Genomic DNA, 71,665 nt, shown 5'->3' with positions numbered 1-71,665 from the left:
TTGTTTTGTTTTTGGTTTACGAGACAATACATTGTTGTGTTGTTTGTCCGTAAAAAACAGGACAACCCAGCGGTGAAGTCCCTGAAGGACAAACTATCTGCTGCCCAACTCAAAGCCACAGAGTATCGCTACCAAGTTCAATTTCTCAGACAGGAGTTGAAAGTGGCTCAGAAGGTGCAAAAGCATCTCGTCAGTCATGATTTACCAAATACGTTTTGACATTCGATCTTAAATTTGTTAGTTCATGTCATCTGTTGCAAGGTTCTGATAAGTGAGGTTGGGGAAGAAGTCAACGTTCAGCAGTTACTGAGCTGTGCGGGAAGCTTTAGAGGACGTGCACAGCAGATACTGGCTCTTCAATCAAGGGTAAGATTGCAATTATGTCTCACATAATAATAGTTTAAGTGGAGAAATAACGACATGAATTGACTATAGTGTTATAGTTCTCACAGCACTTTTGGTCACAAAATACTTTCCAACATCATTTCTCATTGTGGGATAATATTTATGTGAATGACGTTGTCAAAGTTGGAAACTTTCCATGGGAATGCGTGGACATTTCACTGGAATTCCGACTTGGACAAACTAAATTCCAAACGAAATGGGTGTATGGATGGATATACCACTACACCGTCAGTGAGTATTACTTGGTTTTAAAAAAAAAAAAAAAAAAGACAAAGTATAAATGAATACATTTATATAAATATATAATATAGTCTGCATTCATGTTTTGTGTTGTCCAGTGAATTCACAAATACACCACGGTTGCCATGAGCGCAATACAAGGAGGGCATCCATCAAAACATAATTTGTATTTGACTGGCAATATTTCCCCATTTTTTTCAGCTATATTGTTTCCAAAGAGACAAATAAACTACTGCAAAATAAAGTGATATAAAGTGAGCAGCGTGTGTGTGTGTGTGCGTGACAGGTGCGTGACCTGGAGCAGCAGCTGAGGCCACCTCCATCAAGCGTGTTGACCGTGGACGAAGAAGAATATTCGGGCGTTCCTCCTAAAAGTCAGGGCCGAAACGTCGGCTACAGTCGCAGCGCCGAGAAGGAGAAGAAGGAGGCATTTCAGGTGGGTTATTACCGTTATTTTTTAAGATTTCACGGATTATGATCTGACACGCCGATGGATCTCCAGAGGCTGTCGGACAGCTATGAAACCTTGCAGCGAGACCGCGATCAAGTGAGGAAAGATCTGGAAGCCGCCAAAGCCAGGAACAAATGTCTGTCGGCTGACATTAAAACGCTGAAGGCTCAGACTTCCTCCTTGCTGCTGAAGAGCAAACACGACGACGAGCTCGTGGACGCTATACTGGTACGAGTAAAACACGTCGACTGTGAACCAAAAACAAAACAAAACAAAACAAAAAAACGTTCGCGCTCCTCGCCTCGATCTTTTCCGCTGCAGAAGGAGAAGAGCCGCATGCTGGAGATGCTGAGTCAGCTCACCAAGCGGAATGCGCCGAGCCAGCCGAGCTCGGGACCGTCGCTGAGCAGCGAGCTCTCCGCGCAGAAGATGCTCATCCAGAACTTGTACCAAGTGGTCGCTGGCAAAGAGAGCACCATTAAAGAATTAGAGGAGAATATCAAGCAGCTCTCCAATGACAGCCGCTGACAAATCATTTTGAATTATGTCGAAAAAGTGATTAAAAAAAAAGAGGATATGGTTTCAAAATAATCCAATTACTGTACAAGATGAATGTTTTAATAACTATTCAAAATTTACAAAAACATAAAGATGCTAGTATATTATTACAAAATCTATGTAAATAGCTTGTAAATTAAATGTAATGTCAGGGTTTTATTTATATAATGTTTGATTTTTTTAAATTACTAGAACAACAGATACTGACACGATATTAAGTGTTTAAATTACTGTATATGTTTTGGTAGTTTAGAAGGCTAATTATGACATAGAGCAGCAATTCCCAACTACGGTGTCACAGCACATTAGTGTGCCATTATGGATCATTAGGACACTATACACACGTACGGTGAGATTCTAATTGGTCAATTGGTTAGAAAATGTATTTACAACAATGTATCTTTGTCTATCTATCTATGCCAGCCACATATTGTGACAGGCAGAACAATTAAATGCCCCTCTGCCATTCATTCAATGATGCATTTACCTTTTGTCACATTTTTGTTCAGTCGTGTACCATGACATTTTCCAATTATGTGCCTTACCATGAATTTCGGTACAGTTCGTTGTAAACATATTCAAATAAATGGGAACATGGCAGCTGTATCCCCTTCCTTACTTTCATAGCAGCCAAATTCTGTTGATGTCCGTTCACGTTTACGGCTGTTGTACCGTTCCAATATGGCGGACCCACACACGCACAGTGACGGCTGGAAGGTAAAACAGCTGTTAAAATACACGCAGGAGGAAGCGAATCTCTCGTTTTTTTCGTAACGATGTGGCGTTCTTGTTCCATTAAAAAAAATAATAATAATAAAAAAAAAAAACTTCACTTGAGGGACTTGTTTTGAACAAATATATATGACGTTACCACGAGGTGTTGCTAATGCTAATTACGTAATCAAAGGCATTCAGGCGTAACAAAGGGCAGCACTCCTGACAGCGGTACTGGAACGCTTTTTTGCGCAACTAAAGTGAACATACCTGGGAGTGATCATGATCTACACGTATTTTGTGTATTTATTTATTTTTGTGCTTTTTGTTTCCGTGCCAAAATAATAATTTAAAAAAAGCAAGCTAACTACGGAAAGCGGTTGGGTTAAATTTTGCAAACGAAACAATGCAAAACCAAACTATCGAATTGGAGAACAACATGTGAGTTTAACAGGAAACTACTTGAACAACGGAGTTAATGACTAAGCTGTGTAATTGCCTTCTCTAAAGTTAACTACAATCTGCATTTTTCTGTAGGCGTGTGTGTCGAGGAAAACTGCATGTTAAAGTCTGCTAGAACGATTGAGAGAACAAATTATGAGTTATACAGTAAACTGCTATTCAACACTAAATAACATAAATATCAAGTGATCTCTAGTTTCATTTTTCTCTACATGTCACGAATAACAAGATATATCTCTCGGTTTTTAGAACTGTCTAAAAACTTTTGGCCACGAGAAGCACTTGTTTACTATTATTATTATTTTTCGTTCAACAAAACAAAACCCAAACAATTAATTTTGCATTTAAATAATCATAACGGCTTGACATACATTTGACATTAAAATATATTTTTCTACACAAATATTAACTTTATTTATTTATGTATTTATTTCCCTCTCTAAATGTCACAAATATGAACAATTATTTATGGGCCATGTCGCCCGAACATTTATGGACGTATTGATATTTAACTTGGGATAACAATGTCCACAAAACGACAGTGTTGACACTCCTATGCTCCGATTTCATTGTCAGATTGTGTCCCCATCAGATCGCAGCAGAAGGAACGCTGGTTGACCCAACTGAGGGAGATGAGGGACGAAAATGACTGTTTGTTAAAACTGCTCACGGGAAAGGACTTGGAAATCAAACAGATGACGAAGAAACTGGACAGCGAGCGCGTGCTAGCCTTGGCGGGTATGTTTGTCATTGATATCGTTATTTTGCATCTGCATGTAAAACAAAAATGCTACGTTTCAGGCGCATCGGGCATAGCGGGCGACGCGGCCGCCGTCAAGATCGTGGAGTTGTCCAAGAAGAACCGGGAGTTGACGTCTGAAGCGGAGCGAGAGAAGTCGAAATCCAAACAAAACAGCAACAGAATCAAGGAGCTTGAGAAACAGGTTGGTCTTGATGTCATCTAATGGAGGACATCATTTGTCCTCCATTAGATGTTTTACCTTAATTTGTTTGTTTTTTGTTTTTTTTCCTCCCCCACCCTCGCTTCTTCCTCCAGCTGCAGGCCGCTCTGCTCTCACTATCTGGACAAAAGGCTGACGTCAACACGCAGAAGCAAAACTCGCCGAAAGACTGTGGGGCAAGTGCACTTTCTAGGATTGCCGTGTTGTAGGTGGTAAGATTTGTTTCGGGGGCAAAAAAAAAAAAAAAAAGTTCACGAGAGATCGAACGATGACGCCACTTATTGTAAAAGGAGGGGCGACCTCCACGAGCAGTGTAGTAGAAGGTGAGAAAGAGAAAAACATTGCGCGACGTTAAATGGCGTTCCCACACTTGGCCCCATGCACATTGCCACGCACTGTCCTTGTTAAGTGTTTTTATTGACCTAACTTATTTTTACACTTGTTTGACGATTGCGAATTAAAAAAAAAAAAAAAAAAAAAAAAAAACGATAACCCAAGAAGGGTCGTTTTTCCATTTTCTTTTAGGTTTTAAAGTTAGTAGTAATACGAACAAGTTGTGTTTTTTTACAATTGTATCACAGTTAAGAACGTTAAAAAGATTGCTGATTGCTTTCTGTAATTCCCTCTCTCATCAAAGAGTTAGTAGTTCTAACTTTTATGCCAGTTTTATTTATTAAATGTATTCATATGTACATGTAATTCAGGTATTTTTTTCACATTTGATTACATATATTTTATATTTATATGTATTTTTAAATATATTTACATTATAATGTATCAGTTACATATTTATAATGTACAAGTTTCCCCCCACATTTTATTTGATATATCTTTTGTTTTTGTTTTATATATTCATGTATTACTTAGTTTCATTTTATTATAAAGGAGTTACCGGTAACTTGTTTTACACTGGTAAGACATCTTTTTTCATATTACATATATATATATATATATTTCATAATTTGTATTTATATGTTATTAGTTATTTTGCTTTACATTTTGTGTATTTTCTATTTACTAATATAATATTTATTTTGCAATCTTCATTATGCAGCATATAGTTGTACTTTTTTTTGTATACAGCAGATTATTTTTATGCTTGATTATTTCTTATGGGAAAAGGTTTTGTTGTGTTTGATCTAAGTGTTTCCACTGTGTTGTCATGTGTCTAAATCATATCATCCTAATCATAATGATTATTACTTTTTTTTGGGGGGGGGGGGTCTTTGAAAACAGGACAACCCGGCGGTGAAGTCCTTGAAGGACAAATTATCCACCGCCCAGCTCAAAGTCATCGAGCATCGCAACCAGGTTCATTTTCTGAAGCAAGAGTTGAAACTGGCCCAGAAGGTGCGAATCATCTCACTCATTGTCATCGCCCCCCAAAAACACGTTTTTGCGCACATCCTCCTAATGTGCGTCCTCTGATTGCAGGTTCTGATGAGTGAAGTCGGGGAAGACGCCAACGTTCAGCAGTTACTGAACTGCGCGGGCAGCTTTAGAGGACGTGCGCAGCAGATACTGGCGCTTCAGTCCAGGGTGCAGCGGCATCATTTGTAAAATCTTCATGACTTTGAGTGAAAATGCTCAAATTATGCCTCGGTTGACTGGTTAAAAGACCGCAGACTGACCACGTGTGCGTTTGGCAGGTGCGTGACCTCGAGCGGCAGCTGAAGAAGGCCACGACTCAAGCGTCGAGCGTGCGCAGCGGGGAAGAAGAACCGTCCAAAATCCCAACTCAGGGCAGAAACATCAGCTTCATACGGACAATGGAGAAGGAGAAGAAGGAAGCATTTGAGGTGTGTGTATACTGTACATTACAGCTGTGTTCTTGCCTGAAGAAAACCTCGCCTCGTTTCTTTCGCAGAGGATCTCGGCCAAGTATGAAGCCCTCCAGAAGGAACACGAAGATATCAAGAAGAAGCTGGAAGCCTCCAAGGCCAGAATCAAGTGTCTGTCCGAGGAAAAAGCTGCTCAGATATCCGCCGCGCTAATTAAAAGTAAACATGACGACGAGCTGGTGCAAGCGCTGCTGGTAAGGCATGAACGGGGGGCTGGGGCTGGGGGTCAACACAAGTGTCAACACTATCGTGTTTGTGGACATTTTTATCCCAAGTTAAATGTAAATATGTCCATAAATGTTTGGGCGACATGGCACTTCTAAAGTCTGCTGTCGTCTCATCTTTCCGCTGCAGAAGGAGAAGGCCCAGATGCAGGATATGCTGAGTCAGCTCGCCAAACAAGTGGAGGCGCAAAACACGCCGGCGGGGCAGAATCCCGTGGCGCCGTTGAGCGGCGAGCTCAGCATGCAGAACACTCTCATCCAGAACTTGTACCAAGTGGTCGCTGACAAAGAGGACGCCATCAAGGAGTTGGAGCAAAAAATACAGCAGCTCTCAGTCAAGGTGATAACCCCCCCCCCCCCCCCCCCCCAAAAATGTTTTTTGTGTAACATGAGAAAATTGTCTCCCCTCCCCCCCTCACCTACTTGGTGCAAATGTTTTTCTTTTTCCAGGATGTGGAAAGTCAGGCCAGCATCGGCATTTCTGCACTTTGTCCTGAAGAGGGCGCCATTGACAAGAAAATGTCTCCACGGTAGGTGGCGCACTCAGCGGAAACCACCACGCTTAAATTGAGCCTTTACAAAGGGGATAACAATACTCTTAACTTTGTTTTTAGTTGTGGTTGTCTAATATATTTAATCTTTCCAGAGAACCCAAAATATAATGTACATTAAATTAATAATCATTATCTTTGTAAAAGCTATGTTTTGTGAGATCCTGCTTGTGTACCTAATAGTGTCCGGTGTACAGTTAACCCGTTATAGCCGTATTCCAAAATGTTTTCAAACCCATACCTATAAAACTTTGCCGTACGTTTGTTAATAAGGCCCCATAATGACAATGTGACCGTTTTTATCTTTTATTTTTTTCCCTATTTTCTTTTTTTGAAAATGGGAATTTGGGGATTGTTTTTTCAAATGTATTTTAAAATAAAATACAAACCACAAATATCACCTGTGCGTCCAAATTTAGCTCAGTTTCCATGTTCATGCCTTCATTATTATTTATTATAAATTCACTGAAAGTTCCCACTTTGTCATTTTGTAATATACACCTTTTTTCCTCTAAAATACAAGTTTTCTCCCATAAAACTTGCAACATTTTTTCTCTGAAATATAGGAATTGAATTAAAAAAAAGTCTTTCTTCTGATTTTAATCCTGAAAATGTTACAAATTCAATCTTGAAAATGAATAACTTAAATCTGAAATATGCATTTTATCTTTCTTTAATCTGAAAACATTACTTTTTCAAGAAAATTATATGTATTGAATCTAGAAAATACGGAACTTTTTTTTCCTAAAAATGTATGACTTTTTTTCAGAATATTTAATCTTGAAAATATTGGCCTTTTTTCTTTGGAAAATATCTTTTTTTTTAAATATACAACTTTATTCTAGTAATGTTTAATCTAAAACATACAATTTTATTTTTGTAATTGTAATACTTAAAAGATGTCTGCCTTTAAAAAAAAAAAAATACACGACATGATATTCTTACTTTAATCTAAAAAATAATTAATCATATCTTCTGTATAAATTAAAAAAAATTATGTTGAAAAAAAAAAGAAAAACTTAATTTGCCTAATCATATGAATTTAATCGAAATTATTCCCAATTTTTTTCCCCCTATAATTCTTTTCCCTATAATTTTTTCCCTATAATTCTATATTATTCCCTATAATCCCGTCGTATATATTTCCCCCCCCTTTTGTTCCGAGTACTCCTTTGCTCAGCTGTACCTAATTTTGTGGCCCAAACCCCTCTCGTCTTCAACCACAGTTCCACCTTTTCTGTCAACGGGCCGTGGTATTTGTAGACGTTTTTCATCAACGGAACAATCCCTGTGAGCGACGACTGTGACCAAGAGTGCACCACGTGAACTGAAATGAAGTATCCCCCGTCCTGTTATAATGACGTGTTCACGGAACCCGAAGAGGTGTCGGCGGGAAGAACACGAGCAGGAGCGCGACAGCGGCGCTCGAGCCGCAGCAATTGGACTGCCTTCAAGTACGAGTACAGCGGGTGAGTCGCGCTCGTTCCGCTCTTCGTATTACAGACGCAGACGTCGCCCCAGAGCCGGCGGCCGGCCGTCGAGCCGCGGAGGGCGTCGCCGAAGAGCTCTCGGCGCGGCGACCCCGCTGACGAGATGCGACAAGTCGAGCGTGGCTGGCCCCCGGCTCACGTCCTTACCTACCGGCTCCTCTGCCACCTCCTTTTACGGAGGTTCGCCAACTCAACGTTGCCCCCACTTGACCTTGACCTTCTTAAGGCGCTTTGTAGCCCTCCGAAGGTTGATTGTGATTGTCCCTTCCTTGGCTGGTTTCTGTGCAAACACTTCAACAGCAAAGTGGACTCATCAGTCCCCACTGAAACTAATTTTAACAATCAAAACGGGTCAAAGAGTGTGGTTTTGTTTCCATGACAACAGTGTTTCCAGAACCAATAAGGCAACAAGAAGCATTAAGACCCCTTACACAAATTATCTACCAAAACATTCCAATAGTTTTACACTTGAAAGCCAACATTTTGTGTCTCAAAGTTGACAATCTTAGAAAGTGATAGTGCTACCGATTCTGTCTAAATGCTAAAAAAAATCAAAACGTGTAAAAGTACAAGATTTGTGTATAAAACAAAAACAGTTATGTATGAGGTGTGTCAGGAAAGATAGATTTCCAATCCGAGCTACAATCTGCCTGTAGTAAAACAATTTCCCAGCATTCTCTGCCACACCACGAAGATTCCTCCGGAATCCTCCCCAGCTTAGTTGCCACAGCTTTGCCTTGATTTCGCCCGCATCTTCCGAACAAATAATCGTATGATGAAGCATCCCTTTGATGCCACCCTCGAGCTTGAAGAAGGAAAAGAAAACACACACAACTGAGCAAAATATGTAGCATCACTTTTGTTTGGGTGTAAACAGGAAAATGACAAAACTGCTAGCAGTTAGCTAGTGCAGTGCCGATGCCGAAAGGTTCACCAGTCAATAGCACAGCACACAAAAACGAGCATTCACAATCACATTCGCCCCGATGGACATTTTAGTCTTGAAAGAACCTAACGAGAATTTTTTCACACGCGGGAGGAATCCGGAGTCCACGGAGAAAACCCCACGCAAGCACGAGGACTGAATGGCAACTTTCACAGGAGGCGGGATTCAAACCCAGAACCTTTTGACTTGGAGGCAGACGTAATAACCTTCCCATAACAGCCCCATAAAATAAAATAAAAATATATTCCACAATGTAACAGCTTTGATCTTTTATTTTGAGTGAAGTGGGACATAACATTTGTCTATGAATGATGCATATAAGTGCAACGAATTAAAAGTTTAAACCTTGTGATTATATTACCCAAGTCTTCGTTTACATATCATACAGTGGGTATGGAAAGTTTTCAGACCCCCTTAAATGTTTCACTCTTTGTTATATTGCAGCCATTTGTGAAAATCCTTTAAGTTCATTTTTTTCTTTACATTGTATTTAGTTTTAGTCATCAGTCGTATTTAAAAAAAAAACAATATTTCACAAATTCTGCCAGGATATGTAAACTTATGAGCACAACGCTACATAAATACAATCATCCGTACCCCTGTCATGTTGGAATGAAAGTGTAGGCTGCACCTTTTTCATAACCACTAGGTGGCGGTGGCATATTGGAATGAAAGTGCACAGCTTTTTCATAACCACTAGGTGGCGGTGGCATATTGGAATGAAAGTGCACAGCTTTTTCATAACCACTAGATGGCGCCATTCATTTATAAAGTGTTTTTTTTCCTTTTCATTTCCCCCTATACCTATGTATAATGCGCACGAGAGACTTTTGACAATTTCTGGGTGAAAAAAATGCCCATGATACACGAGAAATTACGGTACACTGTTTTCTTCTCTTTATTAATTGAAGCGTTATTACGAGCCATTTTCGTACCAGTTTGTAAATATTATTGGGTTTATTTGCCTATCAAGAAGTTGGATATAAAACCAATTTTTAATTTGTGTCCCGAGTTGTAGATGTGGGTGTCGCAACATTTTTTCGACACCCACACTTTTTGACACTGCCCCCCCCCCATTTAAAAAAAACAACAACAACAAGCACACAGTCTGTGTCAAGTCATGTTTTTTTTTTTTTTTTTTTTTATAAAAGAGATGAACAGATATCGCTTTTTTCAGACTGAGTAGGAGTATGTTTACTTACATTTGAGTACTTGCCGATAGGAGTACTGATTCTTTATAATGGAGTTGCGTTTTGTGATGAAAACGTGTTTAATTTTCATGAAATATTGTTCAAAAATTCAAAAAAAAACGTTTTCTTGAACATGGCATTCTGTATGTTTCACACCCAAAAAAACTTCAAAAAGCGACTTGTCATTATTGACGTTTCATTTCAGTTATGTGGACCCGCAGTCTGAACTCAATGGAGCGTCACAGCAGCATCACTGCAGTAGTGCAGCTCTGCCCGACACGATTAAAATAATTTAAATGCATATTACAAAACAAAATAAACAAAAATCAGTCATTGCCACCGCATGTGTGTTAACTAAAGCATTCATATCCAAATATGAATTCCCCTTGTAATAATCTTTCTAATACCGTGCAGGAAGAAAATCACATTCACTAAGCTAACGTGATTATGAATGGCGCCTGCAAGCCCACATTAATTACACGACCAAACGTGAAAAATAACAAAATGCTACGAATCGGATTCAGAGTTGCGTGGAGTTAAGATGCAGCACAGTTTCCACTGCACAAAACACCAACAACTGGAGATGAGTTGAACTAGAAAAAAAATGTATGTTTCCATCAGAAACATTCGACTCTAAAGGTGACGCAGATGGCGGCACGGTGGGCGACTAGTTAGAGCGTCAGCCTCACAGTTCTGAAGACCGGGGTTCAATCCCCGGCCCCACCTGTGTGGAGTTTGCATGTTCTGCCCCTACCTGCGTGGGTTTTCTCCGGACACTCCGGTTTCCTCCCACATCCCAAAAACATGCATGGTAGGTTAATTGACGACTCTAAATTGCCCGTAGGTGTGAATGTGAGTGCGAATGGTTGTTTGTTTGTATGTGCCCTGCGATTGGCTGGCAACCAGTTCAGGGTGTACCCCGCCTCCTGCCCGATGACAGCTGGGACAGGCTCCAGCACGCCCGCGACCCTAGTGAGGAGAAGCGCCTTAGAAAATGGATGGATGGAGATGATGCAGATTACAATCTGTACTGTTATGTGCAAATTACACGCACACACACACACAAACATCAACAAATATGATGACTAGCGTGTTTCTTTGACGGTCTAGAGGTGTTCATACGCTGTTCGTGTTTTGTATTTTTACATGTATGAAAAATACTATTTGGATATATGTTGGGCGTGATTACGACCAAGAGTAATTGTTGAGTTTAGCAAAGAAGAGGTTGTTGGTAGCCCGCTGCTTGTCCTTGTTACTACTTTATCATATCATCACTTTAATTCTCTTTATTTGAATCGACATTGGCTTGGCGCATTCGCCTCCCCCCGATATCGGTTTGTGACGGGTGCGCTGCGGGCATCTTATCAAGTACCAAGTACCAGTATCGGTACTACCAATATCGGTTCTGATACCGATACTGGTAGTACCGATACTACTCACCATATCTGTGCATCCTTACTATTTTTAGTCTTTGCCGTGGGCCTCTCAAAAACAGACAGAGGGCCACCAATGGCCCACGGGCCGTAGTTTGGACACCCTTCACATTTCGCTTCTTCCTCTTTGCCTTAGTGACCCTTACATTCAAACTTTTTTTTGCTCCCAACCTTGCCAAAAGGATTCCAACAGAACCCGCCGCCCGTTTCCTCCTCCTCCCCTTGGTCCTCCAGCTTAATTTAAAAGCGCAGCCGATTTTGTGTGCGGCTTCAAAATACCGCACTGGTTCTTCCAGAGCTTTCTTGGAGATTGGCAGGTCCTCGTCGGAACGAGGCGAGAAAGGGTGGAGGGGGGGGAAAAAAAAAACATCCATCCTTTTTCTCTACCAGTAATACTCACTAGGCCACAAGACAAAAATATCAGGACGCCCAATGAAGACGGCCTTTGTGCGCAACAAAGGCAGCCTGTGTTAGCGCATCCATATCCGCTGGGCTGCAGGTTATCGCTCACTGTTGCCGGTGGAGATAGCGCCCGCTTCGTTAGCGGCGAGCGTCTCGCTGGCGAGCCTTGCCAAATATGTATCAAAAGTAGCAATGTGCGTCAGGAAGGATGTTGATGGAGCAAATAGTTGACATGGTCCAGGGAAAATGTTGAGCTAAATACTTGTTTTTGTTGGAAGGATGGCGTGTGCCGTCAAATAAATGAACATGGCACAAATCACTCACTTTAATTACGGAGTATTGTCAAGGTACTACACTGGAACCTTGAAGGTGTTTCGACGCTGTGCGCTCAGGCTCAGGAGAAAAAAAAGGTCAAATGCTATTATTATGCAAGTACTGCTTATAATGTTAAGTCAACTGTTAAGTCAAATAGTCTTTTTTAAAAAAAATAAATAAATAAATTCAAATTTGGCATGCTCCACACATGATAAAATGATGATGGAACAAAGAAACCGACTGGTTAGAGCGTCAGCCTCACAGTTCTGAGGACCGGGTTCAATCCCCGGCCCCGACTGTGTGGAGTTTGCATGTTCTCCCCGTGCCTGCGTGGGTTTTCTCCGGGCACTCCGGTTTTCTCCCACATCCCAAAAACATGCATTAATTGGAGACTCTAAATTGGCCGTAGGTGTGAATGTGTGTGCGAATGGTTGTTTGTTTGTATGTGCTCTGCGATTGGCTGGCAACCAGTTCAGGGGGTACCCCGCCTCCCGCCCGAAGATAGCTGGGATTGGCTCCAGCACGCCCGCGACCTCAGTGAGGAGAAGCGGCTCAGAAAATGGATGGATGGATGGATGGATGGATGGTTCGCTGCAGGTGGATAATTGAAATTCGGCTTCAATACGAGGAGGACTCAAATAGACATTAATTCATTCATTTTTTAAATGTTTTATTTTTTTTTTAAAGTTAGCTTTAACCAAGCGTCTTTTTTCAGAGATTTTTTTTTTTTTTTTTTAAACATGTTGAAATAAAAGTTAGAGTTTTGCCCCGCCGGTCCAGTGTGACGTCATGTACAACAGCAGTTGGCCATTAGAAGCTTCACGCGGATACAGAGACGTATTTTTCCAGGAATCTTTGGTAGAATTCCGAGTTTCGAGACGCACATGGCGGCGATAAGGCCAACTTTCCCAACCAACTTTCCCCTCATCGAAAAACAAGTTTGTTTGAGCATCACGACTCTCGCCCGTGACCTCAGCCGCTAACGAGTCTCATCACGTTCCGATAAATTACACCCCCTCCCCCCACAACCGCTAAAAAACAGTTTTGATATTGTTTTATGGAGCCCGATTACGCAGGAGTGCTGCAGATTTATTCCAAGATGCCCAACGAGCCACCAAGCCAAACAGCCCAGTTAAGTCAACACGCCGTGCGTAAACAGCCTCACCTATTTGTCATTCCAGCTTTGAATGACTCCTTTCTGCGCCCGTCTCCTCTCGGAGGTATTCCCTCGTTCTGCGCCCACGCTTCCTGCAGACCATTGACTGACTGACTGCGTCCAGAAGAGCTAAAGCAAACAGCGCGGCCGTGCAAGGTTTAAAGTTAGCCGTTCGGTGTATGTATGAAGGCGTCTGTGAACTTTACTCGCCGTTCATCTATCATTTACATTTAATGCAAAGTCAATAAACGGTTCCTTCTAATGAGAAACGTACAGTAATTGGACAGAAAGTGCCAGGCAAGACACTAGTGCAGCGGTCTCCAACATTTTTTGGGCCATGGATCAGTTTCACATAAGGATATATTTTGGCGGACCGACATAGAAAGAAATAAAACAAATGATTCAGTGTATAGAAGATGGATGAAGAAGATGGATGAATAAAGACTCAACTCACGATTACGCTGAAGGACGATTCAAGGATTTGTAATGTCAATGCTTTATATATCCAGGAGAAACAAAGAATCAAAATGCCATTTCTCTCTCTCAAGCAGCAAATCACTACATAAAAGAAATAAAACATAAAAAATATATGAAATGGAATATCTATATCTTATTCTTAAGAACTTAAGAATAAGATATAAGAAGTGTTGTGTAGCTTTTATTGATATGGAGTGTCATGCAATGTATTAGCATTTCTGCAGTTGAACACAGAAAGATGTGCAAAATGTACATGTCACATTCACAGGTGGCATATGGGGAAGGTCGTGGACAGAGTTCGGCACGCTGACAACCCGATGGATGGAGCTGTTTGACAACCTCGAGGACCTGGCCCGGACGCTCTGGTATCTCGTTTTTGAAGGCCTCAGGCTGAAGAGGAAGCGTGAGTGGTAGTTGGCGTCACCAGCGATACTGCTGTCTGTGTGTGACCTGGGTCAGAAAAATGTCTTATTGAAGGCAGAGGGGCACCAGTGATCTTGCTAACTGTATTCGCTATGCGTAGCAGTCTTCTGGCAGGCCTCCGTGCCCCAATGCATCCAGTGAGGATGTTCTTGCTCCCCTGTAGAAGGAGCACACGATGGCGGTGGTAATGAGGCCCACCACTGTCGTGTTGTCCGCAAACATTCTGATGTGATCGGTGTTGTAGGTTCGAAGACAGTCGTGGGTCATCAGCATAAAGTGCAGTGGGCTGAGCATACACCCTTGTGGGGCCCTGCGCTCAGTGTGGCCCTGGAGGAGCTGCTGCCGACTTGCACGCTTTGTGGCGGTGTGGTTTATAATAATCGTGATGTGATCGGAGAGACCCAGGCGGGAGGAGGGATTTGCAGTTTGTGTATATCAGATCTAGAATGTTTCCTCCCCTTTTTGGAAAATACAGAAGTTGCTGTTGTTTTGAAAGCGCTTCAGCTCTGCACGGTTGAATTCAGCAGGAAACCGTCTCAATGTGCTGTCTGTTGCTCACTAATGGCCTGGTGGAGTTAATAGAGTGCCTCGCATCTACTGCTGATGTTAGCAGTAGATGCGAGGCTGATGATCATGTGACGACAGAGCAGCTGCACATCACATGTTGCTGCTGATGATTCTTCTTTATGTGTGTCTGACAGAACACACGCACACACGTACACGACAGCTGAGGTCATGCCAGCTGAGCCGTCGAGACGCCTCAGGTGCGTGTTTGCGTGCGTATCCCTCACTGCATGCTAATGTTTGCCAGGCGCGGCACAAGTCACGATGGCTTCTTAATGAATTCCCACCATTTGCACCTCCTCCTCTTCTCAATCCAGCTGTAGCATGAGCAATAACAAAACAGGGGTCACCGGCCGTTTTAAAACTGAGAGCTTACCCCTTGGGTACTGATTAATGCGAAGGGCTACCAGTTAGATACACGCTTCTGAAACCTTTAATTATATGTTATAATTATTAATAACAATCAATGTGAAGACAGCGATCAGGTTCATTATTTGTCATAATAATTATCAACAACATTGAACAAGGTAGGTTCAAGTTTATCATGTCTCCTCAATTATTTAATCAATAATTCAATGACCATTCGCGAACAAGATTTGAGACAATTCTCTGTGCACTGTTTACGACAATAGAGGAGGGCTGCCACTTTTGAATCTTTTTAGAATTGATTATCCCATAGATATTTGTTGACTAAGAGCGTTATCTCCCCCCCCCCCCAAAAAAAAAACAAGAATATAAATGAAGTTTTTAAAACATTTTTTAGCTGGTATGGTATAAATTCTGTAAAGAATGTGAGACAACATTATCAACGTTTGCTAAATGGTTTGCATTTGTGATTAGCATTAGCGTGCTTGCAATTACCATTTTAGGTAAAAAAAAAAAAAAAAAACGCTACGTACAATTCTGCTCACTCATACATCATGTTATATGTACATAACATTTAATAGTGTCTTAAAAATCACTTTCATATGCTACTTCTCTGTTTCTGGCAATGTTTTCCACTGGCCCAACAGTTCGTCCGTCCGCAACAAATGTCTGTGCTGTAAACATAAACAGTGGCCAAATGGTTCTTCTGGTGGCGCAAATATGCTTTTTTTTTTTTTTTTTTATTGCCTCGAGGCAGAAATATTTACGTGGACCAATTTTCGTGGTCGACTTATCCGAGTTAGCTGATTTATTTTTTCCCCCTCACAGCCGTACAGTAGAGTTTGTAGCGTTAAACTGTTTTTCACCGTTTCTGAGTTCCTGATTTTCTGGTGCAGTGACGTAATTGGGCAACCAGCATGAGCCCCCCTGCCCTTCCCCCACTATATAAGATCTTGAGCGCCTTTGCATTGATGCTTTTGTACGTGCGTCTCTTCTCCTTGTATTTTATTTCTCTGTTGTCGCCTCTATTTGTATTTTATTTATCGATTTATATCGGGACTACAAATGCAAATTAGCAGCATTGCTATGATCCGGTATGTCCACAGAGATTTATGACTGATGTTCATTAATGTGTGCTATACCTATTTAAAAAAACAAAACAAAAAACAAGTTTGAGTTATCCAGTTTTAAGTGGCTGTTAGGTTATGCTCGACTAACTTGTATTGCTAACATAGAAATGGGAGGGGAGAAAATGAGCTGCTGCAGACTGAGAGGAACGAGTATTATTTGAGCAAATATGCCGCACAGAACCAGAATCATATCACTCATCGTAATTAAATGGAGTGAATGCAAATTGTACATGTACAAATGTACATTTAAAACGTGATGCATTCACTGCAATTGGACAGACAGTGTTAGCTTACACCTCTGCAGACCTGCGAGGTAATAAAGACCAGGGTGCTCCCTGCCATTGGCTGCCGTCTCATTGTGACTGTATCGCCCATCCCCCCGCTAACCCGACATTGTCCCCACCAGGACGAGCCGGCTGTAAAGCACACCGGCTCTCTTCATTAATTTATGTGCCCCGACGACTGCTGCCTTGGCTTCCTGGTGTGGAACACTGCGGCATTGGAGCAGAGAAGGGCAGCAAACTAACTACCATTAATCACCCCAAGTGGGTGTGTTGGGGGGCCGAGGGGGTGTGGCAGGTTCTGGCATGTTCTGGCGCCGGTGCGGTCATACAGCGGGGGGGAAGGGAGGGCAGCGGACGCGGGGAGGAGAAGAGGATGGTCGGGGATGCGGCGGTCCTCCTGCTGCTGTCCCACTGCTTGTCCCGCGTCCTGTCACAGATCCCGGACCCTGAGGTAAGACCACCCCTATCATCATCATCATCATCATCATCATCATCTTCCTCCAACAGGTTATTTCACAAGCAAACATGTTGTTTTGGCCTTTTGGGGATTATTGCTGTCAATATGTTTACTGAGATTGATTTCCAGATCCATTATCCACCGAGTGCTCACGCTCACGTTGGCATTGATGTGCGAGACAATTTGAGGAAAAAAACCAAAAAGTTTTAGATTACAACAAGGCTCCTTTTTACTCCTTGTAATGATGCCTTCTGGGAAGTAGGAAAAAAAATGTGATTTGTTTTCTTTTTTTTTTTTTTTTTCTTTTACCAAGAGGAATAATGTAGGTAGTCCATTTCGAGGTCAAACTGCCCACTAAAAAAAAAGCAGGCAGTTTTAAGCAGTGGTAGTCGGCAACAAACTACATTTACTTACCATTGTCACAGTATCTTTAATGCAAGATACTTTTTACTTTCACTTGAATATTTTAATAAAGAAGAACAATGCTTTTAGTCTGTTATGTTGAGCTATATTCCGCTTTTATTTGTATCTGCTATTGCTTGCACAATCTATTTGATTTTTTTAGTTTATTTTTTGTATTATTCGTTTCGCCTATGAAACGGAGCCAGGCAGTCACATGACGTTACACAAGTCTCCGCTGCTTATTATTGTTGGAGTCAAAGGGAGATTGTTAGGCAATATTTAAAGTTGCACATTGCTATTTTATATTTTGATCCATTTGAAGTTCATGCTTTAATTACAAAAAAATGGGATTTATGTGCTCCCTCTTATGTGTTCCAGTTAAGAGGCGATCAAATAGTTGGATATAAATCTTTGACCAATACGCATACTCCAGAACTAGCCGCAATGAATTAATCATGACGCACAAAACTGCTGAGCTTATGAAATGCGCACCGTGTTCACATTATGATTATTTTGCAGCAACAGCAGAGAACAAACACGTCAGGAAGGTCGAAAAGTCACTGGAAATCGTGTCCCCTCTACGCTCGACGTGCGGTGGTTCAAATAATAACGACGACAACGGTCGTCGATGCGTCAAGCGGAACGTCTCGAAACGGGGACATTGCGGCGCGGCGTGAGAGGCGGACGGCAACGCTCAAGTGGTGCTGATGTCTAAATTTCGAATTGAACGTGGACGAGTGCGACATTGCTGTCACCCCTACAGAGCGAAGAATTCATGAATAAATAAATAAATAGTCTTTTTCAAGAATGGTGGAGGTAAAAAGATAAAAGTCTTTTTCAAGACTCAAACATATTACTAATTATGAATTTTTTGTCATTTTTGTACAAAATCCTACTCAATTTCTGCACTTGCACACGTTTTCTTCTTTTTCTTCCTGGAACACATTCGTATAATCCAAACAGTTTTATGGAAATTTGTTAGGTAGTTTTTTTTCTATCACTCTTTATATAAAAACAGATCGTACCTTATTCATGGATTTTAGAAAATATTACACATTACAGCAAATGATTGTCATTGTTTTTTTTTCTTTTCTTTTTTTTGCAACAAAATCATCCGAAATTCTTGATCTTGTCCCAAAACGGTTCTTCTTCTTTCTTTCATCCACTTGCCCCTGAATATATATATATATATTTTTACATTTTGAAGAAAAACTATTAATTGCAGATTTAATTTGAATTTTTTGCATTTGCTCCAAAATGATTTTCTTCCTAAATTTGTCAAGTATTTTTTGTACAAAATCCCACTAAATTTCTGCACTTGAAAAAAAGTATTATTTTCCTTTTTCCTTTATCATGTCCAGTTTTTCTGTCACTCTGCATATTTAAAATAAGTAAAAAAAAATTCTAGAGCCTTCAAAATGATTACAAATTGCAGTACATCCTTTTTTTTGTGTGTACAAAATCGTATTAAATTCCCCTATTCGCACCAAAATTAGATAGTTTCCTGATCGTCCTTATGCCCCACCCTTGGCACAGTTATGTGGAAATAGGTTAGCTTTGTTTTTTTTAAATAGGTCTACAAATAACAAATAAATACAATATACTAATCCGAACATGCGGTATTGTTTTTGTACAAAATTCTCCTAAATGTTGGTGAGAAAGGGCTCATTTGGTTGAAAAATACAAAAAAACAAAACGATATGTTAACATATGAGAATGACTCCTACTTGATTAACATGTGCTATGTCTTTGGTGGCTTTTTAATACTGTTTCATATTTATTCGTCTTCTCTATTTCCAAACACCTCAGCTTTTACCCACAGACCCCCCAAAGAAGCCGGACCCCGTCACATCGGAAACCGTCGTGTTTTGGGGGCTGCGCTTATGGCAGGTCATCGGCATCTTCGCCGTCTTTGTTTTAGCGATTGGTAAGCAGCACGTTTCCTTCCCCTCAATCCATAAATCAGAATAATTGAAGAGGCCAGCATCCGTACATAAGCCCTCGCACCACCATCGCCCGACTTGCAAGTTTTTCGGAATACGACCCGTCGTTCGGATAATTGTTTTGCTTTGATTTACGAACACGAAACAGTGAATACGACAAATACAACATATTGTTTATTCTCTACAAAGAACAACTTTTATTACTGCAAGTTTACTGAGGAACTGCGACGTCCATTTTTGTAATAATGCAGTGGACCCCCGCTATTCGCAGGGGATAGGGACCGGACCGGATTTTTTTATATATAGATAGATATGTTATTATTTTTAACACCCCCCCCCCCCTCCCCCCACAAAAAAAAAATTCTTGACAAAGCAGGAATAAACTGACAATAATTGTTTCTGGGTTAATCCCCCCACCCAAAAAAAAAAAAACAAGAAAAAGAACACAAAGGTTGAAAATTATTATTATTATTATTATTTTTTTTTTTTTTAAACATTGAAAAAAATTCCACCACAAGGTGAATCCACAGGTGCCGAACCGCGAATATCCGGCGGTTCACTGTCCTGCCCCTACGTGACCAAGGAGCACAGACCAGAAGGAGCAGCACAATGTCCATTGAATTGAAGCAAAAAACATTACATTTCTTTACATTCTATTTAATTACTGAATGTCATTACTGTATGTTTTTTTAATCAAATACAATCTTATAGAGTGCTATCTCGGAACAAACTTGTCTCACAAGGCACGTCCTCGGTACCGACTGACAGTTTCTGCAAACTGACGCTGAACCTTTTCTTGTGTGTTCAATACTTTGTTTGTGGAAAGGCTTGTTTTTAAATGCCAATCTTATGCAATATGTTGGCATCACCAGCCCTTTTCACACCACGTGCACGCCTCCACCATCCAACACCAGCTCACACAGAGCAGACTTTCCATTAAAGCAAGTCATACATACGTAGGCGTTAACGTTTTTACCACTCTCATGCTGAACGTAAAGATCTAATGGCGCAGGAAAACGACACATTTAAACCATTCAGACAAGAATGACCTGTTTAAAACAAATAAAAATTGACTCGTTCCGTGTTTATGTTTCACCTTCCGCTCGTGATCCCCATCGCAGCCAGAAACCAGCTCACCGGAGAGATTGCGTTATTGCTGCCATTAGCCTTCTTTCGCTGAACAATTACCACCTTGTCACGCCGACTCGGATGTTGTTTGTCTCGCGAGTCGATGGGGAAATCTGCGATGCCCTCGGCTCCGCTTGCGCGCCGACAAAGTGGCCGCGGTGGTCGAGCCGAGCGCCGACGCAGGCAATATTAGCACGGTTAGACGTAACGGCGCGCCTAATATCTTCATCAACGTCATATTTATATGTTATGAAAGTGCCTCGACTATAACTTGAAGACGAACATACTGCAAACATCCGTAAAGCAAGTGCAAATGTGAATACACACATTGCAGTACACCTCACATTTTTATTGGTAGTCTGTCAAAATATTAAAATTTTCAGGTTTAAAAAAAAAAAAAGAAAAAGGGTTGAGCACCTGTTTTAGGCACAAACCCAAAAAAATCAGGAAACCGAAATGCTGAAAAACAGTTTGTGCGTCGTTCTCAGCCTTTTGACGTTTTCAGCGATTATCTTCAAACATGTCGAACATATTTCCCAACAAATGCCTCAAATCACTACACAGGGTACGTGAACTCCTCCTTTTCTCTCTCCAGTGATCACCCTGTGTTGCATTTTCAAATGTCGAATCCCGAGGACCAAAAAGGAAATCGAAGCGCGTCACGCGCAGCGACAGGCCGCCAAGAAATATGCCAACACGTTGGAGACGGTGCCACCTCTAAACGAGCTGACGGAGGTGCCGGGATGTAAGTTGCCTCTCCCTCGCTTCTCTCACTTCTTTTCTTTCCTCTGACTCTTCCTCTTCTTCTCGTTTCCCTCCTCCCCTCCCTCCATTCTGTTCACTGTTGTTTCCAGCCGCTCCCGACGAATCCGCCGTCCAGACGCTTTCTGAGCAGGTCCAAAGCGAGAGCCGTGGCGGCAGTCAGCTCTCCCTGGTCGGCCTCGCGGAGGAGCCGCCCAGCTCGCTCGCGTTGCCGGAGACGCCGTGATCTTCCTCTTATTCTTTCTTTTTCTTTTGACAAAACCTCTCAGTTTGTACTCACGCGCTCTGGCCATGTATGGGAAAACTGCTTCCTAAGCAATTCTCTTTTATTTTACACCTTTAAATGCAACATTTAAACACATTGTTTTTTTGCCAATATGTTAGCCTAACATGCTTGACTCACTCTAATGCCACTTCAGTGTACCCTTATGAAGCGTTTATAGATGGCTTATAAATAGGTTATAAAGACCTAAAGGCTTTCTTCGGGCTCGCATACAATTAGTATAACCAATTCTATCTTTTGTTAACGGCCCATTTCCCAAAACGTGTCTGCGAGTGAATGTTGCATAATACTACTATGTTGTTTGCAGCAGGAGCAACCACATTTTGACACGCCTGTGTATACCGCCGCATGCGCCACATGCGCAGATCCATGCCACTAATCGAAAGCTGTAATTCACTGATTTGGTGATGAAGCGCTGCCTCTCCGAGAAAAAATACAATCCATATTTATATGTCTTCGTGGGGACTCTTCAGAGTGGTTCCAGGTGGTTTGAGAACGAGTGGCCGCTAGCCCGGTCGCAGCTTCCTAGCTCCACCCCCGGTCGTCTTGATCGTGAAAGCCCATTGGTCCAGTAGAACAGGGGCAGGCCCTTTAATGTCAAATACAAAATTTTGGCCACAGAGAATTACTGTTGAAAATAATGTAACAAATACATAAATAAATACAAGTATTTTTCATGCATTTTTCATAACATATTTGTATATCTTTGCAATATTATCATATTATGTCTTTGGTGATTGACTTGGAGTAGTCACAGCGCGGTATCCGTTTTAGCTCGTTAGCAAATATAGTTGCTTGCCAAATAGAATTATTCGTGACTGCTTGCCAAATAGTGAGCCCACCATTGGCTCAGTTGCCACTGTTCACTGTGGACAACGTCCAAGTAGTTGTCCTTGCAATATAGTGTGCATGAAGCTTTACAAAGTTTTTTGTTGTTGTTTGTTTGTTTGTTTGTTTTTTATTATGTTGTGCGTACACACTTGTAGCAACTCCAAGCACGCATTTAGCCGATGTTTACATAACAAAGAGAATGTGAGCGCACAAAAGTGCAACGCAACGTTAAGGCGATGCGTGCACATGGATGACGCATGTTTGTGTACTCATAAATAAATCCCGTTATTAACACTCTCCTCTTGTGCTGTCCGATCAATAATGCCTTTTCACACACAATTGTTGCCGTGTTTGTGTGTGTGCGCGCGTGCACAGTGTGCTGTGTGCAGATTAAAAGCAGGCATGTGTCTTCTCCCATTCTACGTCAACACTTTCACTTTGAAACTCTTAGATTTTGTTTATCTTTTTTTTGGGGGGGTGGGGGTGGGGGGTTAGATCATTTCAGATTAGATCATTGTTAATAGCAATTTTTAAAGTCCATTTTTAATAAATAATATTGTAATACAATCGGAGATTACCTCATTTTTCCATATAAAACAGATTTGCTGCAAAATACTAGTATGCAAAGTGTCTCTTAAAATTCCTCTTTAGCGATTATGAGCACAATAAATTACTACTACAACAACTACTACTACGAATATAATAATTTCTAAATGAATACAATTGCAAAAAGAAAATACATATTCACCTACAATATTGCATTACAGAGAGAGAAATTTGTCTTGTGTTTGTCCTTTGGCTTCTCATACCTTTTGTTTGTTTACGTAGCTGCTCCATCCATCATGTTTACTTTGCGACCACAGAAAACTACACCAAAGATCCACTACACTTGGGGGAATTTGCCCTGTAAAACGAGCAGCAACCAAAATGAACACATACAGACTAATAAATTCTTCAGGGGCAAGAAATTGACCATTTTTGCAGATGCCGAATGCCAGTGAGCTCTCATTTAATATTTAAAAAGTCAAATATTTGGCACATTTTGCAGAAAACAAAATGTATGTAGTGTCAAAACATTTGAATCTTGAATCTGTAGAAAACAGACTTTGCCGAGGGTTAGCCGTCAAGTTTCTACAACTTCAAACTCGATTTCTGCTGAAAGAAAAGAAACTATCCATCCATCCATCCAGCTAGATGCTTATGCCCAATGCGTTTTAGGTCGTACTTTTCAGAGGTCAAACTAAACATTTGTAGGAAAACATTTCCACAAAACTCAGACTAGTCATACAAAACAGTAAAAAAAAAATAATAATAATAATTTGTCTATAATCATTCATTTTAGAATTCAACCAAAAGGTTAAACTAGAAAAATACCCCATATGTTATTTTGGAATTCCACCTAGTGTTAGCGAGGAAATTGCACCCCTGAAATTGTACGTTTTAAGACCTCAACCAAAACTTTTCATGAAAAATTGTCTTCTTGTAAATCCTAGCAAAATAAAGGTGGACCAGTGTGCAAAAATAAGAGCTTGGTTTGACTTTTTGTCCAGAATTCTACCAAATTACGTGTCACTTTGAGTTTTTTTTATGTAACATTTCAGAGTACAACCAAAAAAAAAAAAAAAAAAAAAAAACAGAACAATACTATAATACTCATATTTCTAAAGGTTTACCAGAAAAATACACCTCCTATATCAGTCAGCTCAAAAGTGCATTTACATTTCAGAGTTCAACCAAAAATTTTGAGTAAAATGTAAAAAAAAAAAAAAAAAAAGTGAATTCTAACAAATCAACGGTGGACCAGTGTTGAAAATGAAAGGTTCCTTACTTTTTCTCCAACATTTGACAAAATTGTCTTTTCCCGTTCATCTCCATTCGCACAATATATGCAGGTACTTGTAAAACAATTGACTGTTATGTTTTGTCCTCCACTTCTAAAGGACGCCATCGGGGGCGTAAACGGCCAGCTCGTTCGAACACACCGGAGACAGATTTGCCTTCATCACACGCTTAAGAAGACTTCATTTCAGCCCACGTGACAAGCATCTCTCTCTCTCTCTCGTTCTCTCTCGCCACACAGCAGCCAAAGCAGAAGATAAGAAAGACGGAGAGGAGGAGGCCCTGCCCACCGTCTCAGGGAAAGTGGACGGCGGCCGAGGCGAGAGGAAGAGCAAGGACGCGCGGAGGGAAGAGGGCAGAGGCGCCAAAGGCGACGAGACGACGCAGAAGAAGACGTCGGCGGCCGACAAGGGAGGAGGAGGAGGAGCTAAAGGGACTGGCAAGAAAGCTCCTAAGTGACTTCATGGAGGCGATTGCAACAGCGTTTTGTGGATAAAAAAAAACATACAATCATAACATAATACAATACAATGGAAAGAAAGGAACTTTTTTTTTTTTTTTTTGGTTTCCCTGCACACATTCCCTGCCAGCCATTTTAAAATCTCCATCTTTCAAGACCCCCAGAATATTGTCACAATATAAACACCGAACCCACCAGAAGAAAGAGGGAACATTCTTGCTTCAGCAGAAAGTTTCCAGCTTTTTTTCAACCCATTCAGCAGTAGAAAACAGGTTGGTTTCAGCAAGAAAGCCGATTTCTGAGCAAAAAAAGAAGATGAGAGGCTTTTTGTGACTTTGACGCTAATATGTTTTGCTTTTGTGAGCTCTCAAACTATAAAACAACAAAAACAAGACTGAGAAAGGGCTTTTCATGGCAGAATAGTCTTTTAGTTACACCCTAAGAAAAACACGGCGTGGGCGACGCTGACTTGGCATGGCTTGCGTTGAAGGTCACTAGCTTCTTTTGTTTTCCTCATCCACTCCGTGAACTGTGTCAACTTTTTTCATGATCGCGACACGCCATTTCTACTCCCGACCGTTGCACCTACAGGTTTACACCATGCCCGAGTTTGAGGCGCTTAAACTTGCCCGAATTCCAACGTGTTGGCATCTCTCCCCCTCGTCATCAACGTATCGAGCCGACGTTCACCCCCTAATCTTTATCTTCTATTGAAACGCTGCGCTCATATCGAATCCAAACGGCGCCATCTGCAGGGATCTGTTAGTCATGATGGTGGTTTACAAACTTGAATTTCAGAGACAAGCCGGAAAAACATATTTGATGTATGTACTGTACGTGGGTGGCAGTAAACGCTTGAATTCCAGCGGACAAATATACACGTCCGCGATAGTGAATTCGTTAATTGCTACAATTTTTTTCACTTCACGTTCATTCAACTTAATCTGCGAGCATTAAACGCAATAAACTCACTGCAAGGTAACCACATGAACCGATGGTGGCCGGCTGTTGCGAAGTTGGCTGCCTCCATCTCATGGCGAAACGTCTGACGCCGACTCGAAAAACACGTACGTTGGGCTACTTGCAAGTCAAGGTAGCGCTTACGTTCTTTTTTGTGTGTGATGATAACCCTGCAAATAAAGCAAGTCTCAGGAAACAGTAAACTAACACATTTATTGTCTTCTTCACAAGCCACATTATGGACACGCTTATGTACACTGGGCCTCGTTCGTGTCTCCATGGCAACGGGCGCCCCCCAGCCCCCCCCCCCCCCCAAAAAAAAAAACCACAAGAAGACATTTTTTATACTCCCACAAAATTTTAGCTCCCGATGCTTTTTGCCCACCAAACACAATCATGTGACATGATACAATCAGAGCAGAGGACTGTATTATATTGATTCCAATATTAATAATAATAATAGAAATAAAGTGCTCAAATGTCATCTAATTCTCCAGTTGTTTGTTTTGGATGAGCAGAAGCCCATGGCTGTGACTTTTTAATTAAAGATGTCGAGACAGTTGAGTTTTTGATTTTGGCAGATTGCATCCGAACCAGAACAACAAGATGAAGACAATTACAAATGAAGGAATTTGTCCAGTGGTAAAAATGAAACACATTATAGCTTAAAGTAAAAAAAAAATGTTGTCGGAAATTGTATTTTAAAAATGAATAGATGATATTGAATAGGACTATTGTAAGCGGTACACCGAATAATGTCACTTTTCAACTACGGTGGAATCTCTAAAGTTCAAAGGCCACAAATTTTCCGGGGGGGAAAAAAATGCCTCTAGATATGTACATTTTAGAGTTCAACCAACATTTTAGAGAAAATTCACCTCTGAAGTCCAACGTCCGTATAGCTGGAAAAGTTCAACCCAAATATGTGAAAAAAAATACACCCCCAAGTTATAAATTTTGGCGTACAATCAAGATTTTTCAGGAAAGCTACATCTTTCGAGATGTCATTTTCAGAGTCCAAGCAAAAATTTACAAGAAGGCAAACATCTTTAGGGTTGTCTGCCCCTAAAGTTGAACATTTTAGCCTTCAACCAAGATTTTGGCAAACCACACACCTCTCAAATTGACAGCTTGTACAATTAGGAGCGCAACCAAAATCGAATAGAAGAATACTCCTCTTAAGTTATACGTTTGAGAGCGGAACCAAAATTTATGAGAAACATATGTCCTTAAAGTCAAATACTTCTGAATTCAATCCAAATATTCTGGATCAATCCACCTGAAAAAAACAAATATCAAACACATATCGTACATTTTGTAAATCAAAAAATACGCCTCAAACTTTGAACACACCCGAAGTGTTACATTTTGGTGCTCAACCAATTCTTTATGGGAAAATTTGGCCTCTAAACCCATTTTGGAATTTAACAAAAAAAATTCCAATGAAAAAAAACCCCAACATTTTCTAATGTCAAATACTCTTAAAGTTTGGAGTTTAAACAACATTTTCAAACTGGATGAAATTGGAGGTCATGTTTGAAAATGAGGGGTTCCACTGTAATTGCAGCTTGCTTTACTTTTTCTATTTGTATAAAATTCCACTAAATTCTGTTAAGAACAGCTTTATGTTCAAGTCCTGAAGTCTGAGTCAGCTGATTCACATCTTGTTCTCAACTCCCTTAAAGGTCCCATGTCATCATTTTTGTTTTTATAATGTTATAATCATTGACGTCCTTTTATCATGTCTGCAAGCTAATTTGAGTTGAAAATGCCCAGAATGCCCCTTTTCAAGCTTTTCTTGTTGATCTTTTCCACCTGGCATTTGCGAGAGCCAGTATAAACCTCGGACAGCCAATCACAGGGCACGTCTCGACAAAACCATTCACACTCGCATTCACACCTATGGACAATTTGAGTCTTAGATGAACCTAGCATGCATGTTTTTGGAATGTGGGAGGAGAAAACCCACACGAGCTCGGGGAGAACATGCAAACTAAAAAAAAAAAATAAAGAAAAGAAAAAGGAAAATCATCTCAGTTTAAGTTTGAAGTGTGGAAGTAAAAAAATGCTACTATTTGGTTTTGGACTATATACTGTACACAGACACTGTCAAATATCAAAAAACAAACAAACAAGCATATATATATATATATATACATATATATATATATGCTTGTTTGTTTGTTTTATATATATATATATATATATATATATATATATATATATATATATATATATATATATATATATATATATATATATATATATGTATATATATATATATATATATATATATATATATATATATATATGTACCTACACACAATAAAAACACTGATTTGCAACAACGATATTAGCTCGCAATTAGAATGACATTTGTAAACATTGTGACTTGTACGAACAGCATCAAAGCAGCTTATAGAGCACTGGTTCAGCTGTACAGAAATTGTCGATTTGCAACAAATGACACGCAGAGACGCTTTTCAGAGGTTTTTCCAGTGATGCGAAATTGAAACAAAAGACGGGATAACACTGGAAACATTCATTTAAATCGCGTGAAATGAGTCGTACGGGGCAGAAAATTGTTCGTTTTGGACAAAACTCTTGCTAAATGGCGAAATGTTTTTTTTTTTTTTTTTTTTTTTAAAGTTGAAAAATCAAAAGCAAACTAATTACCTGAGTGCCTTGGCTTGAAATCTATTTAATAAAAAAAAAAAACTCTCCACGCCTGTCTGTGAGCTTAAGGCTGTTTCATGACAAGTACAGTCTTATTTATGCAACAACAACAAAAATAGCATTGAATGTACAAAAAACAAACCAAAAAATGATGGCAGTGGATGTAAAGAAATAAAATTAATTTAAAAAGTCAGCCTGTTTTAAGACTTGCACATTCTGCGGCAGCTCAAAGTGTCTTGGCCACGTCATTTGGGGGTCCATCTTTCTAAGAGGGGCGGGGTGGGGGTCACATGACCGTCTCCCGCTCCTCCTCCACCACCACCACGGGCGAGGGCTTCTCCTCCTCGGCCTCCTCGCACGGCTGCGCGGGAGCGGCGCCGAGCTCCTCGGGCGCGGAGTGGAGCTCGTGGCCCGACGACGGCGCCGAGCTCTCGGACACCGAGCCGTTTTTGATGTAACCGGGCAGGTTGCGATGACCGTTGACCGGCGCCGGGCCCAGCCGGGTGGTGAGGTGGAGGGCGTGCGGCGCCCGGGCGGTCACGTTGGTGACGCTGGTGTGCGACACCATGGGGCCGTAGCTGTACGTGTTGCTGCCGCTGCGCGCCTTCCGCTTGAAGTCCAGCGCCAGGGTCCGACGGCTCCACGACTTCTTGATCTCCGCTTGCACCTTTCGACGCAACGAAGTGTGTTTAGTGACATCCCGTGAGTTTGGCAGGAGATATTGATATTGTCGCATTTGTTTGGACTGCTTACCTCCCCGTTGCAAAAGCAGTATATGATTGCGACAAGGAAGCCCTGCAACCGAAAGAAAGCATAACAATCAAAGCTGCAAACAGTCGCCCAGCTATAAAAAAAATAATAATAATCTCACGGCACACCACCAAACCAAAACGTCACAAAACGTATATAAAGTGGACCCTCGCTATTCGTGGGAAAAAAACGGACCCGGCCAAACACACAAAACCTTGCAAGCAGAAAATATTGTACGGGAGATATGTGACTTTAAGAGGCGGGGTTTGTTGGGGTGGCGTGTGGTGTCAGCGTGTGAGTGTCTGGACGTGAGCTGTGGCCAACAGCAGCTCAAATCTGCGATTCCGCAATATAGCGGAAAAAAACTGTACCTGGAAGGAGTTGAAGAGCATCTCATAGTGCATCTGGATCTGCCAGGGGATGCCGGACACTTCCGTGTAGGGCATGGCGTTGAAAATAATGTAGTGCACGCCAAACAACGGCATTAGCACCAGTGTGGACTTCAGCAGTTTTCTGTAACGGTAGAAAAAAAAACATCCTACACTGTGAGAATCACTGCACTAACCCTAACCCTGTTACACTAGGGCGCCCCCAACCTTACGCCCTAACCCTACTAGTAACCTTGACTCATTCAGATTTAACAATACGCTTATTATTGCGGTGGTATTGTGCATCATAAGTGGTTCTAACTTTTGTGTTTCTTCGCGAAATTGATGAAGAACAGCAAGAAATGGTGTTGCATATACACCACTCATAAGATTTGGCAGGTGCGCCTAAAGTTGTGCTCCTAAGTCTATAAACAGTTTCTAAGCTTTAGTGAGAACACTGCAAATTTTATCCAAGCCTGCACTGAGTTTGCTGGTTACTGAGACATGGGGAAAGCAAAACAAGTGTCAAAAGACCTGCGAGTGAAGGTAGCTGAACTTTATAAATCAGGAAAACTATCTAGAAAGATATGTAAAGATTTGAAAATGCCAATTTGTAGTCCTCAAACTCAGATAAAGGAGTGGGAAATGATTGGTACCGTTGATAGCGAGCCATGGTCCGCTAGATGGACAAAGATTTCGGTCATAACTGCTCGGAAGATTGCTCGGGAACAAAGAAAAAAAAACAACAACCCACAAGCAACTTCAGCTCAAATACTGGCTTCAGTGCAAAAACAAACAAAAAGTGGTTTTGCCTGATCGATCACTCATGTTTTCTTTAAAGAATGCTACACTTCTTACAAATTCTGCAAGGGCATAAGAGCACAACTGTCGTATTGTGTTGCCCATTCAATAAAGCTTTCAAAATCATCATACCTGTACTGTTGTCTGGTGTCACATCTTCCCGCATTGGTCTCCCGCAGTTTGGTCGCTAAGACTCTGATGATGTTTAAAAATAAGACAAAATTGACCTGCCAAAAGATGAACACATAACGAGAGGGCTGTAATGACAGGTCTGATCCACCAGAAGCTGTAATACAACCGGTGCTAGTGAAATGCCATCATTTTCTTCGCAGGCGCAACTATTGCAAAGTGTGCACTCACCACCACAGCTACAAGTATAGGCACTTGGTAAATCCATTTCAAATTGCCCGCACTTAAGTCCCAGCACCTGCGACAGGATCAACAAAACTGGGATAAGCCTGAGATAAACAACGTGACATTCTGCTAGCAGGTTTCAAAATTCAAACCCCGACCCCAAACCTAAAGTCCGTCGAAATTGAAAAGAAAAATGTATTCGCGGACCAAAGAAAAGCGTGTCGTTAACAAGCCTGCCAAATTTGAAAGATCAAAAAAGTATAGGAAATCACTCAACTTTCAACTGGAACACAAAAATGTTCGCACGGTCTAGCATATGCCTCCACACACTTAAATGTTTGAGCCGCAAAAATATATCCGCTTCAAGCCACCGGAGGCTGGAATACAGCACATTGTCGTGCTGATTAGTCTAAGTGCTACTGTACATGTCACCAGAAAAAAACAAGATGGACTCACTCTGTGTCCGCAAATGTGGCCCTCACTGTCGCCCAAACGCTCACAAACATGGCCGGCACACCTGCAAAATCAAATGAATGTCAATTATTAGGAAGAAGAGGCCCTCCGCGCGGGCACCCGCTCATTTGTTCATCCAGGGCGAATTTGGGCGAGCGCGGCATCCACATTGTATGCGCTGTGCTTATGTCAACAATACGCACAGTGTGTACAATGCAGGTGCTGTGAAGCCCCTATTGAAGGCACCCCAAATGAGCTCCGCTTAATTATTCAACTAATTACGACAGCGTGGCAATCATGTCGACTCACCCCATCCGATCAGAGTGAAGCCCCACAGATACTTCCGGTCCGAGAAGAAGGTCATGAAGATGAGGCTGTGCAGGTACAGACCCTCCACCAGGATCCAGAAGTAGTTGGTCGCCAGGAAGTACATGAACAGGGTCACGGCCACCTTGCAGCCAATCTGCACGCACGCACGAGGACATTAACATGCAACTAACTTCACCGAGGGTGTGCGAACATTTGTGCTCAACGGACACGTGATTTTTAAAAATGGACAAGTTGTTGTTGTGAACATGAACTATGTTTTTGCTCAGCGGCGTCATCAGACAGCTGCGTCATGTGCTTATTTTAAACACTGTACTGTGAGAGCCTCGGAAACGTGTCAGCAAGGGTGAATTAAAATGGTACAAATCTCATACGCATCTTTTTGAATTTGAATCTCATGTGATCATTTCGTTAAAAAGATGATTGAATGATGCTTACATGCTCCAATATGTGCTACTATGTAACTGATTTATATAATAATAAATCCATTTCATCCATTTCTTTGTAAATATGGATGCAGGATGTGGGCGGAGTCTTTCATGATTAGCCAAGTCGTTATCAGTAGAAATGTGTACTCTAGTACTACGCTAGCTAACAAATTGACAGGCAGGCAAACAAATGTGCCGCATTCCGGATCTCTCTTCCCAATCGTGTAACCGGTTGATCCTTTCTGGGTCCTGCGCTCCACTGAGAAATGCACACAACAACAAACGTAAGCCGTTTAAGTCGTCAGGTTGGTTGGATTTACGACGGTTATTCCTAGAAGAGAATTTCAAAGCCCGTTTGAAATAGGACCTTTCTCGAGCATTACATAAAAAGCCAGGTAATAAGATCGGGCCGTAGATAACCCGATCTTTCGAGTGACTCCAGAGTAGGTGTTTTTGCGCGGAGGTGTTATCTGAACCTGCCAAAACGAGGGCAGACATGTTTCCTCACAAGGGAAAGCATGCATGGGAAACAAATACACAACACATAATCTTATGACCTAACTTCACAAGGAGAATAATAAGCACTTTTGAGAGGAGGAGAGGAGAGGGCTGTGGATTTCAAAATAAGAGCAAGTAAATAAAAAAAATAAAATAAAAAAGGATTACGTGTTCAAATAAAGTGCTTAACTGCAGAATAATTCTTTGAAAAAACGAACAAAATATAGATAATACTTCATGTTTTGATCATATGGGTAGAAGCAAAATCATGCATTGTAAAAATGCATTATACATAGGTAGAAGGCTTTTCCAGAATTTTGAGGTCAACTTTGGGGGTGCATATTATACACGAGAAATTACGGTAAACAATAATAAATAAATTGTACAACTATTACAAATCATTAAGTTGGCCCTTTTTTTTTTTTTTTTTTTTTTAAACACAAGATGTCACCACAGAGCTACCAAAGATGACAATATATCGTATTTGTATAAATAAATGATATACATGTATTTAACGTTTGTCTGAGGACACCAGCCATAAACCAAATTCCGACTTCAAACAATCATCTCATCAATCCTAGTTTTGCTTGTTAGCATACAATTGCGTACACAGGAAGTCAGCTATCCCATGCTCCGCGTTGGTCACGTGACGTTCCACATGTAGCGGATCGCCCATGATGCCACAAGATGGCGGCAAAGCACTACTTTTGTCAAAAGGAAGCTCCTCAGTTCACTTCGACAGACAGAAGTTGGCTCCAAGATGCCACAAGTTTCATGCTGAATACCTTATTTTTTTGTGGTGGAGAAAACCTACTGAAGGCATTAGGCAGATTATTAGCTTGCATATTCACGCATGCGTGAAAAGCACGCAGTTTAAAGTGTAGTTTTGGAGATGGGGGCGGAGGGATATTGGTGGTGAGGTCAAGCGGCGTCAGCCTCAAGTAAATGCTTGGCACCTGGACAAAAAAGCACCGTTTATTTGCTGCGAAATGCCAGGGTACGACGTTGCAAGAAAGAGACCAACCACTTCCTAGAGTTTCAGACAAAATACAAGGTGAAACGCAGCGAAACAGCAAGAATCGAGGCAAACTGGGCCTGAGAAAAATGTCGTGTAGCTCGTATTGAGGCGCAATCATACAGTCTGTAGAAGTGGGACATACATCCAGAAAAATATCTGAAAATTTCGCTAAATATCTCTACAGAGTGAAATTTACAAAACATTGCAAGAATGACAATATTTCATAAATGTACTCCGGAAACAGCTCAACATTTAACTCTGTAAGTCGAATCGTTGCTAAGGACGCCGTCTCCACACTTCAATTCAACTGAGAAACCGTTTCTGTGCCCCAGCGGGTGCTGCTGTTTCTGTTAGCACCGGAGTTCTAATGGGCACAGCAGTTAAGTGTTGTGAACAATAAGATCTCACAACTGGGATATTTATCGTTATCGAAGGATTTATTTTTCAACAATCAAGACTATTTGACTGTCGTAGAGTGGAGGCCTGTATTTTTCTTTTGCACTTACAAAATGAGCTTTGTTGGCCGGCGGAGCCTCCGTGATGGACTTGAGTTCTTCCACCGTGACACGTTGGACATCGTCCAAGGCGGATCCCGAGTAGAGCACGACGTCCTTGACGAAGATGCTCACGGCTCTTAGCATGTAGGACACGAAGAGGTGCATGTGGATGTAGTTCCTGGTGCAGTGCAGGCGTCTAAAAACACACACGCACAAAATGCTTGTTGCAGTGGAAGACATTTAGTTTGAAAGTTTGATATTATGGTAAATAGTTATGGGTTTTGTGGTATATTTATGGTTTAAACTATTTATATAAGTAATAAAAAAGCATTCGGGGGAAGCGTGAATTAATGACAGGGTTTTACTGTATAAGAATTCCACAAAGAATGTCAATCAGAATCTCAGCACTGGTCTAGCAGTTCCTGGTATTATTTTTAAACAAAAACATATGAAAGTAAGGTTTCCGAGTTTCATTAAAGAATAATTTCATTTATTTATGTTTTTTTTTTGGGGGGGGGGGGGGGGGCTTTAACTCAAACAACCCAGCTTTCAAGCACATAACTTTTACGTCTCTGGGCTCAATGAACAATTAAACACGTGTTGCAGAGAAACAAACTGGCTGCGGAGAGGTCGTGCCTTATCGCGACTGTGCGCTGCCATAAATCCCAATGTCAATATCGCAAAACCCAATACAATTTAATATTCCTTGCTCGTTTAATGAGCTAAAGATTTGACCAGCCAGCCTATTGATTAGAAACAGTGGGCGACAACGAATCTATTCCACATTTCCCCTGTGAGAAACCCACACATCAATGTGAAATATCTCCTGTCCCTGCTTGGGAAAACATTTGGGGGAGCGCCGGTGTCTCCGAGCCGACGTGTTTGAGGTGAGATGTGGCTGGAGTGCTTCTGGAACGGCACAGCCTGAATGTCAAACGGGCCCCCGGGATAACTTATTAAACTCATTTGGCCCCGCACATATTTGCCTGGTGCCAGTGTGGAGCGATCCTGAAGTCTTCTGACTGCTTGCGTGGAAACGTTTGTAAACAGAGTGTCGATTCCTGACACTTCCTGTTGCCCCCCTCCACCCCCCCCCCAAAAAAAAAAACAGGACGGACCAATCAGCACTGCATTAACAAGCCATGAAAAATACGAGTAGCCTGAATGAGACCATCTGAGAGCTTCTTTCCATCATCAATATCGTCATCATCTGCTCTTTTTGTTTGTTCCACTCCAGTTCTCCCAACCACATATTATCTCTTCATTCATTTATTCATTACTAATTCCATGTTAAAATAATTTGCTGTTAACTGCTACGCCAAGCCATATACACATGTGCCTTGGTCAGTCAGCTACAAAGCTAAGCAAAAATGGGGCGCGACGGACCATTGGTTGCTGCTTCAGTGATATTGACTTCGTGTCTTTGAGCGGAGAGAGAAGCGCCACTCGTACATTGATGGTAATCTCTGCAAAGTACCTAAATGTCAGACAATGAGAGATGCCTGAGGCGCAAGTATCCTCAGTCTGCTAAAAGTCAAAGGCAGCATTTAAGACGACACAGTATAGTTTGACTGCTAAAACAACCGATACTGCAATGACTGTAACTGGTGGTGGAAAGTACCAAAGTGCTTTGATTTTTCAGAAAGAAAAAAAGGTCCCCAAGGTTGATAAGAAAAGACACTGACAGACAGCAGCGACCCACCGGAAATATCCGAGGATGACCACAGCCACTATGAGCGATCCCAGCGAGACGGAGTAGCCCACGGTGTAGATGAGGTACAAGCGGTGAAAGACATCCTGTTGGTTACAATAAGACAAATACTTAACGAGACTGCAGTGAAGTCGACGCACTGTAAAAGCCACCTGATGCAATCCAAATACCAGCGAGGCAGGTGTCATTCGGTCACATCTGGCATGAGGAAAATAGGTTTTTTTGAAGCTAGCCCCAAGTCTGATCGCTTTCATGATCGGGGTCTAGTTTTGTTTCAGTGCACGAACTGTGGGATTTTCGAAGAAATCAGTCGAATTCAAATGAACTGCGGGGATTTATAAAGGTTAAAAGTGAGATTCCGTCACATGGCTAAAAACGGCAATTCACGGAAGAGACTGGTGTTAGATAGGTTTTTTGAAACTCGTTTAATGTATAGCATGTGCAAGACAGTGCAGGGTGTTTCCTGCCTCTTGCCCAAAGTCAACTGCGATAGGCTCCAGCAAGCCTTTGACCCGAGCGAGGACGAGCGGTACGGTAGACGGACGGTTGGATGAATGAAGCCACATCAGCGGTTGCTGTCCTACATCTACAGTATAAATATGTAATTATGTGTGATTTTGTAAAAATATTTTTTTTTTCCAACCCCGAAAATGTTGCAGCTTTGGCTGTTCATTGTACGTGAATGTAACTTTGTATGTAAATAAACGTTTTTTTCATATTTTTGTCTCGGACAACCTCAAAAGGAAGAAAAAAATGTCACCATTTCCATCTCCTCTCCATGATTGCCACAAATAAGTATGCCTCGTTGATATAACTATTGACGTTAAATACAATTATACTTGACGGCCGTGTAAATGTGAACATTACTACTATTTATTCAGAAAATACCTCGCCGTCAGATCGACTTGTACTGCTCGACAAGCCGCGAAACGGCGGCCGCTCTGACGTATCCAAGCAGTGGGCAGACGCAAGCACCGTGGCGTCTATAGATATTTACGAGATAACCTATGCGAACTACACATTGGAACACAACTACACAACGGCAAACTCACTATATAGGTCACAATAGGGTGTGATTCCCAAAAGATCAGCCCAGAAAAAGGTCAAAGGGCACAGTACAGTGTGAGACGTACCTTCTCCTGGTTCTGGTTGTAATGATAGAGGAATTTTGCACATTCACTGTAATTGGCCCACGTTTTGTTGTTGGCTGTGGAGATCTCCCACGTCCCGTTGCCGTCGCATCGGCGGTATGCTCGCCCTGCGCAACGAGCACAGAAGCCTTAATTCTCTTTTCTTTTTTGTTTTACATTGTTGTGGGACGTATTTTCTGTGAGCGCTACTGTAATAAACACTGGAAAATGCCGAGATGTCAAGGGAGAGGAGCGTGCACAAGGTCTCCAAAGTAAAGCAAGCCATACACATTGACAATCGAGTCGAATTTCCCATTTTCCCTATTGCGATCAAAGTCATAATAATTCGAGAATTGAATGTCAGATTATTCTGTGCTGTGGAGTGTATTAAAAAAGACTGAAAAAAGGTCGGGCCGACAATTGTGAATTTGAAAGATGTTCAATATTTACAATCAACGCAGAGTAGGGGAAAGCCACGGACTCAATTCTGATGTGAAATGAAACGATTTAGAACGATTAGGAAGGCACCTGAGGCTTCGCACGGCAGCTCCGTGTCCAATTTATGATAAAAATGGAATATCTGCCTCGTGATCACAAACATACAATTGTTTAATTGGAACAGGGTGTTCAAAAATAAGATGAGCCACATGCTGCTTCACCACATCTAACGGTGAAGCTACGATCATCATCAACAGTTGACACCTTCAGGGTCAAGGTATATTCCAGAACCTTCCTTTAGGCCAGGTTTATGAGGGGAGGGGACATTTACCTCTGTGGTTGAAGTCGTAGATGTATTCCGGACATGAGGTGGACACAAGCTTTCCCGAAGCCCCTTCGGGCCAGCAAACAATGCCATCCCATTCTGGTGAGCAGTAACCATCTATGGAGACAAAGGCAAGAGTAACATAGCTTTGTGCAAAAGCAACAGTGTGCGTTCAAGCGAAAAGTGGCCTTTAAAAAAAAAACAATAGTAATTCAAAAAGTGGGGCACATGAATGTAGTTTACATAGTATGTAAATGAGCAACCGTTTATTGCACCGGGGGTCAAGCAGGGAGCACGCATTGTTGTCCACTTCCCATCCATGATGCAATTAAGACTTACAATAATGGCATTCTTAGCATGTTGAGTGGCTCCAACAGACAGATCTTCATTGTAATATTGTAATAATGTGGCACACACTGGCGATCAGACCTGGGTGTGTTTTGAAAAGGGGAAAACATTATTTGTAATTATATTTTAAGATGTAACATTAAGTAGTTTTTCACAAAATGTAATAAAATACAGTATTTTCAAAGTTTTTGATTTTAACTATTCACAATACAAATGAAACAATAATACAGTATGTTAAAAAACGTAATATGCAGTATTTATGATTCAAAATTTTGAAAATTCATTTAAATATTTTATATTTGTACAATGAGTAATTTTTCACATCTCAGATATTTGTTTTTCCAAAAGACTTTAAATACAATTTTGTATTTATAAAACACATATTTACAACTATTCAAAATAGAAATAAAACTTTGACAATACAGTCATAATAGTGGATATAAAGGATTCCAAATTTGTGTCAAGTCATCTTTAATTATTCTTAATTTAAAAATATGTTTAAGAACCACTCACAATATTATATAGTATTTTCCCAATTTAACTTGAACATCAATAAAATATTCAGGCTGCTCCTGCTGTTTTTTAAGAATTTATTTTCTTTTTTTTCTTTTTCCAAAGCCCTAACATCTATACTACGAGAGGCCCATACAAAATGATTGTCAGCAGACTGGTGGACCACATGCCTCTGATAACAACGTTCCCCCTCCACCCCACTTCAGATTCCTGGCGTACGGTTTGGCTTTACGTTTCGTCATTATTGAAAACATCTGCCTAACTTTGACCACTAATAACTAGTTTGGGATTAAACCAAAACTATGCTTTCTCTGCAGTCCATCCATTAAGTTCCTGCAATCAAAGAGGAGTGGGGAGGGGGTGGGGGGCACACATTGACGACATGCTTTTTATTCCCTTGTCACGAAATAAAAGAGCAGACTTATGGTGAAAATCCCCCCTTGACCACACATCCTGAGCTCTTACTATAGGACCACCTACATTAGACACCCAAAACACACTTATGTACTCTCTCTCTCTCTCTGTGTGTATATATATATATATATATATATATATATACTTGACCAAAACGCAAACAAAGATGGGACTACAAAGGAAGTATGGCATTAGTTATGCAAATGGGCCCGACACCCACGGCGTGATTTTAATTATGAGCCGCAGATGTCAAAACAGCTGCTGCATGCTTTCCCCGATGATGTTATTCTATGCAGACCACGAGCTACAGCTATTTTTGACACAAAACGAGGTCTGGGGCATCGATCCCACATCCCCCCCGTGCCAGCCTAAGTGTGTCTCCCTTCAATGAGAAGCTTGTCTGGCACATGAGTGTATTTTAAGTACAAAAAACAAGAATATACAGAGTGGGAAAGAAAATTGATATAATGCAGTATTTTTTTCTTTTTTTTATTAACAAATCTTGAAACAGCATTAAGGCGGAACATTTGTAATGCTTTAATTTTAACGTCTGCCTCACAGTTCTGAGGTTCGGGGTTCGAATCTCGTCTCCGACCTTCCTGTGTGGCGTTTGTAACTTATCCCCGTGCCTGTGTGGATTTTTTTCCGGATCCAGAGGTATGAATGTTTTTTTTTTTTCTCTATATGTGCCCTGCGATTGACTGCCGACCAGTCCAGGGTGTACTCCACTTCTCGCCGAAACTCAGCAGGGATAGCCTCCAGCTCACCCGCAACCCTAATGAGAACAAATGCTACAGCAAATGGATTGCTGGATAGCAATCCAAGACCATGTCCAATTTTCGACAGTTCCAGCAGAGGGCACTGTGGTGAAAGAAGCTTGTTACTTCTCGACAGCCGTCTAGACATCGAAAGCGCCGAGGCGGGTGGTCAGGCAAGAAAAATACAGAAATAATACCCTCCGACCCCGAAAAAGCCAGAGAAACTGGATACTCGCCGTGAGGCTTTCGAGTGTTCAGCACATTCAAGGTCACACCACAAAGCGAAGAACACACCGCATAACTTTGGTCAAAGCGACCAAAAATAGTTTAACATGTCCGACGCCTTGTCACCACTTCAGGGGAAACACTTTCACGGATCATGGGGAAGCTTTCGTTGGATTGCACCTCTTCTCGCTTTGCCGTTGTTTGAAACCTACATTGCGCGAAATTACAAAACATTTTACATTATCTATTGACAAATAACGAGAGATTGACTAGAATAGAATAGGAAGCCTTTATTTTCATTGTATGGCCAGGTAGAACAAATTGGAGATACAGTACAATAAATACGTTAAACAGTGGTCATTCATTTGCAGTCTGGATGGGGAGGGTTAAACATTTTCTGTGACGAAAGTCTCTCTCGACGTTTACTCTAACACGACAAAAGACATTACATTTGTCGCTCGTTGCATTTTTAAAACAAAACAGTCATTGCATGACAATGACAGCGATCAACAAAAACGTCGTTGACAAAAGTGTGTTTCGCCATTAGAAAGTGCAGTACAAATGGTGAGTAGCTACGTGTGAATATCATTTCCATACTACTGAATGCGTGTGAATGGGTCACCATTAAAATGTCGTCTGTTGTGTCAGCTCCGTGATAAAGCTGTCCGCACTATCTTTTTACAATTGAGACCGCAGCATATGAAACGTAACCTTTAATCTAATGACTATTGTTCAGAGTCAGTGCTTCTAAATAAATAAACCTGACTGAGAGTTTGAATTATTTTGTTCTCTTAAGAACCGTACGAGTTACGGTCACCACAAAGCACACATTTGTTCAGAAATTTTAAGTGGAGGTAAATTGAGTTTGAAATTCAACTTTAAAGCAATTCAGTGCGATAAATTCAATAAATAATCATCTCAGTTGTTGTTCATTTATCTTTTATAAGTTGTGAATATTTATTTTAATGTATTTTTTATAATTAAATTTATTTTAATGTATTATTATTATGATTTGTGTGTGTGTGTGGGGGGTGGGAGTGAAAACACATTTTATTACCACTCCAACATATGTTGCGACCGGAGCAGGATTGTAGTCACACAGACATTATATTCACAAACGGACATTAAGGGTCCTATTTCGTTGACCAGGATAAACACCGTGCGCCAGGGGCGGGTTAGAGTGGTGATGATCATTTCGTAGGCCGGCGCAGCCCAGCGGATCCGAGAGTGGGCGGCCACTTACAGATGACTTCATTCTCCACCAATCAAAGTGGCTCCTCCCATTCCATTTAAAGCATTGCTACTGTTGTTGGCAGGTGTGGCAACACATAGCAAGCGGGTACCCTTACTAAATACAGAGTGAGCTGATCATAGCCGATGGTGACTTCAATTTATCCGCAGAACTCAGTATATGCTCACCGATGAAATTCACCAAAATCGCGTTAGACCAGCAGTCTACCTTGCACCGAGATGTAGATGTGGTCTCAGCAGGCGTAGGTTGAGATCGACTTTCTGCCACCAAATTGTCAGTCTGACGGGCGTGTCTCCAGGGGCACACCCTCGCTGCGCCGGAACGCGCAGTTTGGAAACATGATGGTTTGCCAAATTGGCAAAAATGAGGACAGTCTAGCGCACACAAAATCAGAACCTGCCGGTGTTTAGGCCGGAACACGGATGCACTACCTACCAAAACAGAGCCCCAAGAGTTAACTGCCGAGCCCATTTGAACTATGTTGCAAACCAAAAAAGCAGCGCGAACCGAAACTTGTAAACAGTCTCTCAAGTGAATCGTGTCTGTGGAGTGTGGAGTCGTCAAGAGTTTCCTGCATAGTACTAAAGGTGAGCTTGCAACCTATTAGTTTCACCCAGTCTTCCTCAGTCTTTGGAGTTTTCCTGCATTTCTCCATACTACCTTGTTGTCAATGTCCCTTTCACTTGACATGAATTGTAAATTAGCGGTAGTCAGAAAAGCTCATGATTTTGAACAAAAACGAGAAGCGCAAAGGGTGGGGACCCTTAATGTGGCCATTAAAGGGGAAGAACCTGCAATCAAGCAGAAATGGGAACACGTGCTGCGTGCTTATCCATCCACATAAAGTCAACCGCATCGGGGACGTATGTTTCATTAATCAGGTACAATATGAATCACGGCTCCTTTAGCTGTAAAATTAAACAAGCAAAAGAGTTTCAGTGAACAGCGGCAAAACGGATCGGCACGTGAGCATCTCGTCACGAGCACCACGGACCACTAGGAGGGCGGCAAAATATTTACTATTGACATTTTTTTCCCACACACTAATGCATATAGAATGGGTATGAAACATACTTATCTAAAGTATTAATGTAAACTACCAAAAGGTGCATTAGCTTTAGAATGAACCCCTTATGATTATTTTTACACATATTCTCCATTAATCGCTGAAAAACTTCCCTGTTGGTTGTTTTTGTGGTCAGGCCAAAGCGCCACCTGGTGGCATCTTGGTTCCAAGGAACACTTGAAGTGATTTGAGGAGCTTCATTTCGGCAAAAGTAGCGATTTGACATTATCTTGTGGCATCGATAGGCGCATTACATAGACATTACTGTATGATACAATAGAAACCATTTTGGGGGAGCCATAACAGTGTTAGTAATGGTGAAGGGGATGGGGATGAATATTTAAAACTCGTGCTTTTTTTCGCGGTTGTAAGGTGACGGACATAAACATGCATAGTATGACTATTTTTTTTCTTTCTTCAGCATCTTTAAAAGGCCTGTGTTGTCTGATCACAATACTCCAAGCAGGTCAAATTAGTAAACTCAGTGATGTGATGGACTGAAATAATAATTCTAAAAAAAAAATAAAAAAAAAACTCTGCTGGTTTTGACTCGCAAATAAATGAGGTAACAATCCAAATGTGCTGCAGAAGTGTGACATCAAACCTTGACCCGTCAGGATGGATTAAGTGGGTTAGTGGTCAGATAGGCAACACACACACATGCATGTAAGCACACACACGCACACACACACATGCACACCCTCATTGCAGTTACTCTTAAATACACTTGGAGAGTAAACATGTCATTATTATAATAGGAGCCATTTGGCGCCTGCAGTTATATTTTCACAATCCCATTTGAGATTTTTGGATATTGCTGAACCGGGAGTAACAAAAGCTTTTGTGTCCATATCCTGGAAGCAAATACTTTTAATTCCATGTTTCATTTACATGTGGTCAATCACTGCGACCGCAATTGACTTGGAACGAAGATGGCAAATAATAACGGTTTGGTAACGATAATCCCAAATATCCTTCCAAACAATAAAGTGGAGAGAAAACCACAATGCGGTTGGGTTTTCTGATGGATTTCGATGTTCCTCAGACATCCATAAGTGTACATATAATCACCTACAGGCAGGACCGCAAGGAAAGCAGAGGAAACACAAAAGCAGTTTACGCTTAAGGCTGCTTTCAGTTGCCAAGCTTTTTGGCCGTTGGTCGAAAATATATAGTAAAAATACATACACACCACGGAATTTAAACAGCAAGCAGCAGAACAGAGGTTTAGACCAGATAGGAAATTGTTTTACCGCCAAACAAGCAAAAAGTCTGACCTTGAAGGAACTATAAAGGCTATATCCACAGAAACGAATGACAAAAAGGTTTTTGGGCTTTATTAAATTCCACCATTTGACACAACCGGTTTGACATGGAAATCGGTGTGTTTAATGTATATATATGGCTATATCATCTCCGTATTTTCAGTTATTTGGTAAAATGTACTTTTATTCTGAAACATGCGCTATAAATATGACAGCCGATGGTAATTACTTTGATTACTGTAATATACATTTCCAGCAGCTAAAGCAGCAGTTTCTTTCTTTTTTTTTTTTTTTTTTTTTTGGCGGGGGGGTGGGGCTTACATTATCATAATGATCACGATTATCGTTAGAATTATTACAAACAAAGCAAGTACTTATCATGGTCGTTAGCCATGACTTTTTGTTTTCTTTTTACCGGAGCATCGTGAGGTCGAACATCGTACACAACAAGTGTGATATTTCCCAACGCAGCATTAATTCAAAAAGATTGGATTGACGACAAAGGAAAAAAAATCAACAACAAACACAACCACAACAAAATACACATCACACACTGTAGCTATCTGAGGCAATTACGGGGGATTAAAAAAAAAGATTCACTCCAGATGTTTTCACACTGTAGGTAACAAGTATCATTTTAATTAACCAGTGATGCGACAAATCAACATTTAGCACATGCAAAAGAGTTTTGGCATTGCATCTTTTGATTAATACGCTATTGATTTGAAGCACTATAAAGCCATCCCCGTACCGCTGCTTTTGGCTCCCACTGATCCCCAGTGAACACGGCTATTTATTGATTTCTACATCCAAAACCCCCTGCGACACACTTCCTACATGTCAGATACTGTCCGTCTTTACCCGTCTTTCAATCCCTTTCGCTTCAATTCACAGTGAATTGAAGCCCCCCCCCCCCGAGAAAAAACCCAACACGTCTATGTCGTTCAGCCTGGCAGCGGTCTGTGACAGAAAGTTTTCAGAGTCAAAAGAGCCGCATGAATTCACTCTCACGGAAACGCAATCAACGGTGACGAAGTGGAATCGATTGCGTAATAAAGTGTAATAAAGGCCTGAAATGGAAAGAGTCCGCATTAAAGAACTTGATGATGCGAGATGCTCTCTGCGGCAGGTGGTCTCATAAAATATGTTAAGCACTTGATATATTTGTACAGATGGACGGATAGATTAAGACATGATGGATGTCTTTCTAATTTATTCCTGACCTTCCCGGTCGTTATCAGAGGACTCCTGTTGATTTGATTGACCCAGGCGGCCTTGGGTATATAACGTTATCATCCTTATAAGTATTGTTCTCCTTTGACACCCGCTATATCATTTCTCCAATTCATGACTGGATCATGTTGAACAATATTAGATTTTCGCAGTGTATCTGGAACATACCAACTGTAGTGCATCCTGACGTTCAGCAAATGTAAAAACACGTCTCAGTTCGCCGAGACGAGTTCGGGAAAATGGAAATTTCAGATCCAAGCAGGAAGATTGAACATTCAGAATGGTATAAAGACGTACCAAGTTCTCACACGGAAATATTAGGAAAGGGGTAGGAAGTGTAATTACCTCGCGCTCTAGCCACACGTCTATTCCATAAACAAACAAACTGCAGCTCGGCCTCTGGCCAGCGGACATCTTGGCTAGCGATATGCTTTTGGCAGTATGTAAAACCCATTTGAAATAGAACCATGCAAATATGAAAATCTGTGCAGCATAAACAAATCAATGTAATATTTGTTACTTTGGCACGTGTCTCTGCGTGTTTCGTTTTCTAAAAGTAAGACAAAGTTGACGTTGCACTTTCCTAAAAAGAAATGATTTTTTTTGCTGTATTTACTGCTAGTGGTTTTCAATTTTTATGTTTCATTTTAAATCTGTTTACAAAAGATAAACTGTTTATTGTTTGGCTTAGAGTACCCAATGTGAACCGAACCGTGACCTGAAAACGAAGCCACGGACCAAACCCTGACTTTTGGCATACTGTTAGGAAATGCAATATTAAAATTAATCATACGAAAGTCAAGGTAAATGGACAGGTCCTGGCGAAACAATATCTAAGATGGTCATGGATCTTTTGGGGTCAAGGGATTGGGTTCCAGTTCGGAAAGGCCTTTGGTTTATTTGGGGTGAAAACATATAATTAGGGTTACATCAATTATTGTTACTGTGTGTGTGTTTTTTTTTTTAAGGGAAACAAGAAGAAACTCTACACTTGAACATAAAATGTTTTTTAACAAAACGAACTATAGACAGCCCAATATAGACAACCCCTGTGTTATTTATCATCTGATTAAGTGCAGTTTTGTTAAGGAAAATTATTTTTAGGAATGTGGGCTCAAGAATGCAAACTCGTTTCTCTTAAGTAAACGCGAACACGGCTTTGGTTCTCACCTGGAAGCTTGCCTTGCCACGACTTGATGAGGCTTTCACATTTGCGCTTGGCTTTGAACAGCAGCGCTATCTGCTCCTCTTTGGTGAGTACATCATCGGCATGGGCCTGCATGGGAAAAAACATGGAGAAAAATCATGGGAAGTAAAGAACCACACGCCTAAATTGGCACATTAGAGCTTTAACAGGTAGTAGCGTTTACAGGCAGTGTGATGTATGATTTACACAATCATGGATTGATTTCTATACATTCTTACATCTCACATGTCGTTGCAGTCAAGCAGAAACCTCATATGTACAAATATGGTCAATTTCATATTTTTTCACAAATCAATACAATTGGTCTGTCCCCACGTCGTCTTTTACAACCCCAATTCCAATGAAGTTGAGACGTTGTGTTAAAAACAGAATACAATGATTTGCAAATCATTTTCAACCTATATTTATTTGAATACACGACAAAGACAAGATATTTAATGTTCAAAATGCTAAACGTTATTGTTTTTAGCAAATAATCATTAACTTATAATTTTATGGCTGCAACACGTTCCAAAAAAGCTGGGACAGGTGGCCAAAAAAAGCCTGAGAAAGTTGAGGAATGCTCATCAAACACCTGTTTGGAACATCCCACAGGTGAACAGGCTCATTGGGAACCGGTGGGTGCCATTATTGGGTATAAAAGGAGATTCCCTGAATTGCTCAGTCATTCACAAGCAAAGATGGGGCGAGGTTCACCTCTTTGTGAACAAGTGCGTGAGAAAATAGTCCAACAGTTTAAGGACAATGTTCCTCAACGTACAACTGCAAGGAATTTAGGGATTTCGTCATCTACGGTCCATATAATCATCAAAGGTTTCAGAGCATCTGGAGAAATCACTCCATGTAAGCGGCAAGGCCGAAAACCAACATTGAATGCCCGTGACCTTCGATCCCTCAGGCGGCGCAGCATCAAAAACCAACATCAATGTGTAAAGGATATCACCACATGGGTTCAGGAACACTTTAGAAAACCAATGTCAGTAAATACAGTTTGGCGCTACATCCGTAAGTGCAACTTGAAACTCTACTATGCAAAGCAAAAGCCATTTATCAACAACACCCAGAAACGCCGCTGGCTTCTCTGGGCCCAAGCTCAGATGGACTGATGTAAAGTGGGAAAGTGTTCTGCGGTCCGACGAGTCCACATTTCAAATTGTTGTTGAAATTGGACGTCGTGTCCTCCGGGCCAAAGAGGAAAAGAACCATCCGGACTGTTATGGACCCAAAGTTCAAAAGCCAGCATCTGTGATGGTATGGGGCTGTGTTAGTGCCAATGACATGTGTAATTTACACATCTGTGAAGGCACCATTGAAGCTGAAAGGCACATACAGGTTTTGGAGAAACATATGCTGCCATCCAAGCAACATCTTTTTCATGGACGGCCATTATTTCAGCAAGACAATGCCAAACCACATTCTGCATGTGTTACAACAGCGTGGCATCGTAGTAAAAGAGTGCGGGTACTAGACTGGTCTGCCTGCGGTCTAGACCTGTCTCCCATTGATGTGTGGCGCATTATGAAGCGTAAAATACGACAACGGAGACCCCGGACTGTTGAACAGCTGAAGCTGTACATCAAGCAAGAATGGGAAAGAATTCCACCGACAAAGCTTCAACAATTAGTGTCCTCAGTTCCCAAACGTTTATTGAATGTTGTTAAAAGAAAAGGTGATGTAACACAGTGGTAAACCTGACACTGTCCCAGCTTTTTTGGAATGTGTTGCAGCCGTAAAATTCTAAGTTTATGATTATTTGCTAAAACAACCAATTTGATCAGTTTGGACGTTAAATGTCTTGTCTTTGTAGTGTATTCAATTAAATAAAGGTTGAACATGATTTGCAAATCATTGTATTCTGTTTTTATTTATGTTTAACACAATGTCCCAACTTCATTGGAATTGGGCTTGTATTTTTATTATTAACCAATTTAAAGTGTTGAAAATGGCTGGAAAACAAATCTATTTACTCTCTTGAATGCTCAACTGTCTGAGAAGTCTTGTAAAACTCTGGCGTGCTGCATTATGTAGCCTCAAGATTGAAAGTTTGGATGTTTTTTTTTTGTTTTTGTTTTTTTTAAAACACAGTGAAAACAGGTTTGATAAATTTGAGTTGAGCCTGTTTTGGCTCGCTGTAATGCTTCGATGCACAAGGAACTGGTCAGTGGAAGGAATTCGGCGAGGCCCGGGAGTTGCCCAGCCGGCCTCGTAAGGAACAAATCCTGGATACAATTCCTTCTTCTTGTTTTTTTTTCTCTCATGGTATCCGGAAGCCGAGTGGCCCCACTTTTCAGATAACAGATGTCCGTTCCTTCAGTGGCTCCTTATCAAACCACTTCTCGCCTGCTCTCAGCCTGAATGTTATCAGTATGTCTGTGTTGCATGTGTGTGTCTTCATAACATAGTGTGGTCAGTTTTAACAAACAAAAACCAGTGTGTGTGTGTCCTAGTGTCCTGTCAGCGGCAGCATAGAAATATATCTAACATCAGCCACGAAGGTAAGTGCATTCAGATTCATTTCTCCCAATTTAACTTTTAGCTCATTATTTTATTTATTTCATCACTCATGGCACAGCAACGTTATGTGACTGTTGAATATGCTAGTGGTTGGGGGTATAAAACGATTCTGTTTGATTAAATCAGATTATGACAAAGTCAGAGAAGCACATCTTCCTAGGCACCATCTGCTGGGTCTGATGGTGCATTAGCTCCTTTTTTGCGCTATCGTTAAATAGCAGCGAGTGAACGTTACGGGGTGTTTCTCTCATGAACTTACGTATACTATAAAGGAGTGCAACAGGGTGGCCTGGACAAAAGGTACAATTAAATCAAAATTTGACCACTTATGTGCTTGGTCAAATCCCATGCAAAGAGTAAAGCTGTATTTTTGTATTTCTGTCTTCTCTTTCATCCAAGAGAAAAATATATATGAAAGATCCGTTCAGGCTTTTCCTCCTGCGGTCATATCCACAGGTGGATGTGACTTTTAATCACATACGACATGGGACAAAAAAGCAGAGATTTTATTTTCACGTCAAGTTTGAGAGTGACGCAGCAGCTCCAGGTGTGGTTTTCTCACAGAGGAAATATGTTGTCTCTAATGGATCCCTTGAAAAGCTCACATTTTGTCCCCAGGATTTGTTTTTAGGCCAAGAGCAACCAGTCAATTCTAACGCAGCGTGACAAGAAGAAGGGACATGAAAAACATAAGATTGAAGCTCTATAAACGCTGACGTATTCCTTTGTGCCTGTTCTTACTCTCTTGCTGTCATGAAATGGGGGACTATTGTAAAACATCACTTTTAGGAATCAAAGACACTTGCTCACACAGCTCTTTGTATAAAATTTGACATTTTTTTTAATTTTTTACTCCAAGTACGAGATGACTGTAAAACTGACGCATAAAACAAATGAGAATTAAAAATTGTGCATTTGTACAGCCAAACCATAATATTTCGCCTCACGAATAAAGCAATAAAGCAAAATTAAAGCAAATGTATTTATATAGTGCATTTCATCCACAAGGTAACTCAATCTGCTTTACATGATTAAAAGCATTTAAAAACAAAGAAAAAAAAACAGCTTATAAACATTTAAAACAAAGAGAAAAAAAATAAAATAACAGTTCAATTCTAACAACGTACAGTGCAAGAAATAATATTTAAAAGTGGGAATGCTCTAAAACGCATGAGAAAATTGGGGCTGATGTCACTTCTGTTGGCAACTTATTCCATTTGTGTGCAGCATAATAGCTAAACGCTGCTTCACCATGTTTGCTTTGGACTCTGTGTTCCACTATTTGACCCGAGTCTGTCCATCTCAGAGCCCTACTGGGTTTATATCCCATTAGCATTTCTTTCATGTATTCTGGACCAAAACGATTTTGTGATTTATAGACCAGTAGCATAACTTTAAAATCTATTCTGAAGCTGACTGGGAGCCAGTGCAAAGACTTTAGAATTGGAATAATATGCTCTGACCTCTTTGTTCTGGTCAGAACTGCAGCTGTTGAATGCTCATTTTAGGGTGTCCAGTCAGAAGACCATTACAATAGTCAAATCTATTTGAGATAAAAGCATGGATGAGCTTCTCCTGGTCTGCTTGGCACATGCAAGCCTTCAGTCTGGATATGTTCTTCAGATGGTAGAAGGCAGTTTTAGTAATTGATTTGTATGACTGTTGAAAGTCAAGTCGGAATCTATCAGTACACCAAGGTTTCGGACTTGGGCTTTGGTTTTTAAAAAGAGTGACTCCAGGTATTTACTAACAACAATTCTCTTTTCTTTATTGCCCAAAACAATTGTCTGTTTTGTTGTAGTTTAATTGAAGAAAATGTAGGCTCATCCAGTTATTTATCTGTTTTAGACAGTGACACAACACCTCAATTGAAGTGTAGACATGTGAAGACACTGCTAGATATAACTGTGTGTCATCTGCATACCTGTGATAGTCAAAATTAAAGTTCTGAAGAATTTGACCCAAGGGTAGCATATACAAGCTGAACATGAGGGGTCCAAGAACTGACCCTTGAGGGGCTCCATAGGTCATTGCCATTCGATGAGATTGAACACTTCCATTGGTTACAAAATAACTGCTTTCCTCCAGGTAGGACCTGAACCATTTAGTCCTACCCACGTTTCCATTCTGTTCTGCAGTATATTATGAGCTACCATATCAAAAGCCGCAGTGAGATCCAACAAGACCAGAATTGACACCTTTCCCGAGTCATCAAAATACACTAATTGGTGATGTTTACACAACTGCATCTGCTTGAACAACACATATAAAACACATTAAAAAAAACACCCACTGTAAATTTATTCTACAACAAAAGCATATACTCTATGCTTTTGTTGTAGACCAACAAATATGTTTCAAACATGCTACATTAGAGGTGTGTCCATCATTAAATAAGCAAAACAATTCAAGACGGTGGTCAGTGATGTGGAGGTTATACTCATTTAAATCAATTGGAATGCATTTTTAAATATTTGTATTATTAACGTATTTACATATTATTGTTTACTTCCCTGCTGTTACTGACTTGGAGAGTTATTTACAGTCAATGTTGGCTGTTTAATTTTTCTTCTTTTTTTCATTTTTCATTTTCAAATACACAATCTTTATTCGTTCTTAGGACTGGCATTGACTGGGAATTGGTGCACTGACCGGGAACCAAACCGTCTGCATGAAAGGCAGCAGCATGTACCACGACACTACCAGTGCCAAAAATATGCGATTATTAATGCGGGCATTACATCGGAATTGGTCATTTGAAACTGCAGTGTAAATCCAGCACGTGGCTGTGGCTCAGTTGGTAGAACGGGTCGTCCAGTGACCGAAGGGTCGCCGGTCGAAGTGTCGTTGGGCGAGACACCGAACCCTAATTGCTCCCAGTGGGCCTGGCAGCGCCTTGCGTGGCAGCAGCCGCCCATTGGTGTCCGAATGGGTGAATGTGAGGCTTTGTAAAGTGCTTTGGGCACTGTGATGATGTAGATAAAGCGCTATATAAGTGCAGTCCATTTACCATTCACGTGGTAATATTGCACCAAAATGAAACCTAACCTTCCAACTGTGCCATTAGAGTTCTATACATTCTTTTTCTCATTTAGTTTTGAGGGATGCAGAAAACTCAGGCTTGAGGACAGATACTATTACTGTTGCTCTAAAAAGGAATTTGAAGGGTTAGTACCTGAGAAGTGATTCCAATGCAACCAAACACACGTGAAACCCCGCCGGTAATTTCATGAGGCCTCCGCAGCGCACAAAAACCACAATACGTCGAGCCGCCGTCCTCGCTATTTTGGGCCTGGAAATAAAGATGTCCAGTCTGCCGCCGCCGCTGAATACGCTACACAGGAGGCAGACGCTCATGGCTTCCCACTGTAAATAACCGCGTGCGGAATAACATTCAACCGCAGTTGAACAAGGATAGATGCTACCTGTTGACTGTGCTCAGGTGAGTCAATACAGAATATTCCACAAGAGTGCCCACGGGACATGGTTTTAATTTTCACCGGTAGGAAAATACTGCCATACTTCAATGGAGGCAAAGTGTTCTGATTCAAAAGTTGGTTATTGCATTGATTCCTTTGTTAGATTTCGAATGGAACCAAATGAGCGCTTATGTTCTGAGCACGTGCGCATTTATCATTGCTATGGATTTCCTCATGACGCACTTCACCTTTACAATGCAACAGCTCAGCGGGTGTGTAATTTGCCACCCAGGGAAATTAGTCATCAGCTTGGATGAAATGAACATTTGCAACAGAAGCGCTGGGGTTCTGTTACTTGGTCGGGTCCAGCAATATCGAGGTAGAAGCCAAAAATATACGACCTCAAGTCACTGACAGCTGCAGTTCAGACAGACATTAACAACTGAGCTCATTTGAACTCTGCTGCTCACCAAAACAGCAGCACCCGCTGATGCATGTTAACAGTTTCTCAGATGAATGAAAGTGCGGAGTCCTTGTTGACTTCCCTGTGTAGTATCGAAGATGATCTTACATAGTGTGGAGTGGAGATGCCGTGTTAGTGTTCCAGTAAACTGAAATGTGGCCGCTCCACAGTGATATACGCAAGCATGTTAAGGTACATATTCTTCGTTCCGTTTCATAGCATTTTTCCATAAAAATGGGCACCGCTGCACCACCCGGCGGAGAAAGGACAGGAAAAAACACAGGTGCAGTACGTCTTCCTCAACGTTTCAAAAACATGCATGTTAGGTTCATTTGAGACTCCATCTGGGGTGGTGAACTCAATCACAGGGCGAACAGGTGAAACTTTACGTGAATTGAATTAGACAGGATATGATATTAGTCCAAAATAAATCAACTTCAACTTAGAATAACTTGAAAGATGTTCCTCTGTATAAAACCTTCAGTGAAAATTATACAAATTCAAAATCAGATTTTAGATTCACCGCTGTGCACCTTCGCGAAGACTGAGTGATGACGGCATTTTTCCATCCTCTGATTGGTTGCGCTAAATAGACTGTCTATCCGTCTGATTGGCTGAGCTGAATATGTCTATTTATCTATCCTTTAAGACATTTCTGACTTACTTACTGCACACTGCGCACTCTGAGCTGTGAGTTAAAACTGCTGCGCACAACGGCATATCATGTAGCATTTGGAGAACAGGATGCTGGGTAATGAACGAGGGGCCTGATTATTTTCTGCTAAGTCTTCCTCCTCCAGTGGCTAGCGTCCAAACCGCCAGAGTCAACACGGCCACTCGCGGGGGGAGAAACATCCACATTCTTATTTACAGTATTTCATTTCAAAACACAGCATTCTTTCTGTACATTTCACAGCGGGCCAAAATGAAAATGCGCCGTGCAAATACATGTTTTTTCATCAGCCGCTCGCGAGAATACAAACTCCACTTGAACAAACCGCAAGTTTCTATTTCTCTGCGTGCGCAAACTGTGGCTTGATGACTTAAACGGCAGCGCTCCATAAGACCAATATTGAGAGAAGTGTATTTAGGACCTGTGAGTATTACTACTGTATACTAGACACGCCATCCTGGCCGGGAGGCACCGAAGGTGGATCATTTGGTAACGGAACGCTGAAATTATTTTCGCAAACAAACCCAGTGCAACTCATAACGCAAGGCAAGAAAATCTTCCATTCAAAAAGGGGAAACGTGAGGACGCCACAATTCCTGATTGGGGACGGCTGTGCATTTGGAATACATATATGAACAACTTATGGTTGACCAAAGTCATTTCCTGAACTTACCCCCAGTGGATATGAAAGGCAAAGGCTGGCGCTTGCACGCTCCATTTTCATCAGCGAGCATGAAACAAAACCCCCAAAAGGGTCAAAACAAAACAAGAAATATGCACGAAGTCATAATTGTTTGATAATGAAACCAATCTGTTTTTCGTCACAAGTTCAAGTACAGGCCAATCATTTTGGAGATTTTCAAAAATGGGAAAGACGCAAATGCAGCATGGTGGCCGAGTCGTTAGCGAGGTTTTGGGCTCAAATCTCCAGTTTGCACGTTCTCCCTGTGCTTGCGTGCGTTTTCTCTTGTTACTCCGTTTTCCTCCCACATTCCAAAAACATCCATTTTAAGTTCATCCAACACTAATGTGTCCATCGGTGGAATGCGAGCATGAATACTAATACAGATGAATGTAATTTTGATTCATTTCAATGGTGACAGATGATTTGAGCTATGAACACATTTTCCAAACATACAAAACTGAGAATATGTCTAAAACTAACATACTTTTTGTAATAATATGAACATAGTCTCATGTTTTATTTTTAGCTTGGAGGATTAGCGCCTTGCCGTGCATGATGTACAGTTAATGCTAACTCTACGACGCCATTTATTACATCTAGACACGAAGAAAAAAAAAGCTCCTGCTGCTTGTAAACTCTGATATTTATAGGCGATAATCTTCATAATCCAGGTATATGTGCATAATCACTCATCCATGACTAAATTTACATTATTATTACTGTGACCTCGTGCGTGGCTCCAATGTGAGCAGGTCCATTACGTAACCATCGGTAGCTTTTAAATTCCCAAAGCTTGACCCATACTTTCTTGTATTAAATCACTTATATAACATTGGAATTGTTCTTCGGGTTTTCCTTTTTTGATTTTATTTTTTGTGCTTTTTAATTCGACAAAGCGCCCCTGCTGCAGCGGCTTGGTGCACACACATTGTTTCCATCTGCGACCACGTTCAGTCTGGCGAGCGGCAGAGGGTATAATTAGGAGCTAAACGCCGCTTTAAGTCAGAATGTGGTCTGCGAGCGTTTCCAAAGGCGAACCAGTCTTTTTTGCGGCTTGCGGTTTTTGTCGTCAAATGAAAATTGCAGCGTATAAGAGGAGTGGCACTGACTCACATGCTTCATAATATCCCGGAACCTCATCCGCTGAAACAGTTCAAGTGCTGCCATGCGTCTAAAGTAACATATTCATGTTGTCTCCCCCCCCCCCCCCTCACTTTCTCTTCTCAGATAGCCCACTGGACGTTAAAAACAAGATTGAGCGCAGCTAGAACTTTGCTCCTTATTTTGTGGAGAAATGAAAAAAAAAAACCATCCTGGAAAGTCCAAAAGCCCCAACGAGACCCCGTGGTGAACACATGCCCACAACAAGTAAGCCAATGTTAGCCTATGGTGTAAAGAATGGCAAAAGACCAAAACGTACATTAAACAAACATTCGAGTGTATTCCCGTAATAGGGGTGCTCTACAGTGACCGGGGTGTGTGTGTGCGTGCGTGTGTGTGTGCGTGTATTGTCTCAGAATAAGAAACTCTGCTATGTGGCTTTGGGACTAATTTGACCATTTCAAAAAATATATATATATTAATGATTTCATATTATAGTGCACATTTACCAATTATTATTATTATTATTATTATTATTATTATTATTATTATTATTATTATTATTATTATTATTATTATTATTATTATTATTATTATTATTATTATTATTATTATTATTATTATTATTTAGGCGGCACGGTGGACGACTGGTTAGAGCGTCAGCCTCACAGCTCTGAGGACCCGGGTTCAATCCCCGGCCCCGACTGTGTGGAGTTTGCATGTTCTCCCCGTGCCTGCGTGGGTTTTCTCCGGGCACTCCGGTTTCCTCCCACATCCCAAAAACATGCATGAATTGGAGACTCTAAATTGCCCGTAGGTGTGAGTGCGAATGGTTGTTTGTTTCTTTGTGCCCTGCGATTGGCTGCCAACCAGTTCAGGGCGTACCCCGCCTCCTGCCCGATGACAGCTGGGATAGGCTCCAGCGCGCCCGCGACCTTTGTGAGGAGAAGCGGCTCAAAAAAAAATCCAAAACCAAGAGCAAACAATTTAATTTAAAAGTAGAACAGAGAACAACAGGGTGAATAGGTGTACGGTATGCTAACGTAACACATTCAGCTAACGTTACATGACGCAAAAACAACGAACAGAGAACGTGCCTGGTATGTTAATGTAACATATTAACAGTTATTCAGATAACTATAGCATAAAGAACATGCTAACACGTTTAGCAAACCATCAGTGTCACTCCAACTGACGAAATCCAATGAAATCTCGGTGTCACTTCTAAACAACTCCGCCAACTCCGGAGGGAGCCGATGCGCCGATTCCTCTTCTCCGTCGCTTTCGTCAGGCCTCGAGCGCCCTCTTGCGGTCGTCAGTGTGAAAATAGCAGGTGAAATTATATAATAATGTGTTAATAATTTCACATATAAGTCGCTCCCGAGTATAAGTCGCACCCCCGGGCAAACTATGAAAAAAACTGCGACTTACAGTCCGAAAAATACGGTAACCTCCGTACAAGACCTTTATACCTTTTAAAGTACAATAACTGTCATTGTCCATAATGCTTTCTGTTTCTGCATTCAAGCAATTTTGTTGTTGTTATTTTTACTTAGTGTTCTTGTTGTGTTTTTCTATTATCACTTTTGTATTATTTTCTTGTTTTTGTTAGCGTCTTCTTTGGATTTGTGACCTCGGAACGTGTAGGATCCCCTGGAAAACGGGAGCTCACTGGGTTACTCCTGACAAAAAGAACATCTCCTATTTCATATTATACTCCGTACTTATTGTCTGGTGACCAGTTCAAAGTCTGCTGGGATGGGCTCCATCTTACCCATGACCCTACCGAGAATAAAAAGTACAGAAAATGGATGTATGGATGGAGTCTTCTGAGACCTTGCTGCAAATAGTCTTTTACTCGATAGCGTGTACACGGCTCCGTCGTGCTTCATAGAACCAATTTGTCCTTAAAGAGTCGCGAGGGATGCGGCGGAGGGATCCGCCTCAGCGCAACAGGAAGTGGGGATGTCATGCGTGAGTAACAGCTCAGACGTGGAGCTCTGCACCTGCAGATGTTGACTACTTAGAGGACTAAGAGTGAGGCACAGACCTACTGCTTCAGTGTGGCTTTTTCAATTATTATTATTATTATTATTATTATGATTATTCTAATGCTGATGACAAATCGGTAGGTCAATCTAATTACTTTCAACCGCCTTGACCTGGTTGTGAGGTCAGAGTATGTGGGGAGCTACAATATTTATCAAGATAGACAGTGGGGATTTTCCTAATGGACCCATGCATTTTTCAATGACACTTTCACCAAAATACACAGAGCTGCATGGAAAAACAGGTCGCTCCAAGATACCTGAAAGCTCTCCCAGGGTAATTGCTTCAAAAAAGAAAAAGGTCTCATCAATGAATGATGAATTTGGGCTGAGATGGACATTGTTCTCTCCCTGTGCCCTCATTCGAGTGAGCATCCACGCTGCTTTGACATGTTTCTTTGCTTGCGCGGCTAATAAAAGAGGAAAGACAGAAAAAAGATCTTGATCTCAGTGTCAACATTGTAATGAGGTGTCTGCAGGGTGTTTGGGGGTGAGCCTTCAGAAACTCATTCAGAAACCACTGTGTTAAGTTGAGAAAGATGCCGGAGTTGCGAATCATCAGCACTTACTTCTGCTTTAACACACTGGCGCATTAAGTGTTAATATATGGGTCACTTAATTCAACTGAGACATTTTGCTAATCAAAAGTTAAGTTGTTTTTTTTACACATATTTAGGATTCTTTGTTCATGAAACAGGACAGCCCCTTTCAGAAAAACGGGATTGTTTTGAGAGGCTGTAATTCTTGATCCTTGGGGTATTTTGATGAAAGTATGTCCCATTTCTTAAGACAGTCGGAATCTGTTTTCAGCTGTGGAAAAATGTCCTAATTTGTGCCCCCCCCCCAACCACCCAAAAAAAAAAGGTTCATTTTCCTCATAGTCAAACGTAGTCAAATCCTAATAGAATTGATCGTGTGACTCCACAAGGTGAATGCAATCAGGCACTGTCCTCAGCACAACCCGACAGTTCATTTGTTGCAATTAAACACTGCAGACTAATTAGGCACAATGGCAGAATAATCCTGTTCAATTTTGCTTAATGAAAAAGAATCGGCCGAGAGTCAGGTCCTGAACACAGCCACATTGATTGAAGTGCTCTCTGTGAGTCACCACTAATTAAAACTGGTGACGAGCGAGAGCAAGAATTGTGTGATGGGAATTTTCTAAATCAACGAAATTAGCGTGTGTATCAAATATTCAATCAATAGTTCCATCTGTGCTCATTAATAGGAGCCAGCTGAAGAGCTGGTTAGAAAGGGCAGCAACGGCTAATATTTTGATACCTTACAATAGTATTTTTTGTTTCCATATTCGACGAGAACATGACTTTCGCCTTGTGCCACATCTACCACTGCTGTGACCTTCAATATTGCATTCGTTTGTGCGTAATGGATGTGGCATCTTTCGTTACAGTACAAACACGGTGCATTCAAAGACCTCATATCAATTAGTCTTCTTTGTCTCCTTTTTGTTTGTTACGAGTGCCGGCCCGATGATGCAAAATGTGACATTTAGCGCCATTAGAGGATTGGCGCATGCACACGAAGGGGATTTAATACTCAACACGAGAGACTAACTGATCCAGTGAGTAAACAAGCGTTACTCGGTTCAAGGTGCACCCCAACCGAGTTTGGCCTGTCAGCAATAGTTTTCCACTTCGCTCCACTTTAGGGTCAGTGGGCTGGTGGTCTCTGGGACACTTTTTATGGCTCAGAAATGACTAAAAATACCGGAAGGCAGATTCTGAGGGAAAGTGACATTAACTTCAAAAAAACGTGGTTTCGAGTGAAACTGCCCTACACATGGAGCAGTAGAGGATGCAAACATTTTTTTCCAGATCACCAATTGAATGTGCACATTTGGGCTAAGCGCAAATGGGTCGTAAATCGAATTAGCATTCGAGTCCGCTCAAACAAACAAACGCCAAATGTGAATTTTCAGATATTTAGGGTTCAGTGTCATTCCCAGTGACACTTCAGGCAGACTGCCAGAGCCAGGATTTGAACCGCCAACCCTTCAATTACTGGATGAGTAGCTCTGTCAACTGAGCCACAGCCGCCCCGTCATGACTGAAGAAGATCATTTCTGTGGCAGCGACATCAAAGCACGCGTTAAGCGTCACAATCAGTCGGGACTGCGTCTATCCAAGACAGCTACATCGAAGAACACCTAAGTGTCACGAATTTGTTGTTGGACTCCTTGAGATCTATGCAGCATATCACAAAATGTCTCTACTACACGAGTCAGGACTGCGGCTTGAGACTCCTTGAGACTTTAGCGACATATCATGCACTGTCGAAACAAAAGAAGCGTATATTTGCGCCTGGGCTCCTTGAGACCTTTGTAGGATATTGTGCAACATATCATCTACCGTCATCACTAAAGACGCTAATCTTTGTGACAGCTACATCAAATGCAACCGAACTTGTCGTACAGGATACCGTGCACTGTTTTGAATAAAGAAGCTCATTTTCCTGACAGCTAAATCACCTCATCAAATGGTGAAGCAGCATGTGGATCATTGCTCAAGGTTATTTTTGTACGCTCAGCTTCAAGTTAACTTTAAACAATTGTATCTTTGTGCTCTCGGGGAGACTCAATGTGTAGTTTAACTGTAACAGCAACTGTGATGTTAGTCAAGAGACTTTGTTTACTGAATTATGCGCTCTACGGAATCTTTGTCCGACAAGATACCACAGCAATATAAAAACCACATTGACCAAACTATTCCGATTATTCTAGCCAGGTCAATCGTAAAATATACCACTGGTGTGACTAAAGGTCGTCAAGTTTGGAAGTGACGCAAGTGCAGTAGAGTTACGGCACGGAGCAGAAACTTGAGTTTGTATCTCATCTCATCTATGCAGGTCGTCGTACATTTCAGTTCAACGGGAGGTCAATTGTCTCAAAGACATTTTACCTCTCATCTGGAAAAAGCTTCTTTAACCCAAAACAGACCGCAAGAGGACACTCGAAGGCATTTAACCTTTACCGGGGTCACTGGGGTCACGTGTGTGTGTGTGTCATTGACTCCAAAGAGTCAAAGGCTGAATTTACACTGTCGGTCCAAGCGCCTAATTCTGATTTTGCGCCTACATATATTGAATTGTTTTTTTGTTTTTTTTATGCTGCCTATTTCCATGTAGATTTCAAGTAACACATATCCGATTAGGCTGTGTTTACACTGCCGGAATGCATGACGCGACCCACGTGTGCAGCCCAAATTGAACGGAACCGACTCCACAGGCATCAACATCAGGCAGTGACAACACGGAAGTAAATGATAATAAATAACTAATACAAATATTAACTGCGATTGGCCAGCTCCCACGATATTAGTGAAGATGTTGGATGGGTGGTTAATAAAAATAAGCTTGAGAGAGCATTTAATTGGTCTGGGCTGATTCTTCCCCCGCACTAATTTAAATGAGGTTAACCTTCATATTACTTGACTGTCTGCCATGGGCATTTATTTTGCTCATTTAATGTTGCACTTGCATTGGCAGACACCCGATGCATAAAAGATTTTCATTCATATTTGGAAGACGCCTGATTTTGATCTGAAGATATCCAATTCAATGCAGTTTTTTCTCTCTCTCTTTTTATGCTTCCATGAAGCATAAAGTGTGACCTATTAAAAGATGTCTTCCTCTTTAGATGTAGCAATGTCAGTTACAACGGCCTAGAGTAGAATATGTCCTTATTAGTCCCATAAGACTAGACAGAATACTATAATATGTGCACTGTATAGACGTCACTAGAATTGGTGGTTTCCTTGTGTTGAAAAAAGAAAAAGCCACAATGCTCACTGAAATAGCTTGAAAGTCACAAGACTTGAACTTGCCAAAATGTATAATGACAGGCAACAGCGCTTCTTCTGGCAGATGAAGCAAAACTGGAGTTTTTGGGCAAGTCACAACAATTCAGACAAAAAGCGGTAAAATGCTCTGGGGCTGCTTTGCCGCATCATGTACAGGATGTCTTCAATTTTTGTGGGTTAGAGTGAAATCCCAAGACTATCGAGGCCTTTTGGTACGGAATGTGCAAAAAAGCTTGGTCACCGCTTCAACCAAGAATGGTTCAAAACAAAACACTGGATATTTTAAAGAGCCTTTTGAACATATTTGGAAGGAGCTGAAGCATGCAGTTTGGACAAGGCACCCTTCAAACCTGAGACAGCTGGAGCAGTTGTCAACAGATGCGCAGGTCTCATTAAGAGTTAAGCCTGGATGTGAGGGCACCACGGATACAATCAATCGCAAAGGCATAGCTGAGAATTTTCACGCGGACTCGACGGAGGGTATTTTGGGATTCCGAGCATATCGTTGCCCGCCGGGAGCTCTGTAGCACAACATTGACACACAACCTCATATAAATAAACCAAACAGGAGAGGCAATCAGTCATTGCAGCCACATCTGTAATAATGCAAGGCCCGAGAAGCCATACAAACCAAACAAACAATAGCAAGAATTAAATTACCGACTTGAATGTACTTGGAATAAGGGAGAAAGAAAAACGTCAACATTTACTCATCATTTTGTAATCACTTCCACAGATGTGTCTCTTCATTTTTCTTTCGCCATAAATGTGTTAAATTGTAAAGAGACTTCATAGCCAGCCTGTATTACGCTTTCATCAGAATGCCTCCAGGATCAAGAATTCCAACACAGTTTACACATCAAATTTCTTGCCATGATAATATTGGCTCATTTGAGCGGTGTCTGTGTCATACACTGAGCCAGCCTTCATCCCGCCAACTTTATTGGTGGGCCAATGGCAAGTCTGAATCTCAAAGCGACTGTGCGCTGCAGCCGGAGCCCAGATTATGGAGAGGAAAAAAAACAAAAAAAAGAGCTACCTAACAGACGAGGAGAGCAGTTCATGAGAGCAGTTCATACACTATACTACCTGTATATATCGCATCGATACATCGGCAAATACAAATGCTATCAGGTCGTCAACCTCACTAAGCAATCCAGTAAGTGACACTTACTCTATTACCTAAGATTAAGCTGTTCATCCAACTCAACGAAATGCGCTTACCTTTTGCGAAGCCACCGCTGGCTAATTTTACCATACCACCCGCTCCCCGTACTGTTAGCTAACACTAATGATGAACGAACACTTCAGCTGCCAGCCTTGTATCAAGGTATCGGGTACTCCTGATGGCTGCCTATACCAGCCACCAATACGTAAAGCAAAAAAAGAAATCTGACATTGATGAAGTCTTCCTCGCCAGTTGTACACTTTGGCGGTTTGACACATTGGCGAATCATCATGGCTTTGCTCACGATTATCTGTCCATGTATTCATTGAATTTTGATGTCTCCGATGTACTAACGGTATCCGTACACAGTTTCGGTATAAGTAACGACTCAAGAATGAATACTTGTACTGTTATCCGTCCGGGAAAAAAAAGTGGAATCGGACATCCCGAGAATTAACCAGTCGAGACATTGTTATTGTGGTCAAACAAAAACAGGGCCTTTCTTTTTTAAAAAAAATGATCCCCAAACTTTTGAGAGACAGTGCATACGTAAAATTATTTACATTAATTAATTTAACCTATTTTCAATGACAAAAATAAATAAATAAAAAGGAATATTTGGGGAGGGGGGGGGGGGGGGGGAGAGAGACTAATTTAATGCAACAAATGTGTATTTTTTTTTCTCTTCACGTAGTTCATTTTCATTGATTTTATGAAAAGAAAAAAAATATTGATATGAGCATAAACTCAAAGGATACTAGAATAAAATGTCAATTTCTGCCCGCAAGACTACAACTTTTTTCATTACTAAATATATGGCTTTTTTCTTGGATCACTAAAAGTTTTTTTTTTTACAGCGCATCAGCAGCGGAGCGCAAATGCTGGCAGATCCTGATTTTCGTGGAAGCGCAACGCTCGCTGCACGTTTGCCAATTTGGCAGACGGGTCTGCGACAAGCTGGGCGTTTTGGCGCAGCAAGGGTGTGTCCTTGGAGAACTGCCCGACGGAGTGACAATTTATTGGTAGAAAGTTAGGCCGGCTCAGACCACGTCTAACTGCCGGCTCATTCTAGACCGCCGGTCTAACGTGATTTTGGTGAATTTGATCAGAGCACGGGCAGACAGACACTGAGGTGCGCAGACGTCTTTAAGTCACCGGCGGTTATCTCCAGCTTATTCTGTATTTAATAAGGGTACCCGCTCACATTGTCTGTTTCCACACCGGCCAAGATCAGTGACAATGCTCCACTCACGCAGGAATCGCTGCGATTACGCTTCGTCCTCTTCTGCAGAGATGTCTCCGTCGAGACGGTCAGTTGCGCCGCATTTAAAGGAGCCGCTTTGATTGGCGCCGAACGAAGTCAGCTGTAAACACTCCCCCAGTGGCACAACCCGCCCCCTTTCGGATCCGCCGGGCTGCGCTGGTCTACAAAATTCCCAACACCGGTCTACCCTGGCGCACAGTTGCACTGCCGGCCGTGCCAGCTTCACGCCAGTCACGAATTTAAAATTTTCTTTCTTGTAACATTACAATTTTATTGGTTTCTCTTTGTGACTTTTTTCTTGTAAAGACTTTTTTACTTCTTACATCTGGAGTAAACAGTCAAATTGGACAAGACTACATTTCCTCAAAATAGTTTTTTCCCCTTGTACCATCCACATTATTTTTTTTGTGACATTACAGGGCGGCTGTGGATCAGTAGGTAGAGCGGGTTGTCCAGTGACTGAAGAGTAGCTTTTTCGAATCCCGGCTCCAACTGTCTGTACGTCGACGTGTCCTCGGGCAAGACACTGAACCCTAATTTGCTCCCAGTCGGCCTGGTAGCGCCTTGCACGGCAGCAGCCCCCCGTTGGTGTATGAATGGCTGAATGTGAGACTTTGTAAAGCACTTTGGGCACTGTGATACTGGAGATAACACGCTATATAAGTACAGTCCGTGTAACATTACGCCTTTTTTCTTGTAAAATTAGGACTTTTTTCTTATAATATATTCCTTTTTTTTTTTCTTTAACCCTATATTTTTTGGGGAATATGTATTTTTCTTGGTCCAGCAACTATTTTTTGGGGGAAAATTCTCAATTTTTTTCCCCCTCTATCACCAACATCACATTCCATCTTTTTCTTCACAACATAAATCATTCTCCGCGTATGTTTTATTGTAACATTACGTCTGTTCTTTTTCTCCCCTCATAGTTTGGCAACTTTCTTTTCGACATTTTACATTTTCGTATGAGCCTCCATAGTACAGTATGTGGCTTGCCTACACTGAATAGCATAATTTTTGTTTATCCATGTTCTGTAGAGCTCGTCCTCATTAGGGTCACGGGTGATGTCGAGCCTAAGCCAGCTGACTATTGGACAAAAGGCAGGTTACACCATGAACTGGTCACCAGCCAACCACAGGGCACATACTATATAGCCAGCTACTATTTATCATCACATGCACACCTAAGCCAGAGTACCCAGAACAAATTTCTTTGGCAATGCGTTTTCACATACATTTTCTAAAATTATTATAATTTTTTAAATTTTTCATTTTTTTTTTTTTTTTTTTTTTTTTTTTTTTTTTTGTGGACACAGCCAAAGGACGTTTTACACATAATCAGCTTGAAAAAAAAGAAGGGAAAAAAATATGCCGACCACATCTCTCATTTGGAAGAAGCGCTCGCACTTGTCCAAGGTTGGCAGTGTAAATACCATCTGTGCACTGAAAAAAAAAGCCCTTCAGCTGAATTCCACTTCTTCACAGTCCGGCAAAGCAAATTATATGGTATTTTTTTTGGTGAGACTTTTAGCCTAGCAGTTTCACTGAAAATATAAGAAAGCGGACACGAATGCCGCCGTCGCCGAGCCGCTGCATATTTCGTGTGGTTAAAGAACCAGAGGGCCACAGAAGCTTTCCTGACATTGTGTGTGTGTTCCAGTCACGTCATTTCACAGATGACGTCCATGCGATGGGCTTTGAACGTACGCTACAAATCCTGACATGCTTCTCGCATGCATCATTGGGAGTCAATACATCAAATGAATTGGCAAGGTAGGATCATATGAAACCCGGATTTGAAAGAAAGGCTCAAGTTGGGCCAGGCAGGGTTCGGTCGTCCTAATGGGCCCTGATAAGAGCGACACATGATCCGGGCCAAATCCAAACACTTTGAACTGCCCGCGTAAATGTGAACTGAATCTTTGAATCATTTTTGCATGCTTGGGAAAAATAATCTCAAAATTGAAATAATTCAAAAGCTTCAAAAGGACATTGCAGTGTTCATTTACTGACTTTTTTTCCCCTCAATGATTTATCTTTGTTTAAAAATATTATTGTAATATTATGACTTTGAAAACGGTGGCTTTGTTCTTTTTAATATTATGTTTGTGTCAAATATGACTTTTTTCTCCATATATTACAGTTTTTAAATTACAGCAATAGTATAACTTCCTTGTACAACTGCTACTTAATTCTCAGAATACTGAAACATTATTCTCTCAAAAATAATTTTTTTGGGTTGTTTTTGTTTTCCTTAAAACTATGGAATAAGACTGACATTGTGTTAGCTTTTTTTTCATAGCAAAACCTTTTCTTGTAAACGACAATTTTATTCTCATAATATTTATTTATTTTCCTACATATAATTGTAGGATTTTATTCTTGGAAAATTATCCTACTATCCTTCCTATTAATAAATTAATGTGATAAGGAAGTAAGTGAGGACAGGGTTTTTGTTTGCCAGAGGGCGGTCTGGCTTTTCTGCTGAGGTGGGAGACAAAATGAGGACAGAGTCAGCTGACACTGATGGAGAACCTGTTCTCGCACAACACTTCATGAATTAGCTGTCTCAAGTGAAGTCAAAGTTGTAATTTTACAACAATGAAGTCAGAATATTTACAAAAAAAAAAAAAAAAAAAAAAAAAAAGGCTGGAATGTTACGAGAGTAAACTCACATTTCTATGTCATTTTTTAAATGTATTTATTCTTGTCCAAAAAATGTACTCGCATAATAAAAGAATAAAGTTTAAATAAAATAATTATTATGCACAAAAACGAATCTAATACAATGGTAATGTTGCATAAAGCATAATATTTCCCGAATCAAGCCATAGTTTTAGAAGGATGAAGTCCTTTCTTTTTAGATTCAACGCAAAAACAGGTCATTTGAAAGAGAATACAATTGTAATATTTTGCGAAACAAAGCGTTTATTTCACAAGACTTGAATTGTACTATGTGAAAACAGTAATTTTACAAGAATAAAGTCGTAATAAGGAGAAGAATCAAGTCATTTTTTAAGAATAAACACCAAAAATGAAGAAATTATTTATTTAAAAAATAAAAATTGTAATTTTCAAATTCCTTTTAAAATGTTACATTAATTGTACCGTTACATAAAAGCATGTGCCTTTAAAAAAAAACAAAAAACAAAAAAAACAGGAGATTTTGCGAGAATACAAATAGTAGAACTGTAATATTATGAGAAATAAAATTGTGATTTTACAAGAATAAAATCATATTACATGAAAAAGGGTCATTTAGCAAGGATAACAATGCAATTAAATCCTTTATTTTATGAAAACTAAGTTGTAAAATGTTGATATGTAATTTAAGAAATCTCTGACAATAATAAAGCCCTAATATTTTGAGAATAACTTCTTAATATTACATGGACAAAATTGTTATTTTACAAGAATTATAAATGATAAAAAATATATGATAACATTACAAGAAAAAACATCTTTAAATGACAATAAAACTAATAAAATGATGGGGGCCAGAATGTTCCCAATGAGGGCTAAAAATAATCATTTATTTCTGATTCCTGCTTTGTCAATGTGAATACGCTGTGCTTTCTTTGCTCCTCTTGTCAGCAAAGTATGAGATGGACAAAAGAATTTGGGGTAAGGGACGACGTCGATTTGGAATTCACGACAGGGAATTTCGTGACTTGTGAAAGTAATCGGCACACTGAGAATATGAGAGTTAGCCGAGGCTTGAAATATTCGGAAAGAAGCACGTTGAAATTGAAAAAGCTTTGTTTTCTTTCGACCAACACAGACGCAGACTTTCCACTCTTTGCTTTGGCATCTGATGTGTCCACGTCCCTTTTTTTTTTCTTATTTTTGTCGGTCACGGCTCGGAAAAAGGAAAATCTCAGGGAGGAAGCCTGAGCAAACAGTCCGAGCTCAACGCAGGAACATCAGTGAAACTGGCAATTAATTGTGCCGGCTGCGACGTCGACACCGGCGGACCACGTCGGTGGGAAGATCCTCAGAACCCCGGGCAAAGTGCCCGTTGAATGCACAACAGCCTCGGCCAAGACACACACAAGCAAGTCGGCGCAGCGGCGGCGGGCATTCTGCCATACGGACATCTTTGGGGCCAATTCTGAGCCGCCATGTTGGGCTAAAGTACATCTTTGCATCTGTGCTGGGGAGCTACAACCACTCCGGTGTTAGAAGACTTTGGAATCAAACAATACAATAATGCTGTGGTGTCCTGAGATACGAGTGACCCGACTTACGAATTGTTCGAGATAAGAGTTGTTGTTTGGGTGATTTTTTATTTTTATTTTTTTTGCAAAAATGTTCGAAACGAGTGCTGTATGGTGGCAGTGAACTCAACTCAACTGACTTCACGACAAGCAGTAGTTTAACAAATCGTTAACTCCCACCTGAAGTTTACTGATTTTAAATGATTTTGTCTTTGAATTTGTAACAAATACAACCTTTTTAATACATTCATATACAGTAGTAGTTAGCAGGTTTATAGTCCTGCCGGACTCCGTTAAGGTCATTCACTTCTTCCAGGGCCAGTTGTACTGGAGCACTGCGCAGCCTATATGCGGTTTAGATGCGGAATTAACACATTCTGAACATTTACAGTTTGTTGTAATTAGATCAAGCGCTGGTATTTTATCTACAGTTTAAGCTTTAACGTGATATGCGATATTTTTATGTGTCGTGAAGACGTGCATCCATTGTTTTGTGCTGAAGCGTGATACTTCCAGATGTGCGTTCTGTCCATTAACGCTAGCAGACTTTCGTTGTTCAATTCTTTGGTTTATGTATCAGTTTTATAATGACCTTCAGCAGTCTTTGTGCACGCACAGTTAGCCTCCTATTTGGGGAATTGTTTGTTATCTGCCGTAATTCAGGTTCGGCGATGGCAAACTAGTTACTCTGAAAAGTAGCGATACTGAAAACACGTGGTATAGTATCATTTTTGACAGACCGGTATCACAGTACTTTTGCTAGTACATGTATGCCATGCAACGCCATTTATGTGTCTGCCTGTTTGTCCCACAAAATACATGGCTGACGGTGAATCAGCGACTAAAAAAAAAAAAAGGCATTTTACTTGAAGAATACAAAAGCTTAACACATCCACTGCCATTGACGGCTTTAGGAGTCAAATATCCATGTTCACTGGGGCGGCCGGCAGTGATTAATTGTATTATTAAATGTAATTTTGGTTATTATCAAGAAACCCATGGAAATGGCTAGAGCTAGATATCAGCTCTCATATTAAAAGCGATTGAGCTATTTTTGTTGTCATCATTATATTTGTCCAAACAAATGTACCTTTAGTTGCACCTGGCATTAAACATGATCAAGAAACTGAAGAAAGAAGACGTTTCCCATTTTCTTTCCATGACTATATTAATTATTTCTATATCTATACATACTTTACTCATACTTAATACTGTGTATTTCAAGCTTTTTGAGCTTTTTTAGTGCGCAATATTCTTGTATTTGACTGCATTTGAATTCTCCCATTGTAAACAATACATTGTGCAGCCACTCACGGCAATGCTGGTTTTTTTTTCCATTGCGTACGGCGCCACGACACTCAAAAAGTCGACCTCTTTGCTCCGCTTGGATAATAAGTGGGTTTCCTTTTGCAGTCGGGTGGATTTTCATTCTTCTCGAACTCCCCGATTTCCGGTGGCGAGCCGAACCTGAATCCGGCTCGGAGCGCTCCAAGCTGGGCTTCCGTCCGGCGCGCTTCCGTGCTAAATCGTCTCACGCTATCGATGCTATCCATCTCCTGCTGGTAAACGCTCACTCATATGCATGGAATGCTGAGTTTCCCTAACAGCGCAAGAGAATCCACTGCATATAACATTGCTCACATAGCCCGGTGACCTGCGGACTCTGAGGTTACGGCCCGGATTATTTAGGAAACAACTATATAAACAATATGCGGTTATATCGCACCTTCTGTGTTTTATATCACACCTACAGTATCTGTGTACCGTTATATCACGCAGCTCCGACCTTAATTGCGCCATATTTTTTGCACTCCACTCGAGCAACGGTGACGATCTCGCCTCACAACTTAACTTCCTCACAAATGGACTTCATCAGACTACATCAGCCTGTAAAGCCGAAATCCTCACAGGAAACCGGGACTTATTCTGCTGTATGAATGGCAACAGGTGGATAATCGGGTTCATTGTATTTTCTACCATCTAGTGGAAGAGTACTTAATTGCTCTCTGCCTGTCAATGTACGGCTGTTTCTAATATTTTGGTTGTAGAGCTATGTGAGAGGTTCAAAATACTAGACACTCCTGCGGACAACCGCAATACAGCGACCAAACGAGCATTGCTGTCAGAATTCTTTCATACAGCTCTGAAAATTGTCCAGATGTCCCTTAAGGAAATGCCAAGCGAGTGTTTATCGGTGCGTATCTGTCAGTGATGTGTGTCAAGTGAAAGCAGCCTTGGCAGGCAACATCAAAATCACATTTTCCCATCAAGCACATGATTGCTTGTCAGAAGATAAGAGGGGTGGGGGGGGGGGGGGGGGGGGGGGGGAAGAGGAGAAGTTCTTACCAGGCAGAAAGTGCAGAGCAGTGAGATGAGAAGCAAATCCGGACTGTGGAGCAACGCAGTGGAGCCCATCACTGACCTGCTGCAGTCACTTCTTCCAGGGAGTCCTCCCAAAAGATGCTGATGATGCTCGGGTTGGAACTATTCAATCGACTCTTCAAAGTGGAGTGCGCGGGGCTTTTGTTTATGTATTTGTTTGGTTTTACGCCATCTGGCCTCTTTTGCTGCTCATGATCTGTAATCCAGCCTGGTCTTTTAATTTCCTATCTTCTAAACGTTTATAGGCTCAGCAGTGCTCACTTTATTCCCCCCCCCCCCCCCCACCCACCCACCCACCCCCCCTCCCGCCCCCAATTTTTTTTTTTTTGCACGTGTGTCTTTTAAACCCCAACCTTCCCTCCCTTTCTCGTGAAATTACATCCACATGTCAGCACTATTTATGTCGCTCTGCCTTCTGCGGTGGGAAGTTCAAATGAGTCTTTGTAGGGGGAAGAGAAAAATCAACGCTGTATTTTTAGGTCTTTTTGAGAGAGAGAAAAAATCCCCCTCAGACATGGAGCCATGCTGCTTTATTCCAGCCACGTCTTCCAAAAGAAACGTTAGTTAAATTACAATTTTAAAATTATAAATATATATTTATATATATATATATATATATAATAATGACAAGCCGGGTTGTTAAGGGGTTGCGGGGGGAGGGGGTGTCACTCAAGGTTGTCACCATCCGCGGCGATCGGTGGCGCGGTTCCCCATTCCCCCCCAAAAAAAAACGCAAAAAAAAAAAAAAACACTTTTCTCAATAATTACCACTTTCTTTTACGCATCAATTTGCGAGGCGTCATCGCGTCTTCCACAGAATGTATGACGCTCCTCGCGAAAGAAAAATCACAATTTATGTCCCCCCACCACCAAAAAAAAAAAAAAAACCTGACAATATAGAGAATGTCCAAAAACCGGTCGGACGCGTATAAGAACGTCGCGGTCGTGCGCGCACAAAACAAAAGTTACGTTTCTCGCTCCAGATGTGTCAGACGGGCTTTCTCGCAAGTCTCGCTCGGCAACTAGTGAGTGCCTATGTGGGCATGGAAAAGGGGGAGGAAGAGGAGGGAGAGAAGGAGGGAGGGAAGGAGGCAGGTTGCAGCCGCTCATTGGCTTCCGCCCTGGAACGTCGGAGTAAAAAAAAAAAAAAAAAAAAACACGACTCCCCGACGTGACATATTTTCTCAGCCCCTCAAACAAACTGTACATTGAACACATCGCGCAGCCTTGGCCAAACCGCTTACCAGCCCCCCCCCCCCCCCCCCCCACCCCCGCCCCTCTTCAGCCTCTCAAAGGGTGCATCTTGTAACTCTGAATTACAGAGACAGAATGCAGAGCCCCCCACGTTTAAATCAATCTCTTGATTAGGAATTTTCATATTAACGCCGAGATTCTGGATTTATTTGCTGAGGAAAAGCTGTCACACAAAACAAAAAACAAAACAAAAAAACATCTTGGCTACTTTGGTATAAAAAATGGATATAAGAGTCCTCATGTTATTCCGCTAACAAACTAGAATGGCATAGGAGGCCGTTTGCATTATAGGGAAGCGTATAGCAACCATTAAGAATTGATTAATTGTGTGGTACGATCATTTTGAGGGAACATAGACTGGCACTGGCACTGGCACTGGCATGAGACGGGGAAATTGAATTGAATGTTTGTTCATTTCAGCAAGGTAAGACGTAAGGTGTGTAGAGTGAAGTATGCTATAATTATTGATCCTCGGCGTATTGAGCGTATTTAAATTGTGGGGGGGGAAAAAATGCATAATACATCTCCTTTAAGCAGTATTTGTGTAATTGTGCTAGTCGGGCACATTAACCCGTAATTATTATTGGCCTGTGGCAGTTTAGCACAGCTAAGCAGGTCATATTACTATTGCTCATACTTGTATTATATCAGATTCAGAATTAGTATGAATTATATCAGAATCGCAATATTTTATGATGGGCCTGCTGCGGCGCAAGCACGTTTAAAGAGATATTTTAAATAATTCCCTATTTGAAATAATAGCCTGTCACTGTGTGAATCGCACCCTCAAGGTTGGAGGATCAATCAGCCTGGTGATCAATCAAAGCAGGCGCTGAGGAAAACACGCCCCCCCCCCCCCCCCCCCCCCCCCGGTCTTAATTAGACAATTAGATATCACCATGTCCGTGGTTGTAGGAGGGACACGAGTCCTGAAAGTCATTCATTACTTTTG

At 41.2% G+C, this 71,665-nt stretch overlaps 4 protein-coding genes across 8 annotated transcripts in view; 3 read left to right on the top strand and 1 right to left on the bottom strand.

The window, feature by feature from the left end:
* Positions 1 to 1,639, top strand: part of LOC133411617 (coiled-coil domain-containing protein 13-like) — a 4,318-nt gene extending 2,679 nt beyond the window's left edge. Inside the window, exons 5-9 of one of the 2 annotated variants that reach the window (XM_061694187.1) lie at positions 61 to 174; positions 262 to 366; positions 932 to 1,081; positions 1,148 to 1,324; positions 1,418 to 1,639. In XM_061694187.1, the coding sequence (XP_061550171.1) occupies positions 61 to 174; positions 262 to 366; positions 932 to 1,081; positions 1,148 to 1,324; positions 1,418 to 1,624 (753 nt within the window). In that variant the 3' untranslated portion in view covers positions 1,625 to 1,639. Of the gene's footprint in view, positions 1 to 60; positions 175 to 261; positions 367 to 931; positions 1,082 to 1,147 lie in introns of both variants that reach the window. The other variant, XM_061694186.1, reaches the window with a different exon arrangement.
* A 601-nt stretch (positions 1,640 to 2,240) lies between these two features.
* LOC133411618 (coiled-coil domain-containing protein 13-like) lies at positions 2,241 to 14,299 on the top strand. 4 transcript variants are annotated; one of them, XR_009769683.1, is made up of 12 exons: positions 2,241 to 2,371; positions 3,423 to 3,568; positions 3,632 to 3,774; positions 3,888 to 3,968; positions 5,029 to 5,142; positions 5,227 to 5,331; positions 5,442 to 5,591; positions 5,660 to 5,827; positions 5,988 to 6,197; positions 6,308 to 6,387; positions 7,635 to 7,877; positions 14,086 to 14,299. XR_009769683.1 is itself a non-coding variant. In XM_061694188.1 (11 exons), exons 1-11 carry the CDS (start codon positions 2,241 to 2,243, stop codon positions 7,669 to 7,671), a joined length of 1,365 nt encoding a protein of 454 aa, XP_061550172.1. In that variant the 3' UTR covers positions 7,672 to 9,082. The 4 variants fall into 4 exon arrangements, 3 of the variants coding, with proteins under 3 accessions (XP_061550172.1, XP_061550173.1, XP_061550174.1); XM_061694188.1 differs by lacking the exon at positions 14,086 to 14,299 and having other exon boundaries at positions 7,635 to 9,082; XM_061694189.1 differs by lacking the exons at positions 2,241 to 2,371; positions 14,086 to 14,299 and adding an exon at positions 2,566 to 2,809 and having other exon boundaries at positions 7,635 to 9,082.
* A 2,632-nt stretch (positions 14,300 to 16,931) lies between these two features.
* On the top strand, positions 16,932 to 22,772 carry tmie (transmembrane inner ear). The gene is made up of 4 exons (XM_061693827.1): positions 16,932 to 17,035; positions 19,253 to 19,370; positions 21,110 to 21,259; positions 21,369 to 22,772. Exons 1-4 carry the CDS (start codon positions 16,958 to 16,960, stop codon positions 21,500 to 21,502), a joined length of 480 nt encoding a protein of 159 aa, XP_061549811.1. The 5' UTR covers positions 16,932 to 16,957; the 3' UTR covers positions 21,503 to 22,772.
* Positions 22,773 to 28,450: 5,678 nt separating this feature from the next.
* Positions 28,451 to 69,540, bottom strand: pth1r (parathyroid hormone 1 receptor). Its single transcript, XM_061693825.1, has 13 exons — positions 69,424 to 69,540; positions 45,668 to 45,773; positions 37,430 to 37,540; positions 36,664 to 36,788; positions 35,522 to 35,616; positions 33,829 to 34,015; positions 31,361 to 31,514; positions 31,055 to 31,115; positions 30,605 to 30,671; positions 30,377 to 30,471; positions 29,447 to 29,588; positions 29,079 to 29,120; positions 28,451 to 28,992 (listed from the first exon to the last, which is right to left on the bottom strand). The coding sequence occupies exons 1-13, from the start codon at positions 69,490 to 69,492 to the stop codon at positions 28,612 to 28,614; spliced, it is 1,635 nt and encodes a 544-aa protein (XP_061549809.1). The 5' UTR covers positions 69,493 to 69,540; the 3' UTR covers positions 28,451 to 28,611.
* Between the last annotated feature and the right edge of the window lie 2,125 nt (positions 69,541 to 71,665).

This window comes from Phycodurus eques, chromosome 13 (assembly GCF_024500275.1).
Source record: "Phycodurus eques isolate BA_2022a chromosome 13, UOR_Pequ_1.1, whole genome shotgun sequence".
NCBI classification, from domain to species: domain Eukaryota; kingdom Metazoa; phylum Chordata; class Actinopteri; order Syngnathiformes; family Syngnathidae; genus Phycodurus; species Phycodurus eques.
Note: the sequence above shows the minus strand (reverse complement) of the source record. Positions and strands in the feature narration are given on the sequence as shown.

Coding starts and splice junctions, on each gene's coding strand:
- LOC133411618 (XM_061694188.1), top strand. CDS start 2,241: ATGGGAACATGGCAGCTGTATCCCCTTCCTTACTTTCATAGCAGCCAA. Junction 3,969..5,028: donor ACTCGCCGAAAGACTGTGGG/GCAAGTGCACTT, acceptor CTTTGAAAACAG/GACAACCCGGCGGTGAAGTC. Junction 6,198..6,307: donor TACAGCAGCTCTCAGTCAAG/GTGATAACCCCC, acceptor TTCTTTTTCCAG/GATGTGGAAAGTCAGGCCAG.
- tmie (XM_061693827.1), top strand. CDS start 16,958: ATGGTCGGGGATGCGGCGGTCCTCCTGCTGCTGTCCCACTGCTTGTCC. Junction 17,036..19,252: donor CACAGATCCCGGACCCTGAG/GTAAGACCACCC, acceptor CAAACACCTCAG/CTTTTACCCACAGACCCCCC. Junction 19,371..21,109: donor CGTCTTTGTTTTAGCGATTG/GTAAGCAGCACG, acceptor TTCTCTCTCCAG/TGATCACCCTGTGTTGCATT.
- pth1r (XM_061693825.1), bottom strand. CDS start 69,492: ATGGGCTCCACTGCGTTGCTCCACAGTCCGGATTTGCTTCTCATCTCA. Junction 31,515..33,828: donor CGGCCAACAAAGCTCATTTT/GTAAGTGCAAAA, acceptor GCGTGCGTGCAG/ATTGGCTGCAAGGTGGCCGT. Junction 29,589..30,376: donor GACACCAGACAACAGTACAG/GTATGATGATTT, acceptor CTACCGTTACAG/AAAACTGCTGAAGTCCACAC.